This window comes from Pongo abelii, chromosome X (genome assembly GCF_028885655.2).
Source record: "Pongo abelii isolate AG06213 chromosome X, NHGRI_mPonAbe1-v2.0_pri, whole genome shotgun sequence".
In the NCBI taxonomy this organism is placed as follows: Eukaryota; Metazoa; Chordata; class Mammalia; order Primates; family Hominidae; genus Pongo; species Pongo abelii.
Window position 1 is genome coordinate 109,835,563 of NC_072008.2, and position 71,551 is coordinate 109,907,113.

General features: G+C 42.0%; 3 protein-coding genes across 14 annotated transcripts; 1 reads left to right on the forward strand and 2 right to left on the reverse strand.

Moving 5' to 3' along the window:
- Positions 1-2,671: 2,671 nt before the first annotated feature.
- LOC100450132 (thymosin beta-15A) lies at positions 2,672-14,236 on the reverse strand. Of its 4 annotated transcripts, none has more exons than XM_009236866.3 (4): positions 14,157-14,231; positions 11,660-11,776; positions 4,340-10,755; positions 2,672-3,112 (listed from the first exon to the last, which is right to left on the reverse strand). In XM_009236866.3, exons 1-3 carry the CDS (start codon positions 14,200-14,202, stop codon positions 10,718-10,720), a joined length of 201 nt encoding a protein of 66 aa, XP_009235141.1. In that variant the 5' UTR covers positions 14,203-14,231; the 3' UTR covers positions 2,672-3,112; positions 4,340-10,717. The 4 variants fall into 4 exon arrangements, with proteins under 4 accessions (XP_009235141.1, XP_054400881.1, XP_063577321.1 ...); XM_054544906.2 differs by lacking the exon at positions 14,157-14,231 and adding an exon at positions 14,000-14,138 and having other exon boundaries at positions 2,673-3,112; XM_063721251.1 differs by lacking the exon at positions 2,672-3,112 and adding an exon at positions 12,054-12,171 and having other exon boundaries at positions 9,359-10,755; positions 14,157-14,236.
- A 22,540-nt stretch (positions 14,237-36,776) lies between these two features.
- On the reverse strand, positions 36,777-50,361 carry LOC112130783 (solute carrier family 25 member 53). 4 transcript variants are annotated; one of them, XM_054544915.2, is made up of 3 exons: positions 50,125-50,293; positions 44,124-44,199; positions 36,801-43,188 (listed from the first exon to the last, which is right to left on the reverse strand). In XM_054544915.2, the coding sequence occupies exon 3, from the start codon at positions 43,155-43,157 to the stop codon at positions 42,234-42,236; it is 924 nt and encodes a 307-aa protein (XP_054400890.1). In that variant the 5' UTR covers positions 43,158-43,188; positions 44,124-44,199; positions 50,125-50,293; the 3' UTR covers positions 36,801-42,233. The 4 variants fall into 4 exon arrangements, 3 of the variants coding, with proteins under 3 accessions (XP_054400890.1, XP_054400889.1, XP_054400888.1); XR_002912988.3 differs by lacking the exon at positions 44,124-44,199 and having other exon boundaries at positions 36,777-40,091; positions 50,125-50,361; XM_054544914.2 differs by lacking the exon at positions 44,124-44,199 and having other exon boundaries at positions 50,125-50,361.
- Positions 50,362-50,474: 113 nt separating this feature from the next.
- On the forward strand, positions 50,475-53,629 carry ZCCHC18 (zinc finger CCHC-type containing 18). 6 transcript variants are annotated; one of them, XM_054544907.2, is made up of 4 exons: positions 50,475-50,588; positions 50,983-51,061; positions 51,222-51,360; positions 51,776-53,629. In XM_054544907.2, the coding sequence occupies exon 4, from the start codon at positions 51,899-51,901 to the stop codon at positions 53,159-53,161; it is 1,263 nt and encodes a 420-aa protein (XP_054400882.1). In that variant the 5' UTR covers positions 50,475-50,588; positions 50,983-51,061; positions 51,222-51,360; positions 51,776-51,898; the 3' UTR covers positions 53,162-53,629. The 6 variants fall into 6 exon arrangements, with proteins under 6 accessions (XP_054400882.1, XP_054400883.1, XP_054400887.1 ...); XM_054544908.2 differs by having other exon boundaries at positions 50,983-51,034; XM_054544911.2 differs by lacking the exon at positions 50,475-50,588 and adding an exon at positions 50,595-50,788 and having other exon boundaries at positions 50,983-51,034.
- Positions 53,630-71,551: the final 17,922 nt, after the last annotated feature.

The following is a 71,551-nucleotide window of genomic DNA, read 5'->3' on the forward strand; positions in this document are numbered from 1 at the left end:
CCCTTTCCCACACAGCCAGTTCATAAAACCTGAAAACATTAATCTGATTCCCCACCTCCCAAGTCTTTCTATGTAAAACCCTGGTGGTAAAGAAATTATCTGACCTAGCTCATTTGACTGTCTGTCATGAGACCCCCATTCCAGAGAGGGTCCTGCCCCATACCCAGGAGGAAGGACTGTGCTCAGTGAGACCAAGCAGAGTCTAGACAGACAGGCCTTGCCGGGATTGCCCCAGTCTACTAGCATTAGATCATAGCCTTTTTGTCCCATCATATTTATACATAGCTGTCCATACTCTTTTGAGCCTAGGCATAAAAATAGACAATTTCCCATGTGTCTTTGGCTATTAACACTAAAGGCTCCCTGGGATGCATGTTAAATAAGTTGGTATGCCTTGTATCCTAATGATATGCCTTTTGCGAACTGATTTTTCAATGAAATTAAGAAGGCCAGGGGGACCCTTGGCCACCACACTGACAAATTCAGAAAAGTATTTAGGATTTAATCTGGTTTTTCGTGGATCCTTGTAGTAAACTGGAGAGAAAAAAGACAAGCCAAGGAAGCACCGAGGAAAAAAAAAGCCAGCATTTGATGATTCAGAAGGTACTCAACCTGTACAGATATACCACTCTGGAAACAGGTGCAAGGGTGCACCTGGAAAACCATTATTTAAAGAGGTAAGGCATGTGGCTCATGGATCCAATCAACCATCTCTGCAGAAGTTAGGAATTAAGATATGGGAGATACGGGCATTCAAGAAAGATCTGTAGACAACTTCTTGTCTGATGGCCTGAGCCCGTGTGAATTCCATGGGAAGCCAACAAGTTTTGAGAATTTTATAGAAAAAATGTTGCCAGACTAGACTGAATGGCACAAAGAAGGGACAAAATGAAAGGAGACGGTTAGAGTTCCTGAATTGTACAGACAAGAGAGGGACTGACTGAGGTACCCAGCTGTGAACATTACTCCATTTGTAAGGAAAGGAAGAAGGACTCCAAATTTGGGTCAAAAGTCCGCACGGCCATCACAGCCCCCAAGAACCAGGGGCATGGCACTAGGGGACTGGGCCATCTCTCTCTTGGTCCCAGAATCACAGGTCACCTCCTCAGTTCCAGGCATTTGTCCCACCTCCTCGGTTTCAGATGGATGGGCTGCAGCAGCTCAGGCTGGGGGGAGAGCCCCCACCCCACTGCCCAGGGCTTAGGGTGTAAAACTGTTACCCATTGGGCCTGAAGGACAGAGCATTGACCCAAGTAGAATCTTTTCTGTCCTTAGAATCTAACGGAATTTGCCCCACTAGGTTTCAAATGTGCTTTGGGCCCACAAACTCCAGTAGTTTTTCTGATTTCCTGCTTTTGGTATGATAAGCCCTATCTGGTACCAGTCCCACAACTGTCTTTCAGAAGCAAATAACTTGTCTAGCTTCACAGATGCAGTGGTGGAGAGAATTCCTGCCTCAGCATGAGTCATACCTGGAGACTCACTCATTCCAGATATAGAAGACATTCAGATGAGATGTTGGAGAGCTGATTTTGGAGTGGGTTAAGGCTTTGAAAATGTTGTGACGAAATGAATGTATTTTCTATGTGAGGACATTAATTTGGGCAGGGGAGTGGATGCAGAAGATGTACGAGTATGGATGGAGTTGTGTCTCCCTAAAATTCACAGGTAGAAGTCCTGGCCCCCAGTGTTTTAGAATGTGACCTTATTTGGAGAGCGTCTCTACACAGGTCATCTGGTTAAAGTTAAGTTATGATGGTAGGCCCTACCCAGCAGGATTGTTCTCCTTATAAAAAGGCGACAATTCGCAACCAGAATTGTGAGATAAGAAATAAATAGTGTTTAAGTCAGCCAGTCTCTGGAATATTTTTGCAGCGGCCCCAGAAAGCTAATAGAATACACCTGCATCAACAGCATTAAAAGCATACAACCAATTGAAGATCCAAAGAACCACACCTATCTAATCACAGGTTTCCCCTTCAACTCCGAATGAACATCCCTGGACAACTAACTCTTACTAGTTAAGACTGGGACACCTGATCACACATTGGGCTGTGGCTCCTTAGCTGCAGGTGCCTCACTGGCTGACAAGGATCCGAATGGAGCTTGTGCTGCTCCATCAGACAACATTCCATCATCCCTATGATACGTAGAGGCAGGTCATGAAGATTTTCAAAAAGAAAAGATTCTAGCCTGAAGAAGAGCAGAATTAGATAAATCTAAATAAGTGAGATTCCATTACAAAGAAACTAGAATAGGTATTGTTCCTTAAACTTTTTAATGTGGTTTTCTCTGTACTGTGTTTGGGTCTTCACTTATGTTTTCAAATGAACTTCATGTTACAGGAAATTCTGACAAAATGTTTGACTGGACTATGTTTGTCCCATTCATACTATTTTCCCTACATTGATACTTCTTATTTGTTGTTTAGGCAGCAAAGCTGTTTCCCTTCGTTTGTGTTTCCTCTAAACCAAAGCATTACATCATGATTACTCACTAGGTTCCCCTTTTTCTCAGTCACCCGATGAAATGCCATATCAAATGTGTGAGCTTCCTCCTCCGATCTTCACATCAAACCACCCCTTTGGTCTTTCTTCCTATAATTCACTGGCGTCAGTCCCCTTACCCCCTCACTCTTCACTCCCCACAGCCCAATAAGAGTTCACGGTTAAGCCTGTTTTACTAATGCTCCTCTTTCATTTCTGAATTTACAAATGGAAAACACACACTCCAGCAGAAAATATCCCGATGGATTTGGTTTCTCAAAAAGACTTGTCTAATTACACAGATATGCAAGGATAACTTTAGAAATTTATTCATGTGTCTTAATTCACAGAAACATTGGCACTTTACAGCAAAACAATCAGTATAATTAGAAATATCACTGAGTGAGATGTGGTATTTTGGACCAGGTATACAGCTTTGTCTCTGGAAAGGAAGAGGGTTCTGCAAAGCGTCTTTGGTTTTCAAAGTGTTGTTCCGGACATGTAGGACCACTTGGTGGCATCGTCCAGAGGGATTTAGTTGCGGCTGATTTCGTGCGGGGTTTTCTTGGTCTCCTTGTGCAGTGAGTATTTCTCTTCAACTATTTTCATAACATTTTTCTAATATTCTGGAAAATCAGAAAGTAACAAATCTCGTTGAGGGGAATTCTTGATACTATATCCTATCTCTTTGGATCCCAAGTATAGCTCTGGAGGTGACCTTCCCCCACTTCCAATCGACACTACTCAGGGAAGCTCTGGCTACTATCCTGTCCTGCCCCCATTTCCCTCTTGACCAAGCGGTCCTCTGTCAAAGGTGGAATAATCTATGTGGCTATGGGTTGGGCCCTTTGGGGTGGTTCTTTCCCACTTCTGATGGGCTCGGGAAAACTTTGAATTTGTCGTTTGTCCAGCTTTTTTTTCATGGTTTGACTGAGAATGCCATCCTTTACTGGTTTCTAAATATGAAGGAGAAGGGTTGGTTATAAGATGCTTGAAAATTCACAGGAAACACTTGACAAAAATGGCCACATATTGAGCTTCAAGGAACAACATAATAAATTCCTATGGGTTGCAGTCCCAGAGTATGTTCTCTTGTCCGCATACTCGAGCAGCTGGAAATCCATTGAAAAGAAAAGCAATGGGAAAGTCACCAGCTGCTCTGAAATTCAGCAATACACTTATAGAAAAAAAATGCTAAAAATACATAGACTTGGGACCCAGAAGAAAGCACAATGAAAGGTAGCCATATTAACATTAACATGAATATTAATATGCAAATCTCTTGAGGAAATAAGCATTATCTTACTTCTCCTAATGGCTGACAATGCTCTGAATAGCTTGATGCTAGGGGCAAGGAATATATACTACTCCTAGCTTTGAATTCATATCCTTAAATGACCATGATTACAAACACTGAAAACTAAAATATCAGGTAAAGAATCACACCGCCACCCCTTGAATCGCCATGCTGAATATCACAGAAAGGCTCTTGTGGATTCAGCCTGGGTCACTCCCTCCAAATTGGGACAATGACTGTTGCTCATAGACTGCAGGTCACTCATTGGCTGCACCACTGTACACTAGGGCATGAGCTGTTTCCGTGGACACTCCCTACTCCTACTGACACATTCCTCGAAGTAAGGAAGGTTTTTCTGTTCAAAAGGAAATAAAAAGATCATCGTCAGGGCGAAAAAAGAATGAATTGCAATAATGATCTCAGAGTTGAGGAAGCTGGAAAATAAATGGATTCTTGAAAATTTTATTTAGCTGTATGTACACTGTAACTGGGCCTCATTTGCTTGTTTACATGAATTCGTGATGGGAGACATATTGAATTCGTTTAGGAGGGTTACCTTGCTTCTTATATCAGCGTATTCATTTTCTCTGTTGCCGTATCACACATAATGAAGTTCTGGAAAATCCCTCTATCCACTCGCAGCAGAATGAAAGTGAAAAAGGTAAACATCAGGACATTGATAATATCACCATAATGATAACCTAGAAAGATAACTAATCAAAATGGCCATTTAGGAATGGGGGGCACTTTGGTATGGCTGCATGGCTCTACGTCACAGGCCAACTCGACATCTGATTGGATGAAGTGTCACCCAGGGAGACCGTCAGCAATCCTCCCTGCGTTGAAGGTGATTGGATGATCCTGTTGCTTGGCATCATGTCAACCAATCACAGTGGGCATCTGCGGGCCTAAGTGGCCCCGGTTGCCTACCTCAGACAAGGGGACACAGATAGATACCCAACAGGGCAAAACCGTATCAGCTCTCCCCAGCTGATCCATGCCACACCGTGAGCACTTTGAAGGGTGTCACTGAAAACTCCCAAAGTTTAGCAATTTCAGCTCGCGCTCCTTGAAGAGGGCTTGACTTCCTGAGCCCAAGTCCGTTATTTCGGAGGAATGACGGTGGCCACTTGTGGACCATTTCTCACCCATCTCAGAATGTACTGTTATTCTGGGCTAAGCCACCCTGGATTGAGCAGGAACTCCCTGACATGGTGGCCGAGGGCTCCTGGGCATCAAAGGACCTGGCCGTCTGGCTCCTATCTTCAGTGCTGATCAACACCTTCAGTGAATGTGCATAAGGAACAATGGCCAAACCACAGGCTCCAAGCAGACAACACAAACAGAAATTGAGATGCTTGTAAAAATATTACAAATCCTTAAACACGTACGAAATTTAAAATTGTTTTCTTAACAGTATTTTGATCCCCAAAATACTCTGAATGTTAGTGTTGGTGAATAAGTGGTGTTGGGTGAAGAAAACATTACCCCAATTCACTAAGAAACCTCCTTATGGAGAAAAATTGAATCTATGAAATTGGAAATATTTTGGAGTTAAAAAAATACCCTTCAAGAATCTATGATAATACATTCAGAAACATTTCTCAAATACATAAATGTAAAACATAAATACCAGAAATTGAACCAAACAAGGATTTAATGATTAAGAAGAATTGAAGAAATGGAGGTCACCAAGAAGGTACCATCCCAAATTCCAATGTTGTTTCCTGTCAGACTTTTAAGATCAGGTGATTTATTGCTAATAAGATGGATCTCGGTTTAAAGAGAATTTTTTTTTTTTTTAAGACAGAGTCTTGCTCTGTCACTCAGGCTGGAGTGCAGTAGCGCGAACTCATCTCACTGCAACCTCTGCCTCTTGGGTTCAAATTATTCTCCCACCTCAGCCTCCGAGTAGCTGGGACTAGAGGCGCACACCATCACGCCCGGCTAATTTTTGTATTTTTTTTGTAAAGACCAGGTTTCATCATGTTTCCCCAGGCTGGTCTCGAATTCCTGGACTCAAACTCTCCTCCTGCCTTGACCTCCCAAGGTGCTGGGATTACAGGCATGAGCTACTGTGTGCAGCCAACAAAACTTATTTCAAGAAAATATAACATGATGTTGATACCCATTGAAGGATGCATACAAAAAAAAAAAATCTGAGCAGCTCATTTATAAATGTGATTACAAATTTGTACCTGAAATGTTATTAATTAAATCGCATTACACACAAAAAATAAGAGAAATAGTTTACTGCTCTAAATAACAATTCACAAGCATCAAACTGAGACAAACATTACTAATGGAACAAGCAGACCTTATACAATCTTTTTTCAACATTACCTCTATTACAGAATTCATTTAAATACATAACAAAAACCCACAGTGCAGAAATAGCTAAATCAAAAATTAAGTGAACAGCACCCTTTTCAAGCTTCCGAGAAACTTAAGGACTCTAACTCATTCACATTTTTCTAATTCTATTATTTCCCAGTCTACAATCATTTTTAATGCAAAGCTTAATGTCTTCTGAGTATGCATCACTTAGGATGGAAGTATCCAATGAGAGCACCCAAACCCCACTCTCCACTGGCTCAACTAATGAAGTATCTTCAGCCCTGGGCCTCAGCCATTGGCTCAGAATGTGAGCAGGTGACCAGTCCTGAACCAATAAATGCCCTTCTAGCTGTTCAGCCTTGTAAATTGAGGAGAAAATTAGTTTTAAGTTTTTGTCTACTTTTCATTTATTTGTTTGATTTTTCATTTTATTGTCATTGTGGTGATTTCAGAATATGAATCCAAAGCTGTAAGTAAGCATGTCTCCTACCTCTTGCATCATATTGTGAAGAAAAGTTCTCTGAAACGGAATTTGGAGGAAAGACTATTCCTGTGAACAGTTTGCATACCATGGAGGTGCAGACTTCAGTGTAAAACAAAGGTGCAGTTCCAGAGAACTAAAAGAGGATATGGCTTTTAGAGGGAAAGTTCCCATCTGAGTGCCGTTTCCACACGTAAAACATCCAGTTATATATTAGACATTTTCACGATTCCATTAATCAATACCTTTGCATTTAGTTAGTGACGACACAGTTATGTCAGTAGTTTTCCTGGCTCTTTAGAGATGTTTCATCACCATTTGATATGACTGGGGACAACAACATATTCAGTTCAATGGTAAAGCCGAAGACTAATTACAATTATTATTACTGAAAATAGCAATCCCTTGAACATTGGTAGAGTCCACGTGGCACGTATTAACCAGAAGATTGAATGAACTTACCCTACTTCTGATCTTGCCAGTTTATTGCACTCTCTTTCATTACCACCCATATAGCCGACACTCATACTGGTTGGTGTCAATTAAACCAGGCATTGCTATAGTAATAAAAAGAGTCACCACTGACTGGCGACTGTGCCAGGCATTGTTCTAAGTGATTTACAGAGAACACTTAAATTACCTTTCACAAGATCTCTGTGAAGTAATGTTATTATCTCCATTTTTATGGAGGAAGAATCTGAACCACAAAAGATTGTCACTTGCCCAAGTTCAAACAGGGGAATATTACTAAGGCAAGAATCAAACATATTTCTACACATTTAAGACTCCAAAGGCAAGATATTCTTTTTAGGTATGAATATGCATTGGTTAAATTCTAAGAGTGTTTATAAAACTCACTGGCCTGCACAGTTTCATGGGAATTTTAAGCCATGATACTAAATGAAACTTTTTTACCCTTTGCAAAGATGAATTAGGCATGAAGTTTTATTTGGCAGATTTTTCTCTTTTAATTTTCAGTATATTTTTTCTTTCTGACATTTCATCCTTTTCTGTTCTTAGTAATTAAAGTCATATCTGCCTATGTACACTGACAGAATAAAGGCGTAAAGCCACTGACCAGTGATTACCAAAGGATGTAGATGCATAAAAGAAGACAATCATTTAACTTCAGCCTTTTCCTTTCCATATAAATGCAACTGCTACAACAAAGCCCTGGAACTGCCAGTTTTGCAGATAATAGATGGATTCAGGGACCTAAATCTCAGTCTTTGCTTATTTGGAAAAAAATCTCCCCCTGATTGAAAAGAGAAGTAAACCTAGTGACTAAAAGAGTAGCCCAACATTAAATATTTGAGAAACGTAGGGCAAAACTACTGCAGATGAGCAACTGCAGTTTTTCCCATCTCATTTCTGTATGAGTATTCACTTAGTAATTACATGTCTTTCACCTCCCGCCACACACTTCTCATCTGCTCCCACTCAGTTTAACACTTACACTATCCAGGGTACAAATCAAGACTTCAATGAAAAGGATGGCTACCAGATGCAACTAACTAGGAGTTATTGTTCAACCTCAGGTCACCTGACAATGTTCATGCTTTCCTTTGAGCTTCATTAGTGTGCAAATGAAGAGGTTGCTGAACCTGTCATAGATAAATAGCATCTTTATCACATTTGCAAATGACAACACAGAAAGGGGAGCAAATGTGTTGGATGATAGGATCATTATCAGGATTCAGAGACCTGATAATTAGCAAATCTGAGCAGATCTGCAACCAGGATGGTTTCCCGTGTATGTAATTTGGGTCTGAAGGATCTGAGAATAGTCAGCTGCAGAAGACTTGGAGACATAGGGACAGGCACACAACAGCTGACTTCAAATTCTGAAGGATGGATTAACTACCCTCTCTAGGTCTCCAGCACACAATCCCAGGACTATTGGATAGAAGCTACAGGGAGGCACGTTTGGACACAATGTAAGCAGCATATCACTGCAAGGGGCTGAGCAACTCTACTGGACAATTGCCTCAGGCAGGAGATAAGGTACTGGAGACTAACATGGTTACTTCCAAGGCTCAAATCCTCTGGCTACACTAAGCCCTGGGACTGTGTCACCTCATTGGCACTTGATCAAAGTTGACCTACCTACCATTTTGATTTCAAAACTTTAAGCTATAGCAGAGAAAACAGCTTCCACTTCATGTAATCCCACTGATTATTTAAGAATGTGAGCCCTTAGAAATGGGGAGGTAAGATAATATTTGAGGTTGAAAATAGGTATGAATGGTATAATCCGTCTTTGTAGGAAGATATGTACATTAACAGATCACAAGTCTGGATGGTTAATACTTCTAATTGGTGGGATTATAAGTGATTTGTTTTTATACACGTGATTAAAGTAGGCTGGGCATGGTAGCTCATGCCTATAATCCCAGCACTTTGGGAGGCTGAGGCAGGCAGATTGCTTGAGCCCAGGAGTTCAAGACCAGCCTGGGCAACATAGCAAGATCTCATCTCTACTAATAATCAGAAAGATTAGCTGGGTGTGGTGGCATGTGCCTGTAGTCCCAGGTACTAGGGAGGCTGGGGTGGGAGGATTGCTTGAGCCCAGGAGGTCAAAAATACAAAAATTAGCCGGGCATGGTGGCACGCACCTGTAATCCCAGTTACTCGGGAGGCTGAGGCAGGAGAATTGCTTGAACCCAGGAGCTATGATTGTACCACTGCACTCTAGCCTAGGTGACAGAGCAAGACCCTGTCTCATAAAAATGAAATAAAATAATTTTTTAAAAGGGATAAAAGTATTATTTAAAGGCAGGAATTAAATTGCATGCATTTATACATATTCCTTATTGTATTAGCTCGGGCTACCATAACAAAATACTATAGACTAGGTGACTTAAACAACAAAAATTTAGTTGCTCACAGTTCTAGATTCTAGAAATCTCAAGTCAACGTCCAGCACAGTCACATTCTGGTGAGGGTTCTCTTCCTGGCTTGTAGACAGCCACCTTCTTGCTGTGTCCTCACATGTTTCAGACTGTTCTCTCTCTCTCTCCTTATAAGGCCACGGTCCTATTGGATGAGGCCCTGACCGTTATCACTTCATAACCTAAATTACCTCTGAAACAACCTATCTGAAGGTACAATCACACTAAGGATTAGGGCTTCAACATATTAATCGGGGGGTCACAGGTGACAAAATTCATCCATAGCATTTATGCTCACCATGAACACCAGAAATGTTTAGTTCATAAAATAGCAAATTCTGTTCAGTAGAAAAAATCATACCAGAAGTTCAGTGCTACAGGTCATTAGAAGATGTAATGTGCTTAATATGGGGTTTGTTAGCAAGTGCCTCCTGCCCCTTTCTCCATCCAACTTCAGTCTTGGATGTTAACTCCCATTAAGCTGAAAAATACTTTCCAGAAGGCAAGAGAGCCCAGCTTGAACTCCAGCCCTTATTCACCTTGAGCAGATCACATCAGACCCTGTTTTCATTTCTCCATTCTGCAATAAGGAGATTAGTCCACATGACCTTCTCTCCCAAGGTTCTCTTAACTCTGTGATTCCAACTCTAAAGAAAAAGCACCTACCACCCCCAAGTCAGGACCCACTGGACCTGGACAGAATTGAGTATTTCCCCCCAGGAATAATCTGCTAAAAGTTTTCCTTCAATCATTTTGTTTGGCTGAAAGGGTAGCTTTGTGTACTTTTCATTCCTTAGACTACCTATCAGAATGAACCACAAGAGTCACATGATAACTATTATATTTATTATTTTATTGCTACATTGGAAGTGAAAATAAACTATAAGAAGCTGCCAAAGGATGCATCTTCATGAAGATTATGAAACAATTGAGGCATCCATTGTAGAAGGTTAAAATTGGCTTATCCTGTATGAGATGCAAGGACTAAACATACAAAGGTCATCCATGGCAAGATTATTGACAGCATCTGCCATTTGGAATTTACATACCAATGGGAAATTTGAAATGGAACTTAAGGAAACACTACCTTAGCCAGGGAAAACAGTTAAGAAGAAATCAGAAGATGCCTGAAATCTTTACAAACACATAGGTTTACAAAAAAACAAGCCTAAAACCAAGACTGTCAGGCAATGTTGAAATATGCTCTTTGGAGGAGATCCCCATTTTACGATGTTTGAACACACTCTTTCTCCTGCTGGATAGCTGGGGGGAAAAAAGAAACAAAAAATTACAAAAGAATTTTCCTAAGACTAAGTTCAGCTTCTTCCAAAAGAGCTCTTTGTAAGTCATTGAAGGCTGCTTTAAATTTAGAATGCCAAGGCATTAACCAAAAAACTCACAGTGGGGTGTGTGCATGCATGCATGTGCACTTAACCACCTGAACATTCATTAGAAACTACATCAACTGTAGGGTTTGTTTTTCCAAATGCTGTTGTCATTTTTTCAGACTATTCAAGACAGAGGAGTAAGTGAAGCACTTTCTTCAGATTTATCTATCACTATACAGTTAGGAAATTATACACTTTCAGATAATTTTAACTAATGCTGCCACTCTCAAATAAAAGTGACATAACAAAAAGTGCCCCTCGGCTTTTGTGAATATGCTTAGAGTTTCTCCAGCAGGCTCTAACTCCAGAGGGCAAAACCGATCCCTTGAATCTGAGAGCTTTGAGTATACCAAGATCTAAATTTGTTGTCTCACCTTATCTTGTCATCACATATAGAAGGCCAAAACTGCTGAGTCTACAGGGTTCTTCAGGGATAATAGTATGGACTCAAATTTCTAAATGCAGAAAAATGCCAAATACCCAAAAGTAGACAAAAACTAGTGTTTTTTAGTGCTACATCCAATATCCCAAGATTGGTTTTAACGTGGTTTTTAATAATTTTCCAAAAAGAAACTAGTTTTTTATTCCCCCATCACTATTGGGCCCATCATGTGAGAACCAGAAGAAAACTACTTGATAGTTTTAACTGCTGCATTAAATACCATGGTACTCTAATTACTGCTTACTTTGCATCAAAAATTTACTAGAAGATAGGTTTATTTAGTGAACGTATTAACTTTCTCTATTGTTTGTTTCCATTAGAATCCCCCATGACTTACTTTCCTTTGAAGGAAGAGTATTTTTTTCTTCAGTATTAGTTTTCTTCAGTTTTGACCTGTCAAACTTCTCCACTTCTGACAAGTCTGGTTTATCACTCATCTTGATTAGAAGAAAGCCTGAAAAGAAAAAAACATGTTTAAGAAAACGTACATGGCAGAACTATCTTCGGACTAATGGGTCACAAGCAAAAAATTTCACAGTTCCTATCAATGTATATTCTACCTGCTTATTTTTAACAGAAAAACAGCAACAGATCTTAGATAATCCCAGCACTTTGGGAGGCCGAGGTGGGTGGATCACTGGAGGTCAGGAATTCGAGACCAGCCTGGCCAACATGGTGAAACCCCGTCTCTACTAAAAATACAAAAATTAGCCGGGCATGGTGGCACGCACCTGTAATCCCAGTTACTCGGGAGGCTGAGGCAGGAGAATTGCTTGAACCCGGGAGAGGGAGCTTGTAGTGAGCCAAGATCACACCACCGCACTCCAGCCTGCGCAACAGAGCAAGCCTCTATCAAAAAAAAAAAAAAAGTTATATTTTTGTTAGAATAATTTCAACTCCACATCATTAGCCCGTTTCTGATAGGCAGTAAATGCCACTACATCAGAACGCACTAGAAACCAAGATGCCCTAGAAACCCGGAGCCAATATGTCCGACTCTTAAAATCACAGCAAGAGTAAAACTGAGGTGATAGAAGCACAAGAGCAGATAGGGATAGAAGAAAAAATAAAGACTGGCTTTAAACAGGTAATGATTTTGTAACAGGAGATAGCACTATTTGAGCATCTTCACTTTCTATTAAATTACTTTTGGTTTTTGGCGTTTTTCTTGAGAAATGGGGAGCAGCACACAAAACAGAGTGGCATAAGTTGTACTAATTTCTTTCTATTTTAAATCCCCAAAGACGACAGTACATTAAGACACTACAATACACGCCTCATAATAGCTCCTTGTGGCACTGGTTTGTAAACGTTGTAAGAAGAGACAGCTAACTAGGATCAGACCCACGACTTCAGCAGAATGGGATAAACCAAATAGAAGTGAGTCTTCTTTCACCATGTTTTCTCTGCAAAGAGACAGGCAAGGAGATGAGACTCAGAGGTCCGTGGCTATGGACTTGATGAAATGCCTGGTGCCCTGTGAGCGTCCTGAGTTTGTCCAAAAAAGACAATAGGATATCCCAGAAATCGGAAGGCAGAGCTCTCATGAGCGAGCCCGGCCCCACCCTGGTGGAATAACACACTTCGTCTAGTCCCTGGGGTAGAATGGAGAGGCCTCCAAGCAGCCAGAAGTGTCGAACATGCCTCCATCCCGTCGAGGTTGCCCTAAGACCCTCCTCTGCCAAGCGATCAGACGCCAAGCTCCGAGCTGGGAAACTGGAACTAACAAATAAATAATAGCAGGGCCGGGCGCATAGGCCAGTCTGTCAGAAGCAGTTTGCATACTTTTTCTTTTTTTTTCTTTTTTTCTTTATTATTATTATTATTATTATTATTATTATTATTATTATTATACTTTAGGCTCTATGGTACATGTGCACAACGTGCAGGTAAGTTACGTATGTATACATGTGCCATGCTGGTGCGTGTATGTTTATTGCAGCATTATTCACAATAGCAAAGACTTGGAACCAACCCAAATGTCCAACAATGATAGACTGGATTAAGAAAATGTGGCACATATACACCCTGGAATACTATGCAGCCATAAAAAATGATGAGTTCATGTCCTTTGTAGGGACATGGATGAAATTGGAAATCATCATTCTCAGTAAACTATCGCAAGAACAAAAAACCAAACACCGCATATTCTCACTCATAGGTGGGAACTGAACAATGAGAACACATGGACAAAGGAAGGGGAACATCACACTTCGGGGACTGTTGTGGGGTGAGGGGAGGGGGGAGGGATAGCAGTGCATACTTTTTCATATAACTATTAGCGTTGTCTGGCGCCCAGCCTAACGGCCACGGGAGGGAAGGGAATGAGGGCCCAGCCCCAGAGGGCCCATTCCGGGGGGCCCCAAACTCCTCATCCTCGAAGCCTCTGACCTGCAGCTACCGCGGACGGGCCACTTTAAGGGTCCGCCCCTACCCCCCACCCCCGGGTCTTGTTCCCAGGACCGGCCCCCGGCAGGGCTCGACATCGCACGCCGAAGGCGGCGCCCGGGGAAGACAAAGGCGCGGACTCGCCGCGCCGGGCGGCGGCGCAGACGCGAAGCGCCAGTCCCAACCCCGGCCCCTCTGGCTCCCGAAGGCGCAGCATCCTCCGCCTCACGACCCGGACGCCTCCCCGTCCCCATGGTCCTCTGGCTCCTGCGAGGCCGCAGGTGCTCACCCGAAGGCTATAAGACTCGTGAAAAACTGTCCGCGGGGCTTAGACCCAGGCTCACTCCGGACCAGGTTAGCGTTCCCGCGCAGAGCCCTGCAGCGCGAAGCTCCCCCCAGCAGGCTCTGCCCCAGCCGTCTGATTGGCCGAGGGTTGCCGGACTCACCTCTTTCCCCTCTTCCGCTTGAGCCTCCAGAGCCTGCGCCCACCATCTCCTCTACGATCAGGGGCTTGGTGACGTCAGAGCAGACCCCGCCTCCCCAGGCCCCACCTCCCGGGCCTCTCCCACTGCTTTAGTCCTGAGGGTCCACATTCCCTTCATCCTAAGTACCCTCACTCTTTCACAATAACAGAGGCCTCTGCAATAAGCAGACATATCTTGCCCAGGGAGCTTAGAACATTTGGAACACTGAAGTCCAAGCCGAATGACCGGTATTTAGGCTCTCTCAGCTTTTTATAGCCATTGGGGCCTAAGGACGCTATGACAACCTAACAGTAGGTTGGAAGTGGGCCTCGGTGTTGTCTGCTCTAATCCTTGGCCAGGTCGTGGAGTAGGGGTGCTCATGGTAAGGGTGGGTGGTTCAGGGCCATTCACCCCTACAACTGGACATTTCTATGACAGTGGTGCTCTCCTATGAAATGTAAAACTCACATTTGCAACTTTCTCGGCCACTGAACACTATAGCAATCAGTTTATAATAATCACAGAACAACTAAGGCTATTCACCTTTGTATCCCTAATCCCCAGCACTTTGACCCACAAGACACATTGGTTATGGAGATGTCTATAGATTGAAGTAATAAATCTGTGACAGGGAGGAATTTTTGGACAATAGCACCACCCAGTGTCTGCTGGAAGAGAAAATTGAGGATCCGGTATTTACTTGAAAGGGGGAGGGGGGAGGGATAGCATTGGGAGATATACCTAATGCTAGCTGACGAGTTGGTGGGTGCAGCGCACCAGTATGGCACATGTATACATATGTAACTTACCTGCACATTGCGCACATGTACCATAAAACCTAAAGTATAATAATAATAATAATAATAAAAGAAAAAAAAAAAAAAGAAAAATTGAGATTCTCTGGGGTTGTTAAAGAAATGGAGAGATTATTTGCCATTATTTTCATGTGAAAAAGAGAAGAAAATGTAGCCAAAAAGATGCAAATGTAATTCAGGCACAATTTTTAATCTAACAACCCTAGAAACCTGTTATTTGAAACTAACATACAATATTTGAATCTCAACAAGCGTTTCATAGAAAGTTAAACTCAAGCCTTGTTGTTTATGTCTCTCTGTCCTGAATTCTAAGTGTACTGCAGTAGCCAACTTGCCTGCAGAATCAAATTAATTTTATGAATTTATTTGTCCCTAAGATAAAACTTCAACGTATCTGGATTGTGTGCATAGATGAACTATGAAACTGCATACGTCTACTTCCTTCTGGGACATTTGCTTTGTCTTTATACCCTCCAAGTTCACTGAGAGTCAGAAAGAAAATGCATGCAATTGAGCCAAAAGGATACCTTTCACCTGAAATGTACAGCCATAAAAAAGAACGAGATCATGTCCTTTTGAGGAACATGGATGTAGCTGGAGGCCATTATCGTTAACAAACTAATGCAGGAACAGAAAACCAAATACAGTATATTCCCACTTACATGTGAGAGCTAAATGATGAGAACACATGGACACTAAGAGTGGAACAACAGACACTGGGGCCTACTTGAGGGTGGATGGCGGGAGGAGGAAGAGGATCAGAAAAAAAATATCTATTGAGTACTGCATCTAGTGTCTGCGTGACAAAATCATCTGTACAACAAACCCCTGTGACGTGAGTTTATGTATATAACAAACCTGCACATGCACCTTTGAACCTAAAATAAAAGTTTAAAAAAAGAATAAAAAAAAAAAAAAAAAAAAAAAAAGAAAGGACTAAATGTTCAAGATCATTTTCTGGATGCTTATCCAGAACCTTAGAGCATTAAGGTAAGATGGAGGTAGAACTATGTCTTTAGCTTGCACCCTATGTATGGTGGTATAGGTCTGTATAGATCAGAAATCACTCTTTCCACAAGGATTTCTCAAGCCTTCCCCACCTCACTTCATTCCTTTTCTTTGCTCTTGTAGCACTTTCTGTTAATTTGAGAATTGTGTATGTTTGTTGGAGAAACTTTTAAAACAGAAAAGCATACTCATTCAACAAATAATATTGAGTACCTACAATGTCCTTGGCATTAAATATAATAAACACCAGTGTTTTCACTACTCAGATTTCAATGTTGTCAACATTTAGGTATATTTACTTTGTCTTTCTTTTAAGGAATGAAAACTTTACAGAAAAAGATTGAGGTTTCCTTCACCTTCGCTCCATTTCCAGTCACCTTCCCTCTTCCCCAGGGGTAGTCCTATCCTGAATGTGATGTGTAGCTTCCAGCGTATTTTTTTTAACTTTTAAGTTCAGGGGTACATGTGCAGGTTTGTTGCATAGGTAAACTGTGTCACGGGTATTTTCTACAGATTATTTCATCACCCAGATATTGAGCCTAACACCCATTAGATGTTTTTCCTGATCCTCTCCATCCTCCCACCCTCCACCCCCTGAGAGGTCTCAGTGTGTGTTGTTCCCCTCTGTATCCATGTGTTCTCATCATTTAACTCCCACTTACAAATGAGAACATGCGGTATCTGGTTTTCTGTTCCTGCGGTATCTGGTTTTCTGTTCCTGCGTTAGAGTTTGCTAAGGGTAATGGTCTCCAGCTCCATCCATGTTCCTGCAAAAGACATGATCTCTTTCTTTTCTATGACTGCATAGTATCCCATGCTGTATATATACCACATTTTATTTATCCAGTCTATGACTGATGGGCATTTAGGTTGATTCCATGCCTTTACTACTGTGAATAGTATTGCAATGAACATACCCGTGCATGTGTCTTTATAATAGAACAACTTCTATTCCATCAGGCATATACCCAGTAATGAGATTGGCGGGTCAAATGGTATTTCTGTCTTTAAGTCTTTGAGGAATCACCACACTGTCTTCCACAAGGACTGAACTAATTTATACTCCCAGCAACAGTGTACAAGCATATCTTTTTCTCCACAACCTTGACAGCATCTGTTATTTTTTCACTTTTTAATTATAGCCATTCTGACTGGTGTGAGATGGTATCTCCTTGTGGTTTTGATTTCCAGTTCTCTAATGATCAGTGACGTTGAGCTTTTTTTATATATGATTTTTGGCCACATGTATGTCTTCTATTGAAAAGTATCTGTTAACATCCTTTGCCCACTTTTTAATGGGGTTTGTTTTTCTCTTGTATACTTATTTAAGTTCCCTATAGATGCTGGATATTAGACTTTTATCAGATGCATAGTTTGCAAAAATGTATTTCCCATTTTGTAGGTTTTCTGTCTATTGATAGTTTCTTTTCTTGTGCAGAAGCTTTTGTTGCAATTGCTTTTGGCATCTTTGTCATGAAATATTTGCGCATGCCTGGTTGTCTTCCAGGGTTTTTATAGTTTTGGGTTTTACATTTAAATCTTTAATCCATCTTGAGTTAATTTTTCTATATGATGTAAGGAAAGAGTCCAGTTTTAATCTTCTGCATATGGCTAACCACTTATGCGAGCACAATTTGTTGAATAGGGAACCTTTCCCCATTGCTTGTTTTTGTTTTTGTCAGGTTTGTCAAAGATCATATAATTGGAGGTATGTGGTCTTATTTCTGGCTTCTCTGGTCTGTTCCATTGTTCTATGTGCCTGTTTTTGTACCAGTACCATGCGGTTTTAGCTACTGTAGCCCTGTAGTATGGTTTGCCTCCAACTTTGTTCATTTTGCTTAGGATTGCCTTGGCTATTTTTTGGTTCCATGTGAATTCTAAAATATTTTTTCTAGTTCTGTAAAATATGTCAATAATAGTTTAATAGGCATAGCACGGAATCTATTAATATCAATTGCTTTGGGCAGTATGCCCATTTTAATATTGATGTTTCCTATCCATGAACTTGGAATGTCTTTCCATTTGTTTGTGTTCTCTGATTTGTTTGAGCAGTTCTCCTTTTTTATTTGTAGTTCTATTGTATTTTTTAATTTTTTTTTTATTATTATACTTTAAGTTCTAGCTGGAAACCATTGTTCTATTGTATTTTTAAAGAAATTTTTCACTTCCCTAGTTAGCTATATTCCTAGGTGTTTTATTCTTTGTGTGGCAATTGTGAATGGGAGTTCATTTCTGATTTGGCTCTTGGTTTGACTGTTGTTGGTGTATAGGAATGCTAGTGATTTTTGCACATTGATTTTGTATCCCAAGACTTTACAAAAGTTGCCTATCAGCTTAAGAAGCTTTTGGGCTGAGACGATGGCATTTTCTAGATATAGGAGCATGTCATCTGCAAATAGGGATGGCTTGACTTCCTCTCTTGCTATTTGGATGCCCTTTATTTCTTTCTCTTGCCTGATTGCCCTGGCCAGAATTTCCAATACTATATTGGATAGGAGTAGTGAGAGACGGCATCCTTGTCTTGTTGCCAGTTTTCAAGGGGAATGCTTCCAGCTTTTACCCATTCAGTATGATGCTGGCTGTGGGTTTGTCAAATATGGGTCTTATTATTTTGAGGTATGTTCCTTCAATACCTAGTTTATTGAGAGTTTTTAACACAAATGGATGTTGAATTTTATTGAAAGCCTTTTCTGCATCTATTGGGATAATCATGTGGTTTTTGTCTTTAGTTCTGTTTCTGTTATTAATCACACTTATTGATCTGCATATGTTGAACCAACCTTGCCTCCCAGGGATAAAGCCTACTTTATTGTGGTGGGTAAGCCTTTTGATATGCTGTTGGATTCGGTTTGCCAGTATTTTGTTGAAGATTTTTGCATTGATGTTTATGAAGGATATTGGCCTGAAGTTTTTGTTGTTGTTGTATCTCTCCCAGGTTTTGATATCAGGATGATGCTGGCCTCATAGAATGAGTTAGGGCAGAGTCCCTCCTCCTCAATTTTTTGGAATAGTTTCAGTAAGCATGGTACCAGCTCTTCTTTGTACATCTGGTAGAATTCAGCTGTGAATCCCCCGGTCCTGGACTTTTTTTCGGTTGCTAGGTTATTTATTACTGACTGCATTTCAGAGTTCACTATTGGTCTGTTCAGGAATTCAATTTCTTCCTGGTTCAGTCTTGGGAGTGTGTATGTGTCAGGAATTTATCCATTTCTTCTAGAGTTTCTAGTTTATGTGCATACAGTTGTTCATTGTATTCTCTGATAGTTGTTTGTATTTCTGTGGGGCTCAGTGGTAATATCTCCCTTGCCGTTTCTGATTGTGTTTATTTGAATCTTCTCTCTTTTCTTCTTCATTACTCTAGCTAGTGGCCTACTGATTTTATTAATTTTTTTCAAAAAACCAGCTCCTGGATTCATTGATCTTATGAATGGCTTTCTGGTCTCTGTCTCCTTCAGTTCAGCTCTGATTTTGGTTATTTCTTGTCTTCTTCTAGCTTTGGAATTTGTTTGCTCTTGATTCTCTAGTTCTTTTGGTTGTGATGTTAGATTGCTAATTCAAGATCTTTCTGTCTTTTTGATGTGGGCATTTAGTGCTATAAATTTCCCTTTTAACACTACCTTAGCTGTGTCCCAGAGATTCTGGTATGTTATAACTTTGTTTTGAATACTTTCAAAGAACTTCTTGATTTCTGCCTTAGTTTCATTATTTACCCTAAAATCTTCTAGGAGAAGTCTATCATGGAATTGTAATACAATTACCATTTCCATGTAATTGTACAGTTTTGAGTGAATTTCTTAGTCTTGATTTCTAAGTTGATTGAGCTGTGGTCCAGGAGATTGTTTGTTATGATTTCAGTTGTTTTGCATTTGCTGAGGAGTGTTTTACTTCCAATTGTGTGATCAATTTTAGAGTACATGCCATGTGGCAATGAGAAGAATGTACATTCTGTTGTTTTGGAGTGGAGAGTTCTGTAGATATATATCAGGTCCATTTGATCCAGTGCAGAATTCAGGTCCCGAATGTCTTTGTTAATTATCTGCTTCGATGATCTGTCTAATATTGTCATTGAGTCTCCCACTATTATTGCGTGGGAGTCTAAGTATCTTTGAAGGTCTCTAAGAGCTTGCTTTGGGTGCTTCTGTGTTGGGTGCATATATGTTTAGGATAGTTAGATCTTTTTGTTGAACTGAACCCTGTACCATTATTTAATGCCCTTCTTTTTCTTTTATTATCTCTGTTGGTTTAAAGTCTGTTTTGTCAGAAACTAGGATGGCAACCCCTGCTTTTTTCTGTTTTCCATTTGCTTGGTAGATTTTTCTCCATCCCTTTATGTTGAGTCTATGTCTGTCATTGCATGTGAGATGGGTGTCTTGAAGATAGCATACCAATGGGTCCTAGTTCTTTATCCAGGTTGCCACTCTGTGTCTTTTAATTGGGCCATTTGGCCCATTTACAGTTAAGGTTAGTACTTATCTATATGGATTTGATCCTTTCATCATGATGTTAGCTGCAGACTTGGTTATGTGATTGCTTTATAGTATCACTGGTCTGTGTACTTCGGTGTGCTGTTGTAGTCGCCAGTAACAGTCTTTCCTTTCCATATTTAGGGCTTCCTTCAGGAGCTCTTGTAAGGCAGGTCTGGTGGTAACAAATTCCCTCAGCATTTCCTTGTCTGAAAGGGATCTTATTTCTCCTTTGCTTATGAAGCTTAGTTTTGCTGGATGTGAAATTCTGTGTCGGAATTTCTTTTCTTTAAAAATGTTGAATATTGGCCCCTAATCTCTTCTGGCTTGTAGGGTTTCTGCAGAGAGGTCTGCTGTTAGTCTGATGGGCTTCCCTTTGTAGGTGACCTGGCCTTTCTCTCCAGCTGCCTTTAACATTTTTTTCTTCCATTTCGACCTTGGAGAAGCTGATGATTATATGTGTTAGGGATGATCTTCTCATGGAGCATCTTACTGGGGTTGTCTGTATTTCCTGAATTTGAATGTTGGCCCCTTTAGTTAGGTTAGGGAAGTTCTCATGGAGGACATCCTGAAATATGTTTTCCAAGTTGATTCCATTCTTCCCATCTCTTTCAGGTACAACAAGCAGTCATAGATTCAGTCTCTTTACATAATCGCATATTTCTTCATGGTTTTTTCATTCATTTTCATTCTTTTTTATATACTCTTATCTGCTTGTCTTACTTCAGAAAGTCAGCCCTCAGGTTCTGAGATTCTTTCCTCCTCTTGGTCTATTCTGCAGTTAATACTTGTGATCGCATTATGAAATTCTTGTAGTGTGTTTTGCAGCTCTGTTAGGTCAGTTACATTCTCTATACTGGCTTTTTTTTCTGTCAGCTCCTACCATGTTTTATCACGATTTCTAACTTCCTTGCATTGGGTTACAATGTACTCCTGTAGCTCAGTGAACTTCTCTCCTATACTTCTGTCATTTCAGCCATCTTAGCCTCAGCCTGGTTCCAAACCCTTGCTGGAGAGGTGATGAAGTCATTTGGAGGAAAGAAGGTACTCTGGCTTTTTGAGTTTTCAGCATTCTTGCACTGATTCTTTCTCATCTTTGTGGGCTTATCTACCTTCAACCTTTGAGGTTGCTGACCTTTGGATGGTTTTTTTTTTCTTTTATCCTGATTGATGACCTTGAGGATTTGATTGTGGTATAAGGTGGATTCAGCCATCTGGCTCCGTTTCTGGAAGATTTTAGGGGGCCAGTGTTCAGCTCCCAACCCCTGGACTGCATGCTCTATCTCTGGGGGCGTGTATTGGGCCCCAGCTTTGTTCTCTGGCTCCTTGACGTTTGGAGTCTACTGTACTGGGGGGATCAAGGTGCAGCAGCTGCAGCCAAGTGCTAGTGGATGCAGAAGTGCCTGCCTCCCTCTGGGCATTCACCACAGCAGCAGAGGCAAAGCAGCTATGGGGAGCGGGGAGCAGGGGGCCACTGCTGGAGACTATATGGGCTGTTACAATAGAGGTAGTGTTGGCTTGGGGCAGAGCGCTGGCTGGCTCAGGTCTGGGTGCCTTTTCTGTGCCCCACAAGCAGGAGTGATTGCTCAGGGTATGGGTAGATCCCCTGTTCGCTGTTCGCTGGTGAGGCAAGACTTGCTGGCTCTGTGCCCACCAAGGCTCCATCTCCAACGGTAGTCGGCAGGGTTTGGGGGCCTACTGCACTCCCACTTGCTGGCAGGGCAAGTAAAGCAAAACCCACCTGTGCAGACAGGTGCCCGCAGAGTGGTGTAGGGAGTTGCTGTGGGCTTGGAGGTAGCTGCACAATGGGGAGTTAACATGCAGGCTGGTGCAAGGCCATAGGAGCTGCCACACTGGAGCTCTCTGCCAGTCAGGCATGATCCACCAGCACAGAAGCCATGGTGTAGGCCCCCAGGGCACGCAAGACTGCCCTGTAAGTAGGTTTGGCCAGGCTGGGGCCCTGGGAGAGGACAGCAGACCAAGGAGTGCTCAGGTCTGACCAGCCCTGTCTGATGTGCAAGACTGCCCAGCACAGATCAGGTCAGACAGTTCTCATAGTGCTGAAGTCTCTTATGGGAGCATGTTGAGCTCGAAGGGGTGGCCGTGCTTGGCCATGCTCTGCTACAGATGTTCCTGTGCCAAAACCCCTGGGCTCCACATCAGCTGGCTTGCTGCTTCACCACTTTGCTTGTCTCCTGGGGGCTCCACCCCAGAGAAATGTGAGTCAGCAGTAGCTCAGTGCAGTTAGCCCAGGATAGAGTTTCTGTGCTGTAAGCCCAAGCCAGGGGTTCCCTGTCTGGTGACAAGCAGTGGACGGTGTGTGGGACCCATGAGAGACAAACTGGCCTCCTCTCCTTGGGTTGAGAGTAGCTTGTTGGAGGTGTGGATAAGGTACTTAGGGTCTCTGCTTCTTTGTTAGTCCGAAGTTAGCAAGGACGGTTCCACTGCCGAAGCAGAGGCAGAGAGGCTTTCACTTGCCCCTGGGGACTCTGTCCAGGAAGTTGCTGAGTTGCTACTGGCGCAATAGCTCTGGCAGGGGGTAGTTGGAGTCCCAGGCCTGGAAGACCTGCCTAGTAAGGAGGGTATGGGAATGGGCACCCATGTAACAGTCTAGCCACTTTTCTACAGGGATGCTGTGGTATGCTGTGGGTCCACTCCAGTCCCTAATTGCCTCAGATAGTCTAGTACCTGGAGGTATCACCAGTGAAGGCTGTGAAACAGAAAAGATCGCAGGCTGCCCCTCCCTCTGGGAGCTCCATCCCAAGGAGGTATGGGCCTGTTGCCAACCCGAATACAACTGTTGGAGGTGGCTGAAGACCTCCGTAGGGAGGTCTCACCCAGTCAGGGGGAATGTGATCGGGGACCTGCTTTAAAAAGTAGTCTGGCCACGTTCTCATAGAGCAGCTGTGCTGTGCTGGGGATCTGCTTCAGCCCCTGGTCACCTTGGACATTCCAAAGCCTTAAGGCTGGAACTGCTAAGTCACCCAAACAGCAAAGATAGTAGCCCGCCCCTCTCCCTGGGAGCTCCGTCCCATGGAGGCCTGAAACTTCAGAGACACACCAATGGGTATAGCCAGAGACCCTGGTTGGGAGGCCCCACCCAGTGATGAGGAAGGGAATCGGGCGCCCACTTAAAAAAGCAGTCTGGCCACGTTTTCATAAGGCAGCTGTACTGTGCTGGGGTACCGCTTCTGGCCCTGGTCAGTTTGGGCTCTCCAAAGCCTGAAGGCTAGAATGGCTAAGTCATCCGAACAACAAAGATGGTGGCCTGCCCTTTCTCTAGGAGATCTGTCGCAGGGAGTTTTCAAATCTCTGTCACCCATAGAACACCAACAGGGGTGGCTGGAGTCTCCAGTTGGGAGGTCCCTCCCAGTGAGGAGGACGGGCTAAGCCACCCAAATAGCAAACATGGCGGCCTGCCCCTCCCCCTTGGAGCTCTGTCCCAGGTAGGTGCAGCACTGCTACTGGTGGCTAGCTGGAATTCCAGGCCAGTAGGTCTTATCCTGTGAGGTGTTGTGGAAGTGGGGCCCACAGTCCATGGCTGCTTGGCCCCCTGGATTCGGCCTCTTTCCTAGGGGTATGTACAGGGGTCTAACCTCCTGCTTTGCTGGAGTTGCAGCTACTTTTGCTGGGATGCCCAGATAGCCAGAGTATCTAAAGTTCCTGGTTCTCCACATATGCCGGCTGTACTGCCGGGACTCCATATAGCTCTGTGTGTGAGACTGAAGGCCCTGATGGAGTGGGCTCATGAAGGGATCTCCTGACCTGTGGGTTGCAAAAATCCATGGGAGAAGCATGGGTTCCCAGGACCACACATTCACTTACCACTTCTCTAGCCGGGGAGCTTCCCTTGGCTTTGTGTTGCTCCTGGGTGTGCCGTCGTCCTGTCTTGCTTTTCTCCGTTCTCCGTGGGTCAAGTTATTTCCTCGATTAATCCCAATGAGAGAACCTGGATGTTTCAGTTGAAAGTACTATATTTACTCTCCCCTTCCATTCCACTCCGTGAGAGCCGCACACACTAGCTGCTTCCAGTCAGCCATCTTGGCCCTCTGGCCTGTTTTTCTGTCATTACAGATTAATTTGATTTCTGAGCACAATGAAGGAGCAAAATGTTTGAACCAGTGATCCAAGTCTAAGACCACACCCCCCACATCCCTTGGGGTTGACAGGAAGCTCCAGATACCCACCTCTCCATAGCCCAAACCTCAAAATCCTCCCACCCTGATCTCCTTTGAATCTATTAGAACTCAACTAATGATAACATTTATCTCCATTTGTGCCAGTCACCACAGGTATTCCAAGACACCTCTCAACTGCTACATTCTAACCTTCATAAGGTTGTGTCCACATCCCCTCTTTAGGTCACTCTCTCACTGCTCCCCTGCTAATAAAACACAATGCACCCTCAATAATTCCTCAATAGTCTAAGCCTCTTCTCTGAATGCCCCCTTCCCTGAGGACTCTGGATCCCCTGAAGCCCATTCACAAGGAGCAGATGATTTTTCTCTCCTACCACCACTGTACACAGATCCTAAAAGTTGTGTAAGGACTTTACTGCTTCTCATTGCTGCCTTTAGATAGCAATCCCTCTCCCACCTCCCTAAAAACTTCCAGCTTTTGACAGCTAGTGTCACCAACTAGCTCTTATTGCTGTTGTCAGAAATAGTCTCCCTTCATTTCTCAGACATTTTGTCTCTAAGAACATGGTCATTCTCAATGGCAGTTGTCCTGTCTTAATTCTTAGTGAGTTCAATATCGATCATTCTAAAGCTAGACATGGTGGTGCTCACTGTAGTCCTACCTACACAGAAGACTAAGTTGGGAAGTTTGCCCAGGAGTTTGAGCCAGCCTGAGCAACCTAGCAAAACCCCCATCTCAAAACAAAATCATTCTGATAATCTGACAAACTAGCCCCTTCTGTTCCTTGAACATTTCTCCTCCATGACATTGTCCTCAACTCCACCTCAGTTACTCACTCATGTACTCACTCATGTAGCCATACCCTAGCCCTTGTCACTATAATTTTGGGAACCCCTCTGTAATCTCAATTTCAGACATCCCTCTTTCTGACCATACACTCCTCCCTTTTTAGCCCACTCACTTTGGACCCTATATTCTTTCAACCTCACCAGAATCTTCAATCCGTTGACCTTATCAGATTTTTATTATCTCTTCTTCCCTTTATTGTCTTCTCTCTTCTCCTTTCCTAGCTCAGATACCAGGCTCAATTTAAAACCACTCCTCTACATAATACCCTCCAGTATCCTGCCCCTCTCTCACATTGTGTTGCTTGGCAAAATCACAACCCCTGGCTAAATCCAGCTATGTCCCCACGAGCCCAAACCCACACAGCTAAAGCTGGCTAGGGGAAAATTCACAACCACATGACAACTGTCAGTTTAACTTCATGACCATGAACTCCAACCAGACTTTAATGCTGCTAGGCAATCATGCTACAGGTCTCCTGTCCCTTAACTTTCTGACTTTTCCAAGTTATTATTTTGCAACTTCTTTCTCCTCAAATTCCCAACACTATCTCCATATCCTAACTAACTCTTCCACCGCTTCCTATTTCACTGGAAAATTCAAGCCATCAGAAGAGAACTTCTAGAGACTCCTACCACCACATCACTTCACCTACCTGCACCCACATCCGTATACATGGTCTTCCTGTTGATATCGTATATGATTATTATGGGCTGAATTGTGTCCCTGAAAATTCATATCTTGGAGTCCTAACCCCCAGTACCTCATAATGTGACATAATTACCTCTTAAGTCAAAGCGAGGTCATTAAGGTAGGTCCTAACCCCAATACTACTGGTGCCTTTATAAGAAGAGATAAGGACACAGATAACACAGACTGAGGGCTGACCATGCGAAGACATAGGGAGAAGATGGCCATCTGCAAGTAAAGCAGAGAAGCCTCAGAAGAAACCAACCCTGTGAGACAATAAATGTCTGTTGTTTAAGCCATCCAATGTGTGGTATTTTGTTATAGCAATCTTAGCAAATTAATATAATATTTCCAGACTGCCCTCTAAAGCCAGCCCCTCTCTTTTCCCACTAGATATCTTCTTCTCACATCGACTAAATGATATCACTACCTTCTTTACCTTCTTTCTCTCCCTTATCTCCAGCATTATCAATGTTGTGCTGTCTATTGGGTCATTTTGATCAGTCAATCAGGATTCATTTATACTGTTATTTCTCATATTTATTATATATCACACTCAAATATTTATCATTGTATATATATATATTTATATTTATATTCTCTTGGCTCCACTTTGCCACCTGCCATTACACAATTCCCTTGCTCCCCTTTGATGCAAATCTCTTTTACAGATACATATGAAATATGTTTCTATACATAATATAAGACATCATTTGAACCAGTGTTCCTGTCTAAGACTATACTCCCCTAGGCCTTCTACCTACATCAGTTTGGGGCTGAGAGGGAGCCCCAGATGACTGTACTTTTCTATCTCCCACTAGCTCTGCCTGTTCTGTTCCTCACTCACTCTGCCCCAGCTGTGGCCTCCCTGCTGTTCCTCAAGCAAGCCATACTCACTATTGTCTTAGAGCATTTGCAATGTCTGTTTCATCTATCAGGAAAGTTCTTCCCCAAATAACTAGTTTGACTACTCTCTCATCCCCTTGTAATAGTGGTCTCTATTTAATGTTCCAAATTTTTCTCCTCCCATTCTCTCTTGGACACATTCTGATCAGGGATCCATCTCCACAAATCTGTTGAAATTGCTCCTGTCATGGTCATGGTCATGGCCATGAATGACTTCACGTTGTTCAATCCAGTGATCAATTCTTAGTCCTCACTTTACTTAACCTATCAGCAGCATTGGGCACTGCTAACGAGTCACTCCTCTTTGGTTCACTTTCTTCCTGTGGCTCCCAGGTCAACACACTCTCTGATCTCACTGGGTGCTCCTTCTCAGTTTCATTTACTGGCTCCTCCTCTTCTTCCAAACCTCTTAAAATGAGAATGCCCCAGGGCTCCTTCCCTGTTCTTTGCATTTCTATGTGCACTCCCTTGGTGATCTCTTCCAGACCAATAGCTAATACAAAATATTTCTAGGTTAACTTCCAAATTCATGTTTGCAGGCCAGATCTTCATCTTAAACTCCTGTCTGATACATACAACTGCCTACTCAGCACCTCCACTCGACGTTTAATGGACATTTCAAACTCAAAATATCATAGGCAGCACTAATCTGTTCTATAAAACCTATTGTTCCTACTGCCTTCCTCACTTCAATTGATGGCAACTCCATCTGTCCATCTGCTTGAGCCAAAAACCTTGACATCACCTTCAATTTCTTTATTTCTCTCCCACTACACATCCAATCCATCAGGAAATCATTTTCACTCTACTTCAAAATGCATCCAAAATCCAACCACTTCTCACTATCTCCATTGGTACACGTAAGGTTGAATCCACCATCATATCTCTTCTGGATAACTGCAACAGCTTTCTAACATGCCTCTCTGCTTCCACTCTCATTCCCCTATGGTGGTACATTCTCAACACAAAAATTAAAGAGATCATTTTAAAATATAAATCAAATCATGGCATTTCTCTGCTCAAAATCCTGCAAAGACACCGTATTCCACTTGCAGTCAGAGTCAAAGTCCCTGCAGAAGTCTGACATTTTCTGGTTCTCCATTATATCTCTGACCTCTCATCTGCTCTCCTCATTCTGCCACAGCTGTGGCCTTCTTGCTATCCTTCAAACAGCCCGGGCTCACTCTTGCCATAGGACCATGGCAATGTCTGTTCCTCCAGGAAGGAGTGCTGTTTTCCAATAGAGCCACTTGTTTAAATTCTCTCACATATTTCAAGGCTCAAATCTCACTATATCAATGAGACCTACCTGAACCATCCTACTTAATGCTGCAAACTGCCCACCCTGTTTTCTCTATCCCCCTTACCATCCTCTGTTTTTGCTTCATCACCATCTAACACACAGTATAAATTATTTACTTATTATGCTAATTATCTTATTTCAGTCTTCACCCATTGAAATGTAAGGTCTACAAGGGAAGAAATCTCTGCTTTCTTCACTGATCCCAAGTACCTAGAATTGTGCCTACAATAAATATTTGTTAAATGAATCATTTTCTGGTGATTTTTGCATTATGACAAGTTAGATCATATCTGTGTGTAATCTTCTACAACTTGTTTTTTTCACCCAACATTATGAATTTTCACCTAATATTATGCATTTCTAAACATGTTACCTATGTTTATACCGTAACCGATAGAGGTGCATTTAAATGATATATAATATTCCATTATATGAATATTCCATAGCTCACTAATGCATTTCCATCCTCATAGACATTTAAGTTGCTTCCATTTTTTCTATTACAAGCAATACGGCAGTTCATGTTCTTGCAATAGCCTCCTCTTAGTCTATAAACATGTCTCCTAGAATTGAAATTGCTAGATAACATAGTACATGCATCTTCAACCTGACTGCACACTGCCAAATAAGTTTCCACAGTAATTGCATCAATTTACATTCATACCAGCAGTATATGAGTCCCATTTTCCCCATATTCTTGCCAATATTTAGTATTTTCAGACTTCGTTAGCCCATCAAATGGGTGAAAGTGAGTATCTCCCTAGTGTTTGAACCTGTATGTCCCAGATTATTTCATGAAGATCAGCATCTTTTTTTAATTATACTTTAAGTTCTGGGATACATGTGCAGAATGTGCAGATTTGTTACACAGGTATACACGTGCCATGGTGGTTTGCTGCACCCATCAACCCGTCATCTACATTAGCTATTTCTCCTAATGCTATCCCTCCCCTAGCCCCCCACCAACCGACAGGACCCGGTGTATAATGTTCCCCTCCCTGTGTCAATGTGTTCTCATTGTTCAACTCCCACTTATGAGTGAGAACATGCAGTGTTTGGTTTCTGTTCCTGTGTTAGTTTGCTGAGAATGATGGTTTCCAGCTTCATCCATGTCCCTGAAAAGGACATGAATGAGGATAAGCATCTTTTTATAGGTTTCCTGGTTATATACCTTTCCTCTTCTGTGAAGTATATTTTCAGGTCATTTACCTATTTTTCCTATAAGTTGTTTGTTTTTTAAGTATTGCTTCTTAGGGGTTCTTCACATATTCTGTATCTAATTATTGGTCAGCAATATATTTTGCAAAAAGTTTCTCTAAATCTGTTGCTGGTTTTCTTTTTCGAATCCATGTTATGTTCATTTACAACAAATGTAACTGGAATAAACCTGTTTGAGGAAAAAACATGACTTTTGGTATGCATGCAACTCTACTGGTGAGAGCCATATATAAGAAAGTATCCTGTTAGGCAGATTTTCAAAATGTTTTATTTAAGTACAATATACATACATACATATCTTAGGTGTATATCTTGATAAATGTTCACAAAGTAAAGACACCCATATAACCAGTTCTCAGATCAAGACACAGTACATTACCAACCTGCCCCGCCCCACCACAAGTTTCTTTTGTGCCCCTTTCCAGTCACTGTGCCCAAGGATGATAACCACTCTCCTGATGATTAGTTTTGCCTCTTTTCTGCTTTAAATAAATGGGATCTTTCAGTATACACTCCTCTGTGTCTGGCTTCTTTTGCTCAACATTAGGTTTGTGAGATTCACCCATGTTGTCATGAATTTGTAGTTGTAGTTAGTTTATTCTCCTTTATTGCTATGTTTTAATGTATACCACAATTTATTTATTCATTCTACTGTTGGTGGACACTTGTTTTTTTCAGTTTGGGGCTATTACAAATAATGTGGTTATCAGCATATTCATAATGTCTTTAGTGAATATACATATGCTTTTTTCTTGGGTATATACCAAGAAATGGAGTTTCTGGTCATAGGGAATGCATAGGTTCAGCTTCAGTAGATAGAGCCAACTAGTTTTCCAAAAAGCCTATACCAATCATTGCCCATCTTTTAACACTAACGTTATTTCTCACGTCTTTAATTATACAATGTTTGTCGAATCAAATATATCAATCTTTTCCTTTAAAACTTGTGTTTTTGGATTTTGTTTAGGAAATTATCTACTCTGAGGACATGATTTTTTATTAGCTTTAAGGTTTTGGTTGTGTACTTTGGTCTTTTATATATCTGGATTTTATTTTGTATAAGACATGGATCTAGATTTTTCTCCGAGAAGGGAAACAACTGTCCCAATCACATTTATTAAATTATTCATCCGTTTTTCACTCCTTTGCAATGTCACTTCTTTCATATAACAATTTACTATATGTGCCTTTTCCAGTTTTGTAATCAGTGTTTCAAATTCCACAAAAAATTGGCCTGTTAATATTTTGATTGGAATAATATTGGATTTATGGATTAATTTGAGAAGAATTACCAATTTGATCACTTAAAGTCTCCCCACATACAAATGGAATATTGTTGGGAAAGACAACCCATCATGGTCCCTAAGCATTCACGCATGTTCTTTCTGAGTATGCCAAAAATGTAAGGCACTGAAGACTCTTCACCTTGGCCATTCTCAGGGCCATGTTTGCAGTGAGAAACCCTGAAGGATGAGGAAACATCACAAAGAGCCGGCTTATTTCCATTTTCTATAAAAGCAGTGGATCCTCCAAATGTATTGTTTCTTTCCTGTAATGCAATCCACTGTGCAGCTATCCATCATTGGTCCTTTGCATTGCCCTTGTGGGATTTGGGGGGCACTGGGTACAAACACAAGCCAACAGGAAGTTCTAGCTACTGCTTTTTCTGAGTAATAAAGTCCTTTGCATCTCACCCAAGATTCTCATGTCTTCTGACAGAATATATGAAACTGTGTGTGTCAGGCTAATTTGTAAGTTTGTAAATAGGGTCAAATTCTAGACTTTTTGTAGTTCCTGACAAGTATATTCCTCCACTTTCCGATTTTTATTAAATTTCCTTTAGTACAGTCTCATACTTTTCTACATAATGGTTTATACATCTTTGTTAGCTATCTTCCTAGCTGCCTTATAGATTTTGGGAATATCATGAATGGGTTATTTTTCCTATTGCATTTTCGAGTTGATTGCTGAATTCCACACACCTATACATGTCATTGGTATAGCTTCTCACATGGAATAATGTACTGTTTCCCTTGATAGAATGTTGGCTTCTCTTGAGAGCAGAAAACATGCCTTATTCATGTCTATATTCTCCTAATGAAACATTTAATTCAACTAATATTTATTGAGCATTGTTATGATTTAAATATGGTTTGTGCCCACCAAAACTCATATTGAGACTTGGTCCCCAATGTAACAGTGTTGAGAGGGGGTGGAAACTTTAACAGGTTTCTGGGTCATTAGGGATTCACTCTCATGAAGGGATTAAAGCAGTCTGGTGGGAGTGAGTCAGTTCTTACTCCTTGTGGGACTGGATTGGTTATGCAAGTGCAAGTTATTGTAAAGCGAGGTTGCCTCTTGTGTTTTGTATTTTACTCTCTTTGCAGGGACCTGGTTTCCCTTCCATTTCTCTGCCATGTTTTGCCACAGTACAAGGCCCTCATCAGAAGCTACCAGATGCAGCTGCCCAATCTTAAACTTCCCAGCCTGCAGAACCATAAGCTAAATAAACCTCTTTTCTTTGTAAATTACCCAGTTTCAGGTATTCACTTATAGCAACACAAAATGGACTAAGACAAGCATCTACTATGTATCAGTTGCTAAATAAAAAGAGGTATATAATCATAAATAAAGTGTCTGCTCTCAAGGAATTTATAAAATGTGAAGAAGACAAACGGAGCCGCAAAATATTTCTGTTAAGAAAGTCATATTGGCCAGGCACGGTGGCTCACGCCTGTAATCCCAGCACTTTGGGAGGCCGAGGCTGATGGATAACCTGAGGTCAGGAGTTCAAGAACAGCTTGGCCAACATAGTAAAACCTCGTCTTTACTAAAAATACAAAAACTAGCTGGGCATGGTGGTGCACACCTGTAGTCCCAGCTACTCGGAGGCTGAGGTGGGAGAATCACATGAACCCAGGGGAGGCGAGATCACGCCACTGCACTCCAGCCTGGGTAACAGAGCGAGGCTCCATCCAAAAAAAAAAAAGTAAAAAAGAAAAAAGAAAGTGATATTATGTATCATAACAAAGGTATGAACAAAGTGCTGTGGGAGTAGGGGCAATTCATCGTGACTTGGAAGATTCTGGAAGTCTTCAAACAATAAGTAGTGTTTGAGTTGGGCCTCAGACAGTGATCTAGACTAGTGCAGACAGAGAGCTAGGGAAGGGAGGTAACTTCTGATACCATGCCTGGCATTCAGAGTCTTCCACAACATAGTCCCAAACTGTCTTCCCAAACCTAGCTGCTATGTACTCCAGGAAATAAAAGTTAGTCTTTCATGCCAAATTCATCCATCAATCACATTCTAAACTCAAAATCTTTGAGTTCCCACCTTGTTGTTTTGCACTATAGGACAATGACTAAGAGCAAAGTATCTAGAGCCAAAGGAATTTGGATTCTGGTCCAGATTCTACAACTTACTGGCTATGAAGTATTGGGCAAGTAAAGCTAGAAATGCTGCTTATCTTATAGGACTGTGTGATCAATCAAGTAATTCTTGTAAAACTTTGGCATGGTACCTGGTACAGAGTATAATACTATGAATGCTACCTCTACTTTATCCATCCCTGTGATCTCAAGTCAATTAAAACATACTTACTGTATATCCACTATGTGCAATAGATTGTATTAAGTATCATGAAGAACACAAAGATGAATGAGACCCTATTTCTGCCCAGCGACATGTCAGGTAGAGAATAAAAAGTATATACACAAATAGGCTGGGTGCAGTGGCTCACGCCTGTAATCCCAGCACTTTGTGAGGCTGAGGCAGGAGGATCACTTGAGGTCAGCAGTTGGAGACAAGCCTGGCCAACATGGAAAAACCCCGTCTCTACTAAAAATACAAAATTTGCTAGGCGTGGTGGCACGCACCTGTATTCCTAGATACTCGGGAGGCTGAGGCAGGAAAATCACTTTAACCCAGGAAGTGGAGGTTGCAGTGAACCGAGATCGTGCCACTGCACTCCAGCCTTGGCAACAGAGTGAGACTCTGTCTCAAAAAAAAAAAAATATATATATATATATATATGTACACAAATAGTCATGAGGCAAGGCAAATCAAAAGAACTGGATTCTTCTAGCTCTGGCCCTTGATAGCATGAAAAAGTCAGACCACATGATCATCAAGACCACTTCTAAGTCTAATAATTCTATGACATCTGTGATTTTAAATGTTACATCAAGGTTAATAAGTACCAGGGGAAAGTGGAAAAGAAAGAAATCTAATTCCACCTGAGGGAGTCCAAGAAGCCTGCATAGAGGAAATGACATTTGAATTGGACCTTTAAAAATGGATAGCATTTGTTGAAGGAAGAAATGGGTGCAATGGAATTACAGGAAGAGGGGAAAAGAACAAAGAGAAATGTAGGGCACACTTGGGAAACATCCAGTAGTCTTATGTGGTTGGGACATCGAGATTCATAATATTTAAGCAGAGGAAAATCAGGTGAAAAAAGTAGGCTGGTGTCAGATTATGGAGGACCTTGAATGTCACGCTGAGTGGTTTGGATTTTATCTTGTAAGTTATTCACATTGGACGGTGACAAGAAAATCCACTGAAAAGAGTTGTGGCAGTTGTTCAGGTATAAAATAAGAAGAGACTGAATTAAGGCTGTGGGTCTAATAATTGAAAATTAAGGACAGAAGTCTTTTGGCGGTTTTTCATATACTACTCTGTATATATTGTTGAATGATTTTTAATCAAACATGTTTGGAGGGCAGGACCCATTCATTCATTCATTCTACAAATATCTATTGAGCACTTACTATGTGCATGACAGTCTGGGCACTGGAAATAGAGTGATGAGTGAGAGAGTCAAGTTCCCTGTATGTTAGTACCCTTTGTGCTGAAAGTACCAGAAAATGATGATACCATTGGAAGTGGGAAGGCTAGGGACACATTGGTAGGGAGAATAAAGAGTTTAATCTTGACATATTAAGTTTTGGAATGCCTATATGTCAGTGAAAATATCGAGTAGGCAGTTAGATACAGATATCTTGAGCTTTTATGTACTCTATCTCAGAGTTGACCTTTTTTGTACTCCATCTCCATTATCATAATAAATTTTTTAAGGTTTGCTGTTTACTTTTTGAAAACCTAAGGAATTAGTGGCATCTTTATAGATAATAACATAGTACATTATGTTAATATGTTATACTGAATATGTCAACATGAGGCATCAACACATATAATTGATTTCTTAACAGATATAGATTTTTTCTCTTAAAATAGAAGGACATTATATGTAAGAAACTCATAATAATCCCATTTATGATAATCCGCTTTACTGTTAATAATTGCTTAACAAAGTAAGCAACAAATAAAAATCCCAAAAAGGATATATTGAACACTATGAAGGATATTATGAAACTTGGAGAAACATTAAAATTAGAATTTCAACCATTATTTTTGTTTACATTAAAACTCAACAGTTGGCTGGGCGCGGTGGCCCACGCCTGCAATCTCAGCACTTTGGGAGGCTGAGGCTGGCGGATCATGAGGTCAGGAGTTCAAGACCAGCCTGGCCAACACAGTGAAACCCCATCTCTACTAAAAATACAAAAATTAGGTGGGTATGGTGGTGCCTGCCTGTAGTCCCAGCTACTCGGGAGGCTGATGCAGGAAAATCGCTTGAACCTAGGAGGTGGAGGTTGCAGTGAACCGAGATCGCGCCACCGCACTCCAGCTTGGGCAACAGAGTGAGACTTCGTCTCAAAAACAAACAAACAAACAAAAAACCCTCAACAGTTAAGTTTTGCTGAAATTAAAATCTCAACAGTAATTTTGTGAAAAGAAAATCTCAGCATCTATTTCTGTACATATTAATAAGAATAGTTAAGAAACTCTTGAGGAATAAGAATGAAGTGGGAAGACTTTCCCTATCAGATATCAAGACATTTATTATTATTACTGTTACAGGTAATAAGGCAATGCTGTACTGGCACAAGGTTAGATAAATAAACTGATGGGATAGAACAGACAGGTCAGAAATAGTCCCAATAATATATGAAAACTTGATATTTGACAGAGTTGGCATTGTAACTGAATGGGAGAAGGAAAGACTTTTCAACAAATGATATTAGGGCATTGGATATTCATAAGGAAAAAAATTAGACCCCTATTCTCATACGCTACACGAAAATTAATTCCAAGTATATTAAAAACCCAAATATGAAAGTCAAAAGCATAAAAATTGTAAATGTTATTATAGTATAAAGGAATATCTTCATGATATTGGAATACAGAAAGATTCCTTTGAAAAGACACAAAAGCACTTACCGTAAAAAAGGATTGATAACTTCGGTATCTATCTTATAATTAGAACTTATGTTTATCAAACGAAATCACTAAAATGGAAAAATAAGTGACAAGGTGGGGAGAGATGTATGGAACACATATAAAGGAGGAAGAACTAAAATTAAAACAAATAACTTCTACAAATTAATTTGAAAAAGTCATACAACTCAACAGGAAAAAATGACAAATGTCTAGAATAAATGCTTCACAAAAGAGGAAATCCTAATGTTCAATAGGCATGTGAAAAGATGCTCAACATTATTAGTCATCAGGAAAATCAAATTAAGAGATGCCATTTACACCAACTAGATAGGCAAAAATTAAGAAGTCTGATAATACCAAGTGTTGGCCAGCAGGTGGAGCAATGGGAATTGTTAAACCTGGCTAGTAAGAGTGTGAATTGGTGCATGCCATGAAGAAGTTAGGCATCATCCAATTAAATTGAAGGTGCTCGTATTCCATAAACCAGTAATTCCATTCTTACATAAGTGCCCTAGAGATACCTGTGTTTATACACACTACCAAGAACATTGATAGTAGCACCGTTTTGTAACAGTCAAAAATTAGGTTTCATCTCACCCCAGTTAAAATGGCCATTATCAGAAAGACAAAACAAAACAGAATCTGGCAAGGATGTGGAGAAAGGGGAACTCTCATACACTGTTATTGGGAATGTAAGATGGTACAGCCATTATGGAAAACGGTATGGGTGTCCCTCAAAAAACTAAAAATAGCACTACCATTATGATTCAGCAATCTTGCTGCTGGGTATATATCCAAAAAAAATTTTTTAACAGTATATTGAAAAGATATCTGCACTCCTATGTTTATTGCGGCACTATTTACAAGATCCAAGTTATGGAATCAACCTGTGTCCATCAATAAATAAATGGATAAAGAAAATGTGATATATGTACACAATTTAATAGTATTCAGCTATAAAAAAAGGAATGCAATCCTGTCATTTGTGGCAACATAGATGAGCTTGGAGGATTTTTTGTGAAGTGAAATGTGAAGTGAAATAAGCCAGGCACAGAAAGACAAATATCACACGTCCTCACTCATATGTGGGAGCTAAAAAAGTTGATCTCAAGGAGGTGGAGAGTAGAACTGTGGTTACCAGAGGCTGGGAAGGGTACTGCCGAGGGACGAATGAAGAGAGATTGGTTAATGGGTACAAAAATACAGTTAGAGAGAAGGAATAAGATCTAGTGTTCAATAGCACAACAGAGTGACCACAGTATTCAATTTATTGTGTATTTCAAAATAGCTAGAAGAGAAGATTTGGAATGTTCCCAATGCAAAGAAATGATAAATGTTTGAGCTGATGGATATCCCAATTACCTTGATTTGATCATTACACATTGTACACATGTATCAAAATATCACATATACCCCATAAACATATACAATTATTATACATCAATAAAACTAATGAACTGTAAAAATAAAACCTGCAAACAACCAGAATGTTTCTCAAAGTTAACATGAATAAATCATGGTATATTTATACAATGGTAAACTGTACAACAATAAAAATGGATCAACTACAGCTATCTGCAATATCAATGAGTCTCACAAGCAATGTGGAGTGAAACAAGATAGTCACAATTCCAAGTTTAAAAAGCATTTAATGTTTGAACATCTGTAAAACAAAACTGTTGTTTAGGGATGCTTATAAGGAAGAAAACTTATAAACAAAAGCAAATAAATTATTATTACAAAAGTCAGCATGGGGGCTACACCTAAGATGGAGGGAGGGATGTCATCAGTGGTGGGGGGAGAAGAGTAGGTTATTAAAGGGCTCTATTTCTTGCTCTGGCTGGTTATTACATGGGTGATGGCTTTGTAAATATTCTTTAAACTGGCAGTTCTCTTCTGAATGTATCTGTTTTCTTAATGAAATAGAAAGTAGGGTCACTAGTTGGAAATGATAAGGGAGGGAGTATTAAAAGATTTGAGGAAAGGAAGATGATATGAAATAACCAGAGACACTGGAGAGTGAACAGACTAGAGAAATACAGTATTTTTATCTTTTCTGAAAGCTTTTTATATTGTTTCTGATTATGCTTTTTCTCTCATATGCAACGTTATTTTATTAACTTTAATATACTACACTATATGTAGTTATTCCAGTAAAATTATAATGCTATTTAGTGTTTAAAAATAAATTGTAAAAGCAAAATTAAGTCAAAATATACCATATAATGATTTGTCATAAAATGTTATTATTTCAACTTGAGCTTTATAAAAGCTGATGTAGTTTATATTTAGATAAAAATATATATCATGCATATATTGTGTTGTATGATGGCTTTTTATTCTTTTTGACTTTTTATACCAAGTAATTTTAGTGTTAAATTGTATATTTTATGTGTTTAAACAGATATAGATATTTATTACCTCCTTATTTTATTGGTCTCAACTCCTAAAAGTCATTTTTAATATCAGAAAACATAGCTCCATTAACATCACTAAACTAAATATTAACATTGACATTTAAAATTACTTGAAAATGACTATGCCCTTAAATTTTGCTCACAACTTTTAAGTGGAAAAAGTTGACAGGTCTGTATAATTTTACAGTATTGCCTAGGATTTCATATGAACTGATTTGAAAAACTCAATTATTTAAATTATAACATGCTTCAGTTGTAAGTCCATGTTTATATTATAATTGCATAGCTTCAAGCTTCAACATACATAATGTAAAGTTTTTATAAAGGCAAATATAGTAAATTTAAGCAATTATTAGCAATTTAGCTTTAAAATATACTCTGAGGGGAAAATACTCAAACTTTTTCCTTTGCTCTTACACCACGGCAATCAACACAGAATATTTCCATGTCCAGATGTGTGGAGTTTTCCCACACACTAAGTGAGCAATCAGTTCTGCAGCGAACACCAGATGGGTGTACTCCAATTCCATTCTGACACAATCTACCTGGAGATAGCGTCATATCCCACAAGAGGAGGGCTAGGTTTCACAAGACTCTTCCCAGGCCCTTCAGACACCAGTTGCAAATCCAAGCCTCCAGAACTTCTGACAGATGGGCTTCAAGTTTGAGTTCACATGACCCCTTCTTTGGGTTTAATTTGCCAGAAAGGGTCACAGAACTTGGGGAAATACTTAACGTTGACCACTTTATTATAAAGGATATATCAAAGTATACAGATGAAGAGATGCATAGGGTAAGGTACTGCGGAAGGGGCTCAGAGCTTCCGTGCCCTCCCTGGGGCACCACCCTCCGGGAACCTCCACATGTTCAGCTATCTGGAAGCTCTCCAAACCCAGTGCTTTGGGGTTTTTATGGAAGCTTCATTGCGTAGGCATGATTGATTAAATCATTCGCCACTGGCGATCAACTTAACCTTCCACCCTTCTCCCCTCCCTGGAGGTCGGGAATGAGGCTGTTAAGTCCCAACCCTCTAATGGTGCCTTGGTCTTCCTGGTGACCAGTTCCCATCCTGAAGCAACCAGGGGCTGCCAGCCATCAGTCAATTATTAGCATACAAAAAGATATCACTTTGGAAATTCTAAGGATTTTAGGAGTTGTATGCCAAGAAACAGGATCAAAGACCAAGCATATATTTCACAATATCACATATATCGTGTGAGTTTTCATTTTATTATATTCTGTAATAACTGTGCCATTGTCAGAGATAAAACACAGTCTTTTAAAAAATAATTTGGATCTACAAACATTGAATCTAGGAATATTGAAAATTGATGTATGCAACTCTCGGATAGTTCAGGGAAAAAATATCCTGTGTGTGTATAGACAGAGTGCACACTTAAATAATAAAGCAAATGGGGAGAAACATTAATAATAGGGGAGTTAGGGTAAAGGGGACATGGGTGTTCTTTAAGCTTTCTTTATGCTTGCAACATTTTTAAACGTTTGAAATTATTTTTAAATAAGAAGTTAAAATGAAGAAAGGGACATGGATGGACAGAATGACATAAGTGGAAATCACCAGTGTACTTGGAAGATAAATGCATCTTTTTCCTTTCCTTATGCAGACTCTGTGTTCATACTTCCTTGAATCCACAAGTTGAGTACTGTCCCAACACATCCCGATCTGCAGATGTGGAAGCTCATCTTCAGCTCTCCTGGACCAGCCATTTTCTGCCAACCTTGGTGGCAAATGCTCTCTGACATCATACCTCCAACAACCGTGTCCTTAATTTCTGTGGCATTCAGTGAGAAGTTCTCACTGCTAAATCTACAACCAAGTAAGACAAATACAGGACAAATTTGGTTCAGTAAGGAGATGCAAGAGGAGGGCATTACTAAGATATCCGTAGGGAGAAACTATAACACATGTCATCTTGGAAAACCTCAAAATCCCAGAGTTGAAACAAATGGTACAGTTATACAGTGTGATTCTGTTTGTGAAATTTCAGTTCCTAAACTGGTGCTAATAGCAAACATGCCATCAGTAATATAAACTCATCAAATGTGCCAGTTGAAAGTAATTTTTATTATTGTTATTATTATTATCAGCAGCAGCATCATTATCATTAGCACAAAACTAAATCCATTATTAAAAGAAAACAAAAACACAGCCCAAAGGCATGTGTCTTGCTGACAGTGAGTCAATAACTTTATCTTCATGTACAAGGGACAGCACCCTGAGGATATACCATATCACAGCTTGATAATCAATTCAATAATTTGACCAACGTTATTGAGCACCTAGGCACAATGGAAGATTTTAAAATGCATACAAGAATCCCTGCTTTCAATGAGTTTTACAGTCTAGTAGGAGGTATTGAAGAATACAAGAACAAAGGGTCACATGAGATTAGTGACATAATGGAATCAGTACCCTGTATGAAGTGCTGTTAGAAAGGGGCATCACAGAGGCTGGGCATGGTGGCTCATGCGTATAATCCCAGTACTTTGGGAGGCCGAGGTGGGTGGATCACCTGATGAGGTTGGGAGTTTGAGACCAGCCTGACCAACATGGAGAGGCCCCATCTCTACTAAAAATACAAAATTAGCCGGGCATGGTGGTGGGCGCCTGTAATTCCAGCTACTCGGGAGGCTGAGGCAGGAGAATCACTTGAATTCGGGAGGTGGAGGTTGCAGTGAGCCGAGATCACGCCATTGGCACTCCAGCCTGGGCAACAAGAGCGAAACTCTGTCTCAAAAAAAAAAAAAAAAAGAAAGAAAGAAAAGAAAGAAAGGGGCATCACAGAGACTAATGTCACATTCAGTTGGGGAAAATCAAGAGCTCCATAGAGAAGGTGACCTCTGAGCTGGGCTTCGAGGAACTGGAAGGATTTTGGTAGACTGGCATGTGAAGAAGGAGCACTGCAGGTGGAAAGAATAGTGTGGGCCAAAGTATGGCCATGGGAAAGTTCATGGAATGTCTGGGGAGAGAACAATAGTTGATTATGGCTAGTGTTTGGGGTTTATGTAAGTGGAGTGACAATATGTTGAAAGTTATATGACAACCATATTTTGAATGGCTCTGAATGACAGGCTAAGATTTCTGATCTTTAAGTCATAGTAACTACATTAACCACATCAACAAAATATGCAATTATCTGTGAAGAGATATGGTCACTTCACTTCCAGGTCTCTTAGGGAAACTCAAATGGTTTCTAGGCAATGTTATCACCTTGCTCTCAGAAATGTCCTAGCAGATAACACCAAGCAGACTATAGCAAATGTTTCTATTTTGCATGTAATTAAATCTTTTCTTTCAAAGTTTTTATTCTTTCCATCCATGGGCCATGCCTCTTCTCACTCCCATCTCCAGCCCCACTAGTTCTTGTGGCACCTGACGAGTTCACGCAAGCCTAATTTAGGATTTCCAGCCACAGCTGCTGCCCTGAAAGTAGGACCCAAAGCCTTGAGAAGTGAGAGGTGCTGGTAGAGGCAGTGAACAATATCATGAAAATGTAGCCATCTGAGAAGTTTTATGGAATTCCCATCCTAAGAGTCAAGCATTGTTCTTTGAAACTGGAGTTCCACTCAGTTTGGACTGGAGGACACCTAGAGGGGTCTCAGAGCTCAAAGTGCCTAAGTAAGGTCATCTTTTTAAGTTTCCACTTATTGCCAAGGAATTCCTTAAAGGAATGACACTTAATCTGGATTACACGTTATTTAAAGGCTTCCTGGCTCTGAGGCTACTGAAGCTGTGGAGAGACTGGGGCGAACGTTTCTTTTTGACTAAGGAATCCTGTTGGGCTTTGTCCTTGCTCAACAGGTTGGTAGCTGGGAACTTCTCCCACGCGATGAGTTTACAGATGCTAAAGGATGGCTGTATTAGGCAACCTAGCCAAAGAAGTAAGCTATATAGAACCAACCAGGGAAGATTTAGAATAACAAAGCTGCCATGCCACACTTTCTGCAGCTAGTCAGTCTTCAGCTCTTTCCTGGAGTGTGACTTCCTCTGCAGGAAGTCATGGATTGCCGTAGTGAGGCCCCATGTCACACTGGACCTTAGGATGACCAGGGAGCCTCCACGGTAGATCAGGAGCAGCTTTTGGCCCCGAGTGTTCCACACATCCTGGGCAGAGGCCCACAGGCTTGGCATGTTCTGCCATCCAATATGGGACTGCATATTAGCAACCAGCACAATCAGAGGATACAGAACTAGGCAGGTGATTGTTCCATTGACACTACCAGACACCAAGGCAGGAACCCAGTGGGGCAGGCCTTGCTCTGCCAGGCCATCCTGGATGGGGTCCTTGAAAGAAAAATATAGAGCACTCCCCAGGCTGTTCCTGGCCAGGACAGGCCAGAAACCACGATAGTAGCCCAGTGACAGCCGCCCCCAAAGCCCATAAGAGTTGAATTCCTTGAGAATACTGAAGGTGCTGGGGAAGCGAGCTTGCTTGCGACCATCCTGGAGCACATTTTGCACCCTTTCAAAGGGGCTGAGTGCCACAGCCTCCACCACGCCAGACATGAGCCCTGCAGCCCAGCGGTGTCCCAGGGTGTGTGGCCCAACAGGAGAGAGAAAGCACAGCAGGCTATCATAAGTCCCAAACAGAAGAGTCCCTTGCAACGTCTTGGACAGAAGAGGAGGGTAGATTCCCCGGTAGAAGTATTGAGGACCTTCATGCCAAAGCTGTCTCACAGCCTCTGACACTGCCATGGCATGGATCTGTTGCCGAAACACAACCTTATAGATAGGAAAGGTCAGAAAAGTAGACATAAAGTTGGAAACAGCCCCAAGGGCATAGGCCTGGGAATGCCAGCTTTCCTTTCCTGGAGCCTCTGCTCGCGTCCTGTGCTGAAGCTCCTTCCCGGGAGAGTGGTTCTGCTCCCCCATGCTGAAGACAACTGGGTGCAGATGGAAGAAACTGGCAAGGGTGGAAAAAAAGAGATTAGACTGACCAATTAATTCTGTTGGCAAGCATTTTCATTGCTTAATTAGAAATGAACCCTAAGAAACTCAGGTCGACGGAAACAAGCAACTCTTTGAGCCAGTTTCTGATATATAAGCACATCCTTAAGAAATTAAGAATTAATTAACTTTAAATTAAAAGAAAGGCAATCAGTTTTTCTGGACAGAGCCACCACTACAGTATTTTGCTGACACAGCAAATATTCCAATATTCAAAGGATTACGACTGAAAAACATGAAATAGAGGAGGGGAAGACTCCAAAACTTAATGCATCAACTTTCACGACATGAAACTGTGCATTTTATAAACTACTTGAATAATACATTGCTATTCTGTTTTAAAAAATCTGGCACTATCTTGTAGAGGCAGAAAGGCATTTAACAGTTGAAGTGCAATGCTTTCTCTAAAAGTTGGTATTAAATTTGGGGAGGGGGAATCTCCCCTCGCCTTTCTCTCCATAGATTCCTGCCCAAGTTGTAGCTGTTTCATGGCAACGCCCAGCCCCCCTCCAGCAAGTGAGGAAAGGAAAGAGCAGCTGCTTCTGGAAGTTCAGTGCCTAAAGGCTCAGCACCTGGCAACTTCTAAGCCTAACCTTGAAGACCTGTAGCTATATAATAGAGCAGGGTTTCTTAACCTCAGTGCTATTGACATTTTGGGCAGGATAATTTTTTATTCTTGGCGCCTGTCCTCTGCACTCGAGAATGTTCAGAGGCTCCCTGGCTTCGGCTCACTGCGTGCCGGTAGCACCAGTAGTGACTTACACAGTGTGATGACCAAAAATATCTTGAGACCTTGCCAAATGTCCCCTGGGAGGCAAAACTGCTCCCGGCTTAGAACCACTGTACTAGACAGAATAGGCAGTGCAAGGACCCCAAACTATTGCTCCTTACCCCAGAAAGGCCAGGAAGCAGATGGCTAGTATGAGAAGCAACTTGGAAGCCAGGACATATGAAGGAACTTTGGGATCTAAAGAAAAAAAATGAATGCTCAGTGCAGATCTGAGGGAGTTTGCCAGAGAGGAAAGAGGGGGTCCCTGGGCTGATGAGACAGGGTGTGCAGAAGCCAGAGCTGCCACCTCAGGGAAAGGAACAGAGATGTGTGGGTGTGGGGCAGGAGGACAGGGGAGAGGTGGAGGGGCATGATGGCCAGGACGGAGGGCTTCCATCTACAGTGACAGGGACAAGAAGCTTGGCAGGAACTGCAGAACCACAAGTTTCACACAGAACCCTGGGCTATGTGATGGGGGGCATGAAGGTTGGGACTCTAATTAAGCTGGCAGGCCAATGGGGGACCAGAGAGTCCAGGATGAGGTCCCCAGGGAGGAGTAGAAGCCACACACTGCAAGAAGCCCAATGCAGCCTTCCCGAGGCTGCCAGGCCAAGAATCGGCCTTGGCGTACTACTCCTTCCAGAATCACTCTCATTAGCTCTGCTCTTCCCTAGCCCCTTCTCCCTGCTCCATCCATCTCCCCACAATCCCATGCCTATCCCCACTGCTCCATCCATCTCCCCACAATCCCATTCCTATCCCCACTGCTCCATCCATATCCCCACAATCTCATTCTATACCCCCTGCCCCATCCATATTCCCACGATCTCATTCTATCCCCCCTGCTCCATCCATATCCCACAGTCTCATTCATACCACCCTGCTCCATCCACATCCCCACAATCTCATTCATAACCCCACCCTGTTCCATCCATATCCCCACATTCTCATTTCTATCCCCTTTACTCCATCCATTTTCTCACAATCTCACTTTACCACCACCCCCCTCCCCTGGAGCCACACTCACCTCTTGGTGGAGGGAGATGGAGGCTCAGCCTCCTGTACTCTGCCCATCACCACCTCCCCCTACCCCCACATTCCACGATGGCCTTAAGCCTCAGCCTCCTTTACCCTCATAGCCAGTACACTGGGAGGGCCCCTCTGCCTCTGACCCTTTAGCTGAGAACTGAGGAGTAAAAAGCTCAAGAGGCCCACTCTTTGCATCCCTTTGGGCCACCTCTGGCCCCTGGAAGCCCCACTTCCATTTCTCCAGAGCCAAAGGGGACTCCTCCCAGATACCCAGGCTGCTAAATCTACAGGAGCCCCCAACAGTCCTCAGCTCTCCTACCAAAGATCTTTTTTCCAAAGTCTTACCTTCACCTAAATAAGAACAGGTGGTGAAGTAAATATTTGTCCTTTCTTCTACCTCAGAGTGCAATAATGTTCCATTTCCTCCCTACCACTTATAAACGTGTTCACTGACACCATGAGGCAGGATGATTTAGCAGAAAGAAAACTGGGCTAGGATTTGGCAGTGCAAGGACTCCCAACTATCGCACCTACCCCAGAAAGGCCAAGAAGCAGGTGGGGTAGTATGAGATACCAACATTCTAAGTGAGTTTTATTATCAACTTGATGTGTGACCTTTAGAAATTCAGTGACATCTTGGAGCCTTACCCACCTGAGCTGTAAATGGAGCAGAAAGGGCAAAATAATTTTTAGTCATCTCCATACTGTATCTTTCAGAGGGGGGTGATATTGGGGCATTCAGGTCAATAGTTGATAGAGGAATTGTACTTTTCAATCCCCAACTCCTTCTGCCATTTTTGTAAATCATTTTGAGGGATTAAAGGTGAACAATAATTGAGAAACATCTAACCTTAATATGTAATCCATTTTATCAATCCAATCCTTTCCATTTTATGGGAGGGGAGTTCGTGTTTCTCCCATGTATTTTCTGTTAAGATGCCAGGCTTTCGAAAGGGCAGACAGACCCGAGACTGAATTCTGCCTCTGCCACTTAGTTGTGTGACCTTGGACAAGACATTTCATTCAGTCTCAGGTTCTTCAGCTACAAAACAGGGGTATTAAGATCCACCTCAAAACGTTGTGGCAGAGATTAATAACATAAAATGAGATAAAGTGGTTGAGAATCCATAACATGGTGGCCTTGATAAGAAGAATCAAAAAAAGATGCTTCTGGACTTCACTATCTGTCTCCACAGAACGCATGCTCCTTCTGGACGCTCTCGGGACAGCCATAACCAGATACAGGGGCATTTGGGAACAAATCTTCTGTTCCCAAGGGAGGCAGGGAAGCCCTTACTTCCATGAATAGGAAGGTGCAACATAAGCAATCTAGGAGAGCCTGGCCCCTTCACATGAATTCAAAGTATAGACCACAGAATGGACCTAGAGTTGGCCTTAAGAAGATATCACCTGTACCCTATGACCTGCCTCCTATGTTTAGAGCCTAGTAAAATGAGCCCAGAGGATTCCAGACTCTCCCAGCCAGTCTAGTCCACATGGGTAGCCTGTGTGACTGCCCCAGGATCCAGCCACAAATGAATGCATTTGTCTGTTCATTCAGAGCATCTCTCAGCCAGTCCTTTGGTCTGCTCACAAACATGTATTGATCATCCACGAAATCATTGTGGGTAAACCACCATGGAGCTAGAGTGAATAGAACTTGGTGCCTGCCCTCAAGTGCTTAGAAATCTAGTCAACTAGCTTGGGAGACAGGTCAACAGTGTGCTAAACTCTACAGAAAGACAAAATAAAGGGTACAGTAATGAAGGTGGAAGCAAAAAGACAAGAGCAATTTATTCCACCTGAGAAGGGGCATATGACTCAATCCTTAATTGAGTAGAGTAGAATAGGCTGTTGTTAGGTAGGGGAGTGAGGGCAAGCATTCTAGGCTGAGGAAGTGGCCTAAGGCACATAGGCTTTAAGAGTGTGAGTTTTGCATGGGGATGGCCTACCCCATGTGGTGAGAAGGAAATAGAGCTGTGGTTGACAGAGAGAAGCCCATTTAAGATGAGGACCACATTTGTCTTCTCCACTGCATTGTGTTGTAGGGTACAGAGATGGGCTTTGGATACAGCCAGCCCTGGGTTTGAATTTCACTCTGTCACTTCCTAGCTTTATAACCTTGGCCAAGTTTCGTCATCTCGCTGATCCTCAGTATCCTTATATGTAAAATCATTGTCATGAACGATGCATGAGACAAAGTACGGAAAGTGCTTAGGACAGCACCTGGTATATAAGTTGCTTCATAAGTTATATTAGTAGTTTCATTTTTTAAAAATGAGATAATAGGAATAAAGGCAAGATAACAATTAAATTGTTCTAAAGGCTGCAATTGGTCTAATGAACTGGGTCATCTGCAGAATGCATTTTGGACTGCTTGTTTGGAAGGCAGCAAAGAAGAGTTTTCATGGGCTTTGGAGTTCGACATGCCTGGCCTGCAGTCTCAGTGCCTCCACTTACAAGTTGTGAAGCCTAACACAAGTTACTTAATGTCCCTGAAATTCAGTTTCCCTCTCTGCAAAATGGGATACAATGGCTGTCTCAACAGGGTTGCTAAGAAGCTTAAAAGAGACAACAGACAGAAAGTTCCTGGCACAAAGGAGGAAGGCAGCCAAAGGCAGCTATTATTGTTTCAACTGAAAGCTTTATCTCCAAACCTTCAAGCTTTTAAGGTTTATTTGTTGAAATTAGAAAATGTGGTCTTATTAGAGCCATCAGTTGGAACACACTCATACACATGAGGCCAGAGATAGGATGTCCTGTATCCAATTGGAGCCAGGTTGCAAATACTCCCCCCATCCCTGCATGAAGAGTCCCTCGCTTTGTTCTAGTAGCCCAACCCTGGCACCTTTACACAATCAATTTCCTGTCATTATTTTTGTCAGAGCACTGAGATCTATTCTTGGTCCTATGTGATTCCATCCCTATCAAGTCCAGCTGCAAATACCTAATTTGGTGATGAAGCCAATTTAAACACTGAACAAGACTCTTCTGGGAGGCAAGGGTCAGATGTCACGGGATGGGGGAGCAGAAGCAAAAGTCTGAAGGAAACCTAAGAGCAGCTGCCAGCATCACCCCTAAGTGTGTGAGGTGAGCAACTTGCTTTCTCCATACATCCACACTTTCCACCCTCCACCACCACTACCCCACTGTTCCATCCACAGACCATGATCCTGAAATGGAAGGTGCTTATCTCCAAATTTTTGTTTACTCCAAGGAACTCTAGATCTTGGGGTTGTAAATAAGAGGGCAGAAAGGAGCAAGTGAAGTACCTTGGCAGACTGAAGATGAAGCCAACAGCAGCGGAAGGGCATCAGACTGTTTACTTGTTCTAAACATCAGGAGTCAAGAACAAGCCCCACAGGAGTCTCCTAGCCACACTATACATAAAGGAAGTAATACCTGCTCTCTAAGTCAGGGAAAAATGGAGCAGGTTTTCTAGCCACTGCCTTCATGGCCATTCACTTTGGACAGCCCTGCATGCCGTTTCCATGGAGTTGCTCCTTCTCTGGGGCCAGTGATGCCAAATCCAGCAAAGGAGAAGTCCCCTGAAGAGCTCACAGAAGGGCAACCTAGCAACCTGTCCTTGAGCCAGGAAATGAAAGAGCCATATCAGCAACAGAGAGCTGTGGTTTGGGGGTTAGGTTAAATGGGGTTTTATTTCTCACACTTCTTCATCAAACATGGCTTGAAGAAGGAAGACGTTATGACAGACCCATTTGAAAATCTGCAAAGCTGTGGGCTCAGAAGAATGTACGGAGTCCAGATTCTTTGCATACAATTCCAGGAAGGACCTCGGGTAGGAACCTGTGCTCTGGAGTTACATTTCATGACAGATGTGCCATGGACAGATACACTGATGACAGGCCCATTTACTTATAACCTTCAGCATCATGTGGTGGTGTTTAGAACAGTGGTTCATGAATCTCTCTACACCTCAGAATCAACTACAGGGCTGGTTAAAACTACAAATCACACTCTTCACCCCTAGTCCTACTATATCAAAATCCCCCAGGGGTAAGGCCCAATAATCTACATTTATAACAAGCTCTCCAAAATGATTCTGAGGCAGCCCACCTTGTACTCACACTTTGGTTAATAGCATGAGTTCTGGATTCAGAGACTCAGTTCAAATTTTGGCTTCACCTTGTATTTTCAGACAAATCATTTTACCTCTCTGAGCCTGGCCTCTTTAGGGTCACAAAGGGCTGTAGAAATAATGTTGCTTTTATAAAACAGGCAGCTTGTTGTGTAAAAAGAAAAAAAAAAAAAAGAAGAAGAAGAAGAAAAGAAAAAAAGATTAATAAAAAAAAACCAAAGAAAAGTGCCAAGAAGAGTTTCCTCTTCTGTACAATGGGCACCATAAAGGTTGCCTTCATCTTCCCTCAGCCCTCTCCCCACTGCCTCCTCACCCCCTCCCTCAGCAGTATTATCACATTGAGACTGCTGTTGATATGGTTTGAGACTACCTGTGCACAAATACTCTCCAGGCAGCGCTGCAGGGCAAAGAATTAGCATGTAGAGAGCAACAGACGGTGCTAGGTTGGATGCTGTAACTTATTTGCTGCAGGATACAGGCCAAAACGAGTAACCTGTCTCTCTCTGGCTCAGTTTCTTCATCTGTGAAATGGAGATAACAGTTCTTGCTCACTAATTCTATGCAATCCCAAGTTGGTCCTCCCATCTGGCTTTGGTTTTTCTCCACTATCCCTTAATCTGACAGAATAGAGGAGTGCTGGCAAGGGACAGCCTTTGAAGTCAGACATGTTGACTTGGGTGTGAGCTCTTAACTCTGCACTTCCTAACTGTACTGCCTGGGTGCTTCAGTCCTTTCCTGTTAAATGGGCACTACTACCTCCTTCACACGGCTGCTGAGAAGAGGAAAGGAGACGTCCATGCAGGCGCCTCTGCACACAGAAAGCACTCAGTAAACGCTGTTTCCCCCCTTCCCCCTATACAAAGGTGAGGAACTCTCATTGTTCACTTGGTTTCTGTCCCACCTCGTGTTTAAGGTATCCGGTCTAAAAGCCCGGAGGAGAGCCGAGGTGTAAGGGGGTAGGGAGAAGGGAAGAGATGGGGTAGCAGCAAACTCACGGATGAAAGGGAAATGGGCCCAATCCGTGCGTCCGAGCTGCACTTGACGCCGTGCCGCCTCCCGCGCCTGCCCGCCGGCGCGCCGGCCCTCCGGCCCGCTCCCCCTTCTTGCTAGCAGTAGCTTCGGGGCCGGAGGCTGTGCGGCGAGGCCGCCCCCTCGCCCCGCTGATTGGCCGCGTCGCCCGGCTCGTCACGCTCTTTTGTCTCAGTCGCCAGAGACTGAAAGCAACCGCGGCTGCCCGGAGGGCCGAACTGGAGGGTGGGCGCAGCCTTGGCTGCCTTGGGAACCGTGCTGCCTCGACTCGGCTACTCCTCGCTGGGCGGTCGTGCGCACTCGCTAGGTCGGGCAGCCCCGGGTCGCTTAGCGGCCGAGGAGGCGCCAGAGCTCCCGTTCCCCTGCAGAGCTACGGGGACCGGAAGGCGAAACAGAGCTGGAGCACATGCTGCCCACCAGTGGAGCACAGGTACAGAAAGAGCGCGCGATTGCCCGGCGCGGAGAGGGGTGGGGGAAGCGCCGCCAGGACTGGGCGGCGCCCGGCTTGGAGAATCAGTAACTGCGAGGCAGGGGATGGAGCACTCCCTTGGCCTGGTTGCGCTGAGGAAGGAGTTGTGGTTCATCTGGATGCTGCCGACTGGATAGGATTTAGGATTTGCCTGGATTAAGGTGGGTGGGGGTGTTGTCGGAGGTCGGGGGTGTTGTTGGGTGTCGGAGGGGGGGGTGTGTTCGGGGAGGTGGCAAGGGGCAGGAGGAGACGATCGCAAGCTGTCTTGAACCCCTTTTGCATCTCCTCATCTCTTCCTGGGAAGGAATATGAGGGTGGGAGGTTATCCAACTTCTAGTCTCTTTCTCCCTGGCAGGTCATCAAAGCCGAATCCGAACTTGAATTCTGTGCGGCGGATTGCAGAGATGGTAGGGCGAGTGTCTCCCGGAGGAAATGTAAGGGGGATGAGGGGGAGGGCAGGAGGCACTTTGGCTTGCGTTCAGAAGATGGGAGAGGGAATTTTCCGCCTGGCGACAGTGGAGGCGGTGGAGGGGAGGTATCAGGTTTTCAGATGTAGCTGCTTCCAATCCTTCCTTTCCCTCCTTCGCGGCACAGTCTTCAGGCCCTGAGGACTGGGATCTGCGACCCCCAGTGAACAAAAGTCGGCCGTACCCCAGAGGCTAATTTTCTCACGGCAGCACCTGTTGCAGAGGCTGCAAGTAAAATAAAGGCGAACGCTAGTTTCCGAGCTCATGTAAGAATCTGAGAAATAACGGGGGAAACGTTGACAAGGGGGTGTGATTGAGACCTGAGGCCATGAGGTTAATGGTTTCTTATTACCATAAATCTGTGACACACAACCATTGAGTTCCGTTTTGAGGATCCAGTATCAGCTCCCAACACTATGTCATCTAGAATTAGAAGCAACAGTTGTCGCCCCTCCTGGAGTACAGGCAGGAGGGGATGGATGTGGCTCTGAAAAACTACCTACTAGTCCAGGGACACCTGCTAGCTCTGGAATGTTGTAATTGCCAGTCTCCTGCAGGGTATTGTTAAGGCACTGGGCAAATATAAAATGCACTGCAAGGCTATTCAGGAAGATAGAGAATGCTACTGCAGACTGCTTCCCCACAGCCCACGATCTTATTAACCTTTTTTATTTTCCTTAGAATCCCTACTGAAATACAAGGCAGGCACAGCCCAGGAACGTTGCTTTGGAGAATCCTGCAGATAAGGCTTTTCCAAAAAGCGCGAGCATCTTGTTGTATTCAGATACCCTACCGTCGTCAGTCATGGCTAGCATCATTGCGCGTGTGGGTAACAGCAGGCAGCAGAATGCACCTTTGCTGCCTTGGGCCCATTCCATGTTGAGGTCTCTGGGGAGGAGTCTCTGTCCTTTAGTGGTCAAAATGGCAGAGAGAAACATGAAGTTGTTCTCGGGAAGAGTGGTGCCAGCCCAGGGGAAAGAAACCTTTGAAAACTGGCTGATCCAAGTCAATGGGGTCCTGCCAGATTGGAGTATGTCTGAGGAGGAAAAACTCAAGCGCTTGATGAAAACACTTAGGGGCCCTTCCCGGGAGGTCATGCGCTTGCTTCAGGCGGCCAACCCCAACCTAAGCATAGCAGATTTCTTGCGGGCAATGAAATTGGTGTTTGGGGAGTCTGAAAGCAGTGTGACTGCCCATGGTAAATTTTTTAACACCCTGCAGGCACAAGGGGAGAAAGCCTCCCTTTATGTGATCCGTTTAGAGGTGCAGCTCCAGAATGCTATTCAGGCAGGCATCCTAGCTGAGAAAGATGCAAACCAGACTCGCTTGCAACAGCTTCTTTTAGGCGCTGAGCTGAATAGGGACCTGCACTTCAGGCTTAAGCATCTTGTCAGGATGTATGCAAATAAGCAGGAGCGGCTTCCCAATTTCCTGGAGTTAATCAAGATGATAAGGGAGGAAGAGGATTGGGATGATACTTTTATTAAACGGAAGCGGCCGAAAAGGTCTGAGCCAATAATGGAGAGGGCAGCCAGCCCTGTGGCATTTCAGGGCGCCCAGCCAATAGCAATCAGCAGTGCTGACTGTAACTGCAACGTGATAGAAATAGATGATACCCTTGATGACTCCGATGAGGATGTGATCCTGGTGGTGTCTCTGGACCCTTCACTGACACCTACAGGTGCCCCTCCCTTCAGAGGAAGAGCCAGACCTCTGGATCAAGTGCTGGTTATTGATTCCCCCAACAATTCTGGGGCTCAGTCTCTTTCTACCAGTGGTGGTTCTGGGTATAAGAATGATGGTCCTGGGAATATTCGTAGAGCCAGGAAGCGAAAATACACAAGCCGCTGTTCATATTGCGGTGAGGAGGGCCACTCAAAAGAAACCTGTGACAATGAGAGCAACAAGGCCCAGGTTTTTGAGAATCTGATCATCACCCTGCAGGAGCTGACACATACAGAGGAGAGGTCAAAAGAGGTCCCTGGAGAACACAGTGATGCTTCTGAGCCACAGCAAGGATCTAGCCCAGCCCTAAATGAGTCCTTAACTGTATTCAGAGTCTGGTAATGGGAATAACAGGAGAGGGGGGTGGGTTTCTAACTGCATGAATTAATCCACAAAGCAGTTTTCCTTTGGGAAGGAGAAGAGGTCTTGCATACCAGCACAGTGGATGGGGAATGGTGTGACCTCTGTCCCTGCTCTCTTCTCTGCTGGCTCAAGGGTCTATTCTCCATGTGTCTGTTTCTTTGATGACTTTATACTTTTTATGAAAGGAGCATCTTTTCATTAAACCTTCAAAAATGAAGGAAGATACAAAAACTAAAGTACAAATTACCTGAAACTCAGCACCCTTTTGTAACCATTGTCAGCCCTTTGGTGAATGTCCTTCCAGGTATCTCCCTGTACCTGTGTACCCAGATAGATATATGTATAGTTAAGAGTGATCAAATATAAGTGCTGTTCTATACTGTGTATTTTTCACCAAATAATATATCTCGTGGACTTCTATGTCGATGAATATATATAAATATCTAACTTCATGTCTCTGTGTGATGTTACTTTTAGAAAGATAGAGAAAAATGAAACTACATACACAAGCTATAAGGGGGGGTCATATCACGAGGAGGGGTTTTTATCAACCTCATTTATAGGAAAGGAGAAAGGAAGCTGAAATTGACTGAATATCTCCCATACAACCCCTTAACACAACTGACCTGTCTCCTAGGTCATAGAGCCAACCCCTGCACCCATGAGTTAATAATGTTCCAATGTTTTCTTCTTGAACATATCATGAGACATCAGATGGGGAACGGGGGGGACAAAAATTGAAAATGGGTATTCCAGAGGCTCCATTCCTGTTTGTATTGGGAAGGGACAACTACTCCTGCCCCATCTCTTGACCTCGGATTAGAGGGTGATAAAAGATGACATGTGACCTCTATCCCTGAGGGTCCCAAGTTGCTTGTAGGTACAGTAGTCCCTATCTTCACGAAGAGGTCAAAATCGGCAAAGGGCAGGGGGGAATGATTTCATCTAAGGCAAGGAGTGGAGTGAAATGAATGCAGACCTGAGGACCTGAGGACCTGAGGGAGTTTGCCTCGGAGGAAAGAGGGGGTCCCTAGGCTGATAAGACAGGGTATGCAGCAGCCAGAGCTGGCACCTCAGGGAAAGGAGCACAGAGCTATGTAGGTGGAGGACAGGAGGACAGGGGAGAGGGGGAGGGGTATGATGGCCAGGCTGGTGGGCTCCCATCTACAGTGACAGGGACAGGAGGCCTGGCAGAAACTGCAGACCCACAGGTTTCACACAGAACCCTGGGCTATGTTGTAGGGGGAGTGGAGGTTGGGACTCTAATTAGGCTAGAAGGCTGATGGAAGACAAAAGGGTCTAGGCTGAGGCCCCCAGGGAGGAGCAGAAGCCACACACTGCAAGGAGCCCAATGCAGCCTTCCCGGGGCTGCCAGGCCCAGAATCCACCTTGGAGTGCTCTCCTTCCAGAATCACCTCCAACTCTGCTCTTCCCTGGCCCCTTTCCCTTGCTTCATCCACATCCCCATAATCCCATTCCTATCCCCACTGCTCCGTCCATATCCCCACAATCTCATCCCTGTCACCCCTGCTCCATCCATATACCTACAATTACATTCCTATCCCCTCTGCTCAATCTATATCCTCACAGTCTCATTCATACCCCCTGCTCCATCCATATCCCCACAATCCCATTCAGTTCCCCCCTGCTCCATGCATATCCCCACAATCTCATTCAGATGCTTCCTGCTCCATCTGTATCCTCAGTCTCATTCCTATCCCCCCTGCTCCATCCATATCCCCACAATCTCATTCAGATCCCCCCTCCTTCATCCATATCCCCACAATCTCATTCAGATCCCCCTTGCCCCATCCATATCCCCACAATCTCATTCAGATCCCCCCTGCCCCATCCATATCCCCACAATCTCATTCATATCCCCCCTGCCCCATCCATATCCCCACAATCTCATTCATATCCCCCCTGCCCCGTCCATATCCCCACAATCTCATTCATATCCCCCCGCTCCATCCATATCCCCACAATCTCATTCAGATCCCCCATGCTCCATCCATATCCCCTCAATCTCATTCCTATCCCCCTTGCTCCATCCATTTTCTCACAATCTCACTTTACTACCACTCCCCTTCCCTGGAGCCACACTCACCTCTTGGCGGAGGGAGATGGAGACTCAGCTTCATGTGCTCTGCCCATCACCACCTCCCCCTCCTCCGCATTCCATGATGGCCTTAAGCCTCAGCCTCCTTAATGCTCATGGCCAGTAGACTGGGAAGGCCCCTCTGCCTGACCTTTTAGCTGAGAACTGAGCAGGAGTAAAGGTTCAAGAGACCCACTTTTTGCATCCCTCTGGGGCACCTCTGGCCCCTGGCAGCCACCTCCATCTCACCACAGGCAAAGAGGACCCCACCACCCAGGCAGGAGGCAGCTTCATCAAGCCCCCAAAGCCACAGGGTCCCCCAACACTACCTGGCTCTTACAGCCCCCTATTCCTCCCTACATCTCCCAAAGTCTATCCTTGGAGGGGATTTGCCCACTCATCTCTCCAAGATTACAATATAGTTCCACTTGCTGCTCACCTTTTCTCAAATTCACTCTATAAATGCTATTGAATGATTTACCTAGATATGCTGTCATAATTTCTTTCTGAAACCAGGTAGAGTGAAAAGAGGAATAAATGCTACACCTACCCCCACCCTCCTTTTCACTGGAGTTAGCTTGGAGGTTCAAGATCATTACTTTGAAACCCTGCTGTGTAATTCATCCCCTTTCCTTCCCCCCTCATCCTGTCCTGTTGTGTAAACCTGAAACTGTCTAAATTTTTACTTCACCAAAATGATGCAAAAGTGAGACTTTTTATTTCATTTTGTGTCACATTGGCTTTCCTTTATTCAAGAAGTATGTATTTTCTCTAATTGGAAGACACAGAAGACTTGGAGTGATTACAGAGTTAAGTGAAAGAAGGCTTTTAAAAAATTTTGTGTTCTATACCCTTCATTTATAATTATTGTTTTTTCCTTTCCTTTCTCCCTTCATTCTCATTAGTCTCCAAGAGATGAAAATTGCTCTTTTGTCTTGTCAGGAGAAACCAGCCTTTGAATGACCTCCTTTTGCATTATCTCCCTCCTTCTTGATACTATTTTCCCTTGTTTCCATGACATCCGTCTCATGGTTTCCCTCTCCCAGATCTTTTTGGTGCCTACTTCTCAGTGTCTTTTGCTGAATATTCTTTCCCTTCCTGATCCTTCCACAATAGCAATAAAAATTAAAATCACTGCAAGTGCGATTTATTCCAAGCTTATTACATGCCAGGCACCCAGTGCCAAGCCTTTAAAATGCATTATTAGCTTTTCATAGCAACTCCCTTAAGGTAAGTATTACTTTCTATTTCTAACTTGCTATTAATTTAATTACTATTAATTGACACATATTTCAGACGATGAAACAGGCTGGGAAGTTAGGAAACGTACTTAGGGTCATGTAATTATTTAGTGGTACAGTCAAGGATAAGACACTGGACTGACTGATCCCAAAGTCTGTCTTCCTTACTTGAGTTAGCCATCCTGTGCACAGCACCCCATGAGGTAGGTGTTACTATTATATAGAGATGATATGTGAGGAAAGCAAGGTCAACAGACATAATTAGCCAAATGTCATAGCAGCAAGTGGCTTGTGCACCATACACAAGGATGCAGCCTTTAAGGAATACTTGTTTGACACAGGCCACCTTTCTTTCACATCCTCTTTGTTGCAGCTATCCTTCCTGCTGCCTGGCAACCATCCCCTCCCCCTTCAGAGTTGCATTATCACATGCAGTTCAGGTATCAAGTTTCCAGTCTATGCTTTTGGTGCAAATGGTTTTGAATTTGATGTATGCAAGAGGAGACAGCTGCAACAATGAGTGGAGGAGAAATAAACTGTTCAATTCGTGGTGCTGGGGGGAACTTCATTACCTGATTGGAAAAAATGTCAGCTTCCTTTCTCCCATGACACTAAATATGAATCCCAGATACATTTGAGCAGTAAATGTAGATTTTATGCAATTATGTATTAATTCTTCCTTAATCGTATATTTTGTTGTTATAAAATGAATAAAAAGAATCAAATGTTCAAAAGCAACCCCTTTTAAAGCTGCAACATAACACATGTTAAATTTCTGGGTTGGAGAGAACTTTCTATGGTTAAGAGTAATGAAAGAAAGTATAAAGGAAAAGATCGATAACTCAGAAGACAGCATTAACAGAAGTAAAATACCAACAGTAAGCTGAGAAACATTGGCAACAAATATCATGGAAAGGGGGCAGAGTTGGCAACAAATAAGAGAAGCAATAATAACAGCAAATCTGTATTGTGTTTAGATAGTTAACATTAAGGTCTTACAAAGTTCCAGGCATATTCTACAAGCTTTACATGGCTTTACACTTCATTTCATTCTTACAACAAGCCCTGAGATACATCTTATCTTAACATTTCCACATTCTAAAACACTCTTTAAGGGAGGGGGGAGTGGAGGAAAGTGCATAAAATATAAATTTACAGCTTAACAAATTATTATTAAGCAAATCACCATAAAGATCAAGAAACAGAACACATCAGAACTCCAGAAATTCCTGTAAGTCCTTGCCCAATCACAACCTCTTTCCTCTCTCCAAAACAAAACAAACCACTCTCATGACAGTTTTGGCTGTTGCTTTCTTACTTTCCTTTATAGCTTTACCACTCAAATATAGATGCCCAAACACTATTGTTTCTTGAGCTTTATATAAATAGAACTATAATGCATATATCCTTCTATATCCAGCTCATTGCCCTTACAATTATGCTTCTGAGATTCAACCTGGTTGCATGCGGCATCGGTTCATCATTCTCAGTATTGTGTTACAGCTTTCCATTCTATGACTTTACAAGAAATTATTTATTCTTTTACTGTCGGTGGACATTGGGCTGTTTCCAGTTTGGGACAATTATGAAAAATGTTGCTAAGAACATGTTTTTAATGTCTCCTGGTACATATGTGCACACACAAGGTATATATGTAGGAGAGGAATTGCTGGCTCATAGATTGTGTATATTTTCAACTTCACTAGATACCACCAAACTGTCTATCAAAGTTGTACCAATTCCCACTTCCACCATCAGTGTTTGAGAGTTCCTGTTGCTCCAAATCCTCACAAACACTTGACATTGTCAACAAAGCTTCATAACTTTTGCTTGAGGTTTTGTACGTCTATTATTACATTTAGTTCAAGGTAATTGTGTATACTACTATACACAATTATATACTATAAATTAAATATTGGTTTAAATTTCATTTTCTAAGTGCTTGTTGATGGTATATAGAAATATAACTGGTCTTTCGATGTTGATATTGTATACTGACTTTGCTAATCTCTCTTAATAATTTTAATCTGTAGCTTCCTTAGAATTTTCTGCATACACAAGCATGTCATCTGTGAATGATGGTAGTTTTATTTCTTCTTTCCCAATTCATATACATTTCTTTTTCTTACCTTACTGGGACCTAGAGTACAAGTAGTGAGAAGAGACATTCTTGTCTTATTCCTCAACTCAAGGGGACCACTTTGAACAATTCAACATTAAGTGGATGCTTGCTGCAGGTTTTTAGTAAATACCACTTATCAGTTTAAAAATGGTTCCTTCCATTCCTAATTTACCGTAAGTTTTTAAAATAATCAATGGATGCTGAATTTTATGAAATGCTTTTTCTGTATCTATTATATATGCTTTTTTCTCATTTATTAGTTAAAATGCTAAATTACATTATTTGGGTTTCTAATAATAAACCAACCAGGCATTCCTGAAATAAACAAGATTTGGTCCTGATTTATTACAATTGTTATATATTGCTGGATTCAATTTGCTAATATTTTGTTTAGGATTTTTAGATCTATGTCTGTAAGAGAGATTCACCTGTAATTTTCCTTTCTGTATAATGTCTTTGTGAGATTTTGGTATCAAAGATTTGCTGGCCTCCTAAAACTAGTTGAGGAATACAATTCTTCTTTGGCTTTCTTCATTTAAAAACCAGGCAACTGAGGTCCAAGGTGTTTAAATTATTTTTCATAACTGCATTAAATCCAATTATTTACTTGTATCCATGATTTATTAAACCAGCCTCTTTAGAGCCATTCATTACCTTGTTTCCTTGTTTCACTGTTATAAACCCACTGAGAACAGCATCCTTATTCACATACAGGTTTGCACATGTGAACAATTATTTCCTGAGGATACATTCCTAGAGGTGATGTTACTGGAACAAGCACTATGTTTCACAGGAACCAGAGCAGAAAGAGAGGTGGCCTGTGGCACATCCTACTTTAGTAGCTCTGGCTCACATTCAGGGCCCTTCCTCATCTCTTAAACTTGCTGGGAATACCCTTTAACTCTGAGCTACTAGAGACTTTAATACTTAATAATATTTAAAGGTCAATTCAGCTCTAAGAAACTCCCCAAATTAAGTTTTCAAATGATTTGGCAGGAGGAACAGGTTGTTTTTAACATTTTCAATGGAACTTTCCAAACCCACATGAAATTATAGAAAATGAATGATGAATCCCCATGTACCCATCACTCAGCTTCAAGAATTATCAATATGTTGCATAATTTGTCTCATCCCCCACATTTTGATGAAGTATTTTAAAGCAATTACTAGACATCACATCAAATGGTATGATTTATATATATATATATATATATGAATATAGATATTTGGTAGAGATGGCAGTCGCACTCTGTTGCCCAGGCTGGTCTCAAATTCCTGGCCTCAAGTGATCCTCCCGCCTTAGTCTCCCAAAGTGCTGGGATTACATGTGTGAACCACCATCCCTGGCCTGGTTCTTCTGTATTCTACCCATAGTTCTATCTCCCTTTTTTGTTCCAAAATTTTCACTGGGGTAAAAGTTACAAAAAATTCACCATTTTGACCATTTTAAAGTGTACAATTCAGTGGCATTTAGTACGCATTCCAAATATTTTTTATTTGTACATGTCTTTATTCTGAGTCCATTTTTCCAGAGGTTTATTAGTTTTTTGTACAAATTTAGATGTCTGCTGATTTCCTCTTTTTTTTTTTTTTTTGAGACAGAGTCTCGATCTGTTGCCCAGGCTGGAGTGCAGTGGTGTGATTTCTTCTCAGCAGGTGCAGACACTTCTCTGAAGACCAACAGCAGAACTGAGTCTCAGGATGGGTAAAGGCTTCTGTAAACCTCCAGATCCACAGCCCCAACTACTTTCCCTTCACCCTGGCTGAATACCACATCTTGAGGCAATCAACTACTAAAAGGCTGCTCACTCTCTTTTTCTGTAATGAGACTACTTCACCCCCCTTTTATTTGGCTACTCTAAATTCTCCTTTTATAGGGATATAACAGCCCTCAATGACTTCTTGAGGAAAAAGAAGATAATCACAAATTCAGTTTCAACAAGCAGGACATTTTGCTATACTCTACCAACTAAGCCATGTTCCTCAATCCAGCTTTTGGGAGTCTGAGAGGAAACACCTCTCAGAGCAGGGAGTCAAGGAGATATATTTTTATTCCAATCTGAATACTGTACTTTGTATAAAGGTGGCTGATCAGGTTGCTTGTGGAGGGGTTGGGTGGTTGGACAAGAAGAGGGATGTGATTTGGGCATTCCTGAATCTTTGGCTCCTTATCCTCAAAGGAGGAAAGTAACTTGGGCAAAGCAGTTAACTTCTCTGCTTCAGCTTCCTCACCGGTAAAATGGAGACAATAACAGGAAGTCCCTCACAGGGTTGTGGTAAGAATTAAATGAATGAACACTTGAGAAGTCTTTAAAAGAGTGGCTAGTGCACTGTAAGTACTGTGCCATAGAATGCCATCATAACAACACCAATCGCTTCTCTCCAAACTCTCTGAGCACCCTTGTAGATGAATTACCTAAACCGTCCCTCCCAGACTCTTCACAGAGAATTTCATTAAAGTCAGTAGACTTCAGCTACTCTCTCTCATGTGCAGGGGAAAAGAATATAATCCCTTTATGAGCTAACCAAATAAATTCTCTCAGGAACTGCCCTTGCATGAAGAACATACCTCCAGGGATGCTTGCTTAGTTGGGGAGGTAAGTGAGGCTCTCTGGACCTAGCTGAGATGGCCTGGACCTAAAGGAAGAGAGTAGCTCAAATTCCCCACAGAATAACTCAGAAACTTTGAAGGATGGGAGCTGGTAAGCCAAAGAGGTGAGGGAGCTCTAGGGTCAGGCAGGAAGCTCAATGGAAGAGAAATTTGAGAGAAATTGTTCTAATATTCTTCTGTGTAGTTTGCTGATTTGTTGATTTTTTTTTTACTTTTTTTTTCCTTTTTTTTAAATTATACTTTAAGTTCTGGGATACATGTGCAGAACGTGCAGGTTACATAGGTATACACGTGCCATGGTGGTTTGCTGCATCCATCGACCTGTCATCTACATTAGGTATTTCTACTAATGCTATCCCTCCTCTAGCCCCCTACCCACCAACAGGCCCCGTTGTGTGATGTTCCCCTCCCTGTGTCCATGCATTCTCATTGTTCAACTCCCACTTATAAGTGAGAATATGTGGTGTTTGGTTTTCTGTTCCTGTGTTAAGTCTGCTGATAACAATGGTTTCCAGCTTCATCCATGTCCCTGCAAAGGACATGAACTCATCTTTTTTTATATCTTTATAGTATTCCATGGTGTATATGTGCCACATTTTCTTTATCCAGTCTATCATTGATGAGCATTTGGGTCGGTTCTAAGTCTTTGCTGTTGTGAATAGTGCTGCAATAAACATATATGTGCATGTGTCTTTATAGCAGAATGATGTATAATCCTTTGGGTATATACACAGTAATGGGATGGCTGGGTCAAATGGTATTTCTGATTCTAGATCCTTGAGGAATCGCCACACTGTCTTCCACAATGGTTGCACTAATTTACACTCCCACCAACAGTGTAAAAGCGTTCCTATTTCTCCACAGCCTCGCCAGCATATGTTGTTTCCTGACTTTTTAATGATTGCCGTTCTAACTGGCATGAGATGGTATCTCATTGTGGTTTTGATTTGCATTTCTCTAATGACCAGTGATGATGAGCTTTTTTTCTCATGTTTTTTGGCCACATAAATGTCTTCTTTTGAGAAGTGTCTGTTCATATCTTTTGCCCACTTTTTGATGGGGTTGTTTTTCTCTTGTAAATTGGTTAGTGTTTTACCAGTTAGCCTTTCAAAACAATTTCTGGCCAGGCACAGTGGGCCTGTAATCCCAACACTTTGGGAGGCTCTGGAGGAGGATTGCTTGAGGCCAAGAGTTCAAGACCAACCTGGGCAACACAGCAAGACCCCATCTCTACAAAAAATAAAAATGAAAAAATTAGCCAGGCGTAGTGGCACATGCCTGTAGTCCTAGCTGCTCGGGGAGCTGAGGCAGGAGGATCACTTGAGCCCAGGAAGTTGAGGCTGCAGTGAGCTATGATCATGCCACTACACTCCAGCCTGGGCGACAAAGCAAGACCCTGTCTCAAAAAAAAAATACATTCAATTTAAAAATGTATTGTAACATTGTTTAGTGTAGCACATGCTCAACTAAAAAGGAATAACTTTTTTCTTTTTCTTTTCTTTTTTTTTTTTTTGGGACAAAGTCTCACTGTCACCCAGACTGGAGTGCAATGGCGTGATCTTGACTCACTGCAATCCCCACCTCCTGGTTTCAAGCGATTCTCTTGCCTCAGCCTCCCTAGTAGCTGGGATTACAGGCACACACCACCATGCCCAGCTAATTTTTGTATTTTTAGTAGAAACATGGGGTTTCGCCATGTTGGCCAGGCTGGCCTCAAACTCCTGACCTCAAGTGATCTGCCCGCCTCGGCCTCCCAAAGTGCTGGGATTACAGGTGTGAGCCACCACGCCTGGCCCAAAAAACAACTTTCAAACACAGAAAGGGGAATAAGTAGAAGTGAAAGTTCCCCAGCTTCCCACAGTCTGGTCTGGGGTGTGTTCTTCTGCTTTTACATAAACACAAACATATCTATTCTTGTTCTTTTTCTATAAAAGTTGAGTCATAGCAGGTACGTGGTTCTGATACTCTCTTTCATATTGTCTGCTGTGCTAAAATAAACCCTCTCCACTGTCCCAAACATTCAGCAACATCCTGCTACTTGCTTTGTGCTGTTTATGCTCTTTGGACCAGCTGCTTGAGAGTTTTCGCTCAGTGAAAGGAAGAAATTATAGTTTCACCTCACTACAATCATATCGTAATAACAGCTACTGCTTATGGTACCCCCTACTGTGTCTGGCAGTCTCTTTGGTGCTTTATTTGAATTCTCATACCCATTCCTCACAACAACCCCTTGGAAGTCAGTCCCACTATTATCCTATGTGGGTTCACAGATGAAAACTCAAGGCCCAAAAGGTAATGAGTGGGAAGTTAAGGAGAAAAGCACATATGCTGGAGGCAGGACTTGGGCATTCAGCATCTCCTTAAATCTTTACAATGACCTTAAGAGGGAACTGTCACCACAAATGAGGACACTGAGGCTGCAGAGTTCACAGAGCAAGCAGCATTCCTGTTCTCTGCCAGGATGAAGCCACTGAGAGTTCGTAAGTACATTCATCCCTTTCCGTAAAACTTGATGAAAGAAAGCTAGCAAAGATCCGAAAACATGGAGATACATGCAGTGCTCAGTGATTGCAAAACTCAATATAATAAAGATGTCAATTTTCCCCAAAGTTATCTATAGATTTAACATAATTACTATCAAAATCCCAGAGGGATTTTTCATAGATACACACAAGCTGGCCCAGCATGGTGGCTCCTGCCTGTAATCCCAGCACTTTGGGAGGTTGAGGCAAGAGGATCACTTGAGGCCAGGAGTTTGAGACCAGCCTAGGTAACATTACAAGACCCAGTCTCTACAAAAAAGAAAATTAAAAATTAGCCAGGTGTGGTGGCACATGCCTGCAGTCTTAGCTACTTTGGAGGCTGAGGTGGGAGGATCCTTTTAGCCCAGGAGTTCGAGGCTGCAGTGAGCTACGATCACATCACTGCACTCCAGTCTGGGCAAAAGCACTTGTTAGGAGGAGACAGAAAAGGAAAAGAAACTCTCAAAATTCAACAGTAAAAAAGACATAAAGATTCCATTAGAAGGCTTGGCACAGTGGCTCACACCTGTATTCCCAGCACTTTGGGAGGCTAAGGTGAGAGGATCACTTGAGGCCAGGGGTTTGAGACAAGCCTGGGCAACATAGTGAGACCCCATCTCTAAAAAAAATCAAAACATTAGTCAGATATGGTGGTGCACATCTGTGGTCCTAGGTAGTCAGGAGGCTGAGGCAGGAGGATTACTTGAGTCCACATCAAAGCTTCAATGAGACATGATTGTGCCACTGCACTCCAATCTGGGTGACAGAGTGAGACCCTGTCTCCAAAAAAAAAGTAAAAAATAGATTCCATTAGAAAATGAGCATGAACATGAACAGAATTTCACCAAAAAGAATACGCAGATGGCGAAGAACATGAAAAACATGTTCAACATCAGTCACTAAGGAAATGCAAATTAAAACCACAATAAGCTAAGCTATCATTGTACACCTATAAGAATGGCTAAAATAAAAAACAGTAATACCAAATGTTCACAAGGATGTGGAAAAAATGGATCTCTCATACAATGATGTTAGGAATATAAAATGGTAAGGCTCTGGAAATCATTCTGGCAATTTCCTATGAGACTAAACATGTACTTATCATATGATCCTGCAAGTGCACTCCTGGGCATTTATCCCAGAGAAATGAAAACTTATAGTCACACAAAAACCTGCATGCTGATGTTCACAGCAGCTTTATCTGTAATTGCAAAACGAGGAAACAACCCAAATGTCCTTCAACTAGTAATTGGATAAAGAAATTCTGGTCTATCCATCCAAGGGAATACTACTCATCTGGAACAAACTACTGATACACGGAACAAACTACTGATACATACAACAACCCAGATGTGACTCAAAAGGATTACATTTGGTGAAGAACATCAATCGCAAAAGACTACATAGTATAGGACTCTATTTATGTAACATTCTCGAAATTAGAAAATTTTAGAGATACAGAACAGATTAATCATTGCCAGGGAGCAAGGATGGGGCAGGGTGGGTATGATTATGAAGGGAAAGCACAAGGGAGGTCCTATTGAACAGTTTTATATCATGACTGTGGTGGTTGTTAAACAAATCTGTACATGGGATAAGACCACATAGAAAAACACACACACATACAAATGCATGTAAAATGGTGAAAATTAGGTCTATATTCTAGTTAACAATCTTGTAATAATTTCCTGGATTTGATATTGTACTATAATAACATAAGGTGCCACCGTTAGAGGAAGCGTGGTTTCAGGTACATGGGACTCTATGTGCTTTTGCAACTTCCTTGTGAGTCTATAATTACTTTAAAATAATTTTTAAAAATAACTAGTGTGGGGCTGGGTGTGGTAGCTCACGCCTGTAATCCCAGCACTTTAGGAGGCCAAGGTGGGCAGATAACTTGAGGTCAGGAGTTCGAGACGAGCCTGGCCAATATGGTGAAACCGAGTCTCTACTAAAAATACAAAAATTAGCTGGGCATGGTGGCACATGCCTGTAATCCCAGCTACTCAGGAGGCTGAGGCATAAGAATGGCTTGAACTGGTGAGGTGGAGATTGCAGTGAGCTGAGATCACGCCACTTGCACTCCAGCCTGGGTGATAGAGCTAGACTCTGTCTCCAAAAAAACCAAAAAACAACAAAAAACTAGTGTGGGATTCCAGGGTGGCAGAAAGTAGCCTTGGCAAATTTCTTTGCTAGACTTGTTTTCCTGTGTTAGCTGTCTTCCATGCGCAGCTGGGGTAGTTTAAAAATTCCTCCTCCTTTTGACAATTTTACAAACAGTGCTAAAAAGAAGTGTATCAGTGCTTCTTTGTAAAAAGCATTATTATGTTTTCTTAAGTGACAGTTATTTTAATAATATATTTACAAATAAAAATTATATACAGATGGTGAAAATATTAGTACTTTTAGACCCTAAAGAGCTTTTGCTAATGTAGGTTACAGATCTATCAATATTTATTATATTAGAAATCAAAACTGAAAATTTTTAAAATATGTACTAATGTATTTAAAATAATAAATCCACTGATTATCGTAAATAAAATTTTATTAAAATTGCATTTTCAAAAACAAAGAATTTAGGAATGTTTTACATTTCTGAAAATCTCTTAAATGTCTGCCTCAGTACAAGACAGCTAAATTCTCATATTTGCTTCTGCATTTAATGTTGTAACATGCTGTTTTGGATAAAGTATATGAAGACAAATCCAACCTCATGGAGATATGTAGTTGGAAAAAGGATTTCCCAGTCACCTGAAAGGGTCTCAGTCTCAGGTGTCTCCAGGACTCCTCACACTACACTTTAAGAACCAATATGTTAGAGAGACATAATGAAACATTTTCAGATAAAATGTTAAGATGTCAGCAATTTGCACTAAAGTACTCCAAAACACACACACATATAAACAGACACAGACACACACACACACACACACACCCATGTATGTATAGTTGATTCATTATTTGTGGTAGTGATATTCTATAAAGTCACCTCAAGCAATGAATTACCAAATACCAAGCCACTGTTCCTAGTGGAAATACAGGTTTAGGTTCCTGGGAGCCTCTGGTTCCATTCCTTAAAATGATTAATACACAACCTTGTTTTATGTATGCTTCTGTCTAAAGACACCTTCTTTAATATATATTTCTTAAAATAATAAATTATATGCAGTATTTTATAGTAAAACACTAGCCAAGAAGGGTTTAACATTTTCTTGATCCTGGGTTAACATAACCATAAATTTCTTTGGTTTTCAAAAGCCTCACAACCATGCTGTCCACTATGCTTTTTCTAATTAGTAGTTATGAATCCACAAATTTTGCTGCTTTTCCATTTATTCCATACCTTCATCACACACTAAAGATGTTATTTTAGCACCATACAGAGCATCTTCACATATAGATTGGCAAGCCTTTCCTATTCCTTTTTCTGTATGTACTGTGTTACTGATTTTTTAACATTGAACTCACAGCAGTGTTACAACTCATGCCTGATGGAAGCCTATCTAACACATGTATTTTCCTCTATAGGGCACATCACTGCCTTCTGGCTCTTAGAAACACTAGACAGTACTTCAGCACTATGATTGGGGGCCATTTTAAACAGCAAAATCACCAAAAAAGCCATAAAAATATGGCACTAGATTGACTACGAAAAGAACACTTGCTTACAGTATGAGAGCAGAAACAAGAACATTGCCTTTTCTAACCTCAGCTGGGAACACTGAGTGCCTGACAACTAAATTGTTTTGCCACTCTGTGCAGGTCTATGAATGACTATTGAAAGCACTGCAAGTATCGATTTGGGGTTATAGATAAGTCTGAAGTAAGTGAACTTGCAAATATGAAATCTGTGAATAATAATAATCAACTTTTTATCTATGTATATATATATAACTACATTTATATATATAAGAATCAACTATAACTATATATGTAGTTTTATTTATATATATAAAACTACAAACACATATATATCCACACAAATATGTGTGTGTGTGTGCGCCATTCAAATGATGAGCAGAAATTGTAATTGTTGAAGCTGGATGATAGGTATATGGGGATTCATTTTACTAGTCTAATTTTGTATGTTTGCGATTTTCCATAAGATAAAGTTTTGTAAAGTGGTTTATTTTGGACTGCATTGCATTTCCACTTTCTTTAATTCCTTACCAGCATGCGGAAGTCTGCAGCTGTCAAAGGTGAAGTTCAAGTGATGTTTTGGTACAAACTGCCATCCACCACCAACCCAACCTACCATACATCCTTCTGGGGGGTACTAATCCAGTACACACTCCCTGCTATAACAGGGACAGTGACAGGCAGAATTGTAACATCAACAGCTCTTTCTCTTGGAGAGAACCTCTGGGTCAGAGGTAATGGAACCCTGTATTATTTTGAGAGCCCACTGAGCCCAGACCAGCTGACTCTGTGGAAGTGTGGTTTTAATGTGCATGTATGGCTTTAGCAGAAGGTAACTTGGATTCTGGTCCAAGGGTGTGGATTCCAATCACTTAACTCCAGCCTGGGTTGAGTCAGCAATCCAGAGAAAGGGCCTCAGTCAAACAATTCTTAGGAGATCCAGTACTGTCCAACTAACCTTCATATATTCTCTCCACTCTAGTACATGGATATGCTTGACATTTTTAAAGAACAGGAGGTGGGCAGACACTTCCTATTTTACAAGGCAAAGCATCCCACTATCCTTGTATGCAAGATCAGTCCGTCCAGCAGAATTCTGCATCTCATCCCTTCCCTTACCTTCTCATAAACCCCATGCATCAGCCATCTCCTCTCTCCCCTATCTTCAACATTCTCTTTCTCCTAACTCTTCCCTATCAGCATATGCACACTCCCAAGTCTCTGTCATCTTCATAAAAATTCTCCCTTGATCTTATGTGATCCTCCCACTCCATCAGATCTTTCCCTTTCCAAGTTTAATGGAAATATAAAGTGGATGTATGGTTTCCACTACTTCAGTGCCCAATGTTCCAGTTATATACTGCTGTGTAATAAACCACCACAAAACTTGGGGCTTAAAACAATAATCATTTAATTATACTCATGACTGTGTGGGTAAGGAATGTGGGCAAAGCTCACTAGAGAACTCTTCTGTCCCACGGGGCATCTACTGACGTTACTCAGTGGTATCCAGCTGGCTGGCTAGGTTGTTTTGGAGGGACCAAGATGACTTCCTTCATATGTGTGGCACATTGGTGGGGATAACTGGAAAGCTGGGCTCAGCTGGGCTGTGCGTTCTCTCTCCATGTTGTCTCTGGACCTCTCCATTTGGTTTCTCCAGCAGAGCAGTCAGACTTCTTACATGGTTCCTGAGGGATCCAAAAGACCAAGGCAAAAGTTACAGGATTCTTACAATCTATCCTTGGAAGTCAAGCAGTATTAATTCCCTGCATTCTTTCAGTTAAACTTTTGTACAGGGCCCACCAGATTCAACAGTAGGGGGACTACACAGAGGTACAGTTACTTGGAGGTTTGGTTGATAGGAGCCACATGTTACAGACTACTGCCCCCATGTACTCCTCAAACCACTGCATTCCTCATCACTCCACTGAAATTGTAATCTTTGAGGTAAAGACAGACCTCTTAGTTGTTAAATCCAATAGATAGATGCCTGTCAGTACTTGTTGTGCTTTTTTGTTTTTGTTTTTGGAATTGGACCCTATTGACCACTAAATTCCTTCTTGAAATTCTCCTCCCCTAGCTTCTGTATATCACCTTTCCTTGTCTTTTCTTCAGTCTCCTAAAGTGACTTATTTCTTAGGCTCTCCCCTTATCTACTGGGTTTTGCTATCAGTTCTCTTATCACTCTGTATATGCTACCTAGTTATATCAACTACACCTATAGCCTCATCTATCACTTATCTACTGGTGATTCCTCAATATATATCTCCATCCCAGACTTCTCTCCAGTGATCCAGAATCTCAGGTACTCACCTAGATGTCCAGTGGGTACTTCAAACAGCCAAAGCTTAATTCATCTTCCTTACACGTGCTCCCTTCCTCATGTTTTCTCTCCTGTATATACCACCCGCCTAGATGCACAAGGCTGAAACTTGGAAGTCATCCTTAACTCTACCATCTCTCCTATTATACTGAATACAATCTGTCACTGATCCCCGACCATTCAACTTGTTAAAAAGCTTGTCAATTTATCTATTCCTCTCTATCCTAAATACTAGGTCTCTGGCAGAGGACTAGATGAGGGTCTCAGTTCATCATTCTGATCTGTAAACCATATAGAAATTAACATTTACTATAATACACTCAAACACCTGTTTTTGTAAAGCAGAGGTGATCCAGCGATATCAGGATAGGAGATATTCGATGAGTTAAACTCCACATGGGGAGAGGCACTCAAGTTGGTAGCAATGGCATGTTGCCTTTCGGTAACCTCTAGGGTGAGGTTACTTCAGTTCCTGGGAAGCCCCAAGTGGGGGCTTATTGGCTAATCAAGCTCCTTATACCCCTGAACATGCCGTCCTGAAACATCATCACATTTAGTGTGGTTATAAAAACTGCCTTTATCAAGCCTCATCATCTGGATCTCACATCCAGATTGTGTGTATAATTTCTTAATACATTGCCAGCACATCGTGGCTACACACACCACAGGTTACATCACAGTGACCAGACAGATTCTGGCTTCTAGTAAATGACCAAATAGCTCCTATCAAATCCATCCTCCTTCAGATGTAACAACTATACACCCTGGACAAATTTTTTTTTTAATTACCTGCGAGTATTGACAAGCAACCCAAGGCAGGCAGAAACTGGAGGAGAATCTACATTTAAAAGAAGAGATCAGAACTAGATGAGATTCCCATTTTTAAGACTTTGAACCACAGGGTAGGCCCCAATCAATTCCCTGATGGGTGAACCTTACTGACTTGAAGACAAGAGGACAGAGTTCAGAGTTTCCACAGCAGTTGAAAACTGTGGGGATAAAATCTTGGAATGGAGAGAGCCAGATAGGCAGAGCCCTGAATTCTGTGTATAAACTCTACCAAATCACTGGCTGACCTCTGAATTATGCATTCATGGGACAGTCTCCAAAGTCTGTATAAGGCTAAAAGAACTGACTAGAGACTTCAGTTGCTGCCTGCCATGAGGGAGACAGAGCATGGAATTTGAGTTTAGTCAAGTTAAATGCTGCTGAAACAAAAATGTCAATACTTTTCAGAGGGATATAATGGAATCCAGATTCTCTAGAACATGTCCTCTGCAATAGCCAGGAGACAAGTCAAAATGACTGAACATTGTTTTGAGAAAAGTCAAAATGATTGAACACATTTCCTATGGGAAACAGAAAAATGTAACCTATACCAAAGAAAAAAGGCAATCAATGAAGACTGACCCTGAGATGACTGACATGTTAGAATTAGCAGACAGGAATTTTTAACCAGCTATTATAATGATTCCCAAGGACACAGAGGAAAATATGCTCATAATGAATAGTTACCAGCTGTACTGCAACCATGTAAAGATGAGCAGCCTATAGAGGTGGGTGGCTGGTTCACAGTCTAGAAGGTAGAAGAGACTGGGAGTGGCAAGCCTGGCCAGGACCTACAGCACCCACTGACACTGTCTTAGTTCAGATTCTTATTGTTTTTCATGTAGACCATTAAAACAGTCTCAAAAATTGCCTCCCTGCTTCTGGTTACTATTTACTATGACCCCCAACACACACAGAAACCCTAAACACATCTACAGTGATTCCAGAATTACCTATTTGAACACAGATTTAATTAGGACTTTAC

Bases quoted from the DNA above. Each gene is read 5' to 3' on its own strand.
- ZCCHC18 (XM_054544907.2), top strand. From the start codon at position 51,899: ATGGCTAGCATCATTGCGCGTGTGGGTAACAGCAGGCAGCAGAATGCA.
- LOC112130783 (XM_054544913.2), bottom strand. From the start codon at position 44,398: ATGGAAGCCCTCCGTCCTGGCCATCATGCCCCTCCACCTCTCCCCTGT. The intron at 43,189-44,123 runs GTAAGGAGCAAT...CACCCTTGCCAG, and splicing joins TGCTTCCTGGCCTTTCTGGG to TTTCTTCCATCTGCACCCAG.
- LOC100450132 (XM_009236866.3), bottom strand. From the start codon at position 14,202: ATGGTGGGCGCAGGCTCTGGAGGCTCAAGCGGAAGAGGGGAAAGAG. The intron at 11,777-14,156 runs GTGAGTCCGGCA...TTTTCTTTTCAG, and splicing joins AAGCGGAAGAGGGGAAAGAG to GCTTTCTTCTAATCAAGATG. The intron at 10,756-11,659 runs GTAAGTCATGGG...TTTTCCCCCCAG, and splicing joins TACTCTTCCTTCAAAGGAAA to CTATCCAGCAGGAGAAAGAG.